Source organism: Oreochromis aureus, linkage group 4, assembly GCF_013358895.1.
Source record: "Oreochromis aureus strain Israel breed Guangdong linkage group 4, ZZ_aureus, whole genome shotgun sequence".
Lineage (NCBI taxonomy): Eukaryota > Metazoa > Chordata > Actinopteri > Cichliformes > Cichlidae > Oreochromis > Oreochromis aureus.
The window spans coordinates 32,991,056-33,052,003 of record NC_052945.1 but is presented as its reverse complement, the minus strand read 5'-3'; the positions used below and the strand labels follow the sequence as shown (position 1 = coordinate 33,052,003).

The window sequence follows — 60,948 nt, the reverse complement described above, 5'->3', positions numbered from 1 at the left end:
ACTGGAATTAAGCGTCATCAGAATTAGAACACATAATCCCTCCTCCAGCTTTACACAAAATAAGATCTGTGGATTCTGGGAAAATTTTTTTGAGCTTTAATTACCAGAAATGGCCTCCCACTGAGACAAGCAGTAATTCAGGGTATGCTTAGTGGGTGTGTGAAGACGCATCACTCTCACATCATCATGCTTTTCATGTGTTTAGAATTATTTTAGCATGATGTGTAAGGCATCTTGGGAACCTTGAAAGGTGCTCAATAGATCAAATACACTTGGCCACACAAAAAAATGAAAAGAAAACCCTGATGACTACTAAAATAAAGGCACACTTTTTCCCTAGAATCCCAAAGTCAAAGCTTAAACAACTCCTTAACTGTTCAAAGAAAACAAGAAGCAGAAAGTTGCAGGCTAAAGGAAAGCAGGCTGACAGGTCAGTATTAAATATCAGCATTCAAGTTCACATTTGGATGGATACATTTTAAATGCATTACTACATTTTATGTTATTACAAGGACAAAAACACAATATTTCATGCTTACCTTTGAAAATATAGGGCTTTCACCCTCAAAATAATATAATCTCTTTCTCCATACACTAAATCATTGTTTAGTGTCAAACACCTTATTTCTGTGACCTCAAATATCTTCTGTCTCACTGCTTGTATTCATCCTAGAGAGGGCAAAGCTGCATAAACAATTAAAGTATTTTATTAATACAGAGAACCTTTAAGAGCAGTGTGTGTATTTATATGCAATTTAAGATGGTAAATCTCAGTCTGTTATAAATTATACATGCCTTTTCCTGAGTGCCGCATCCTACAAAATTCTAATTCTGACCTAACTGTAGCTTTTCTCAAAAAGAAGGCTACCTAGGTTATACCACTAACCTTAAAGGGAATATTTTTTCCTAAATAAATGTCAACATCACTGTCTAGCTATCACAGCTCCAGAAGTCTGTGCTATGAAGCAGAAAGACATCCTTTCCAGGTAACTTTTGAGTTAACTCAAATTCAGATTCTGTTCATCTGGAGGTCCAGCTCTGTACACTGACCCATTAAGGAAAAATCAAAAACTGCTCCTCCGCCCAGATGAACAGAATCAACCTTTTGGGATGAAGGTAATATCACAATGGTAACGCATACTGTGAACATAACCTACTTTGCAACACCTTATGTTTCAGAAGAAGAATGGCTATAGCTCAGGAAGTAGAGCAGGTCAACTACCTAATCGAAAGGTTGGTAGTCTGATACCTGGCTGCATGCCAAATACCCTTGGGCAAGACACTAACCCCAAGCTGCTTTCCAATGCTTCTATTGGAGTGTGAATGTTAGTTAGCAAGCACACTAGGAGCATACTTCAATAGACATGTACAGAGGTGATAAGGAAGTGTTGGGTCGGTATGATGTTAAGGAGAGAAATGGTAAGGAGGCAGTTGGTAGTGGATTTTGCAAAAAGGATGGAAATGGCTGCGATGAACACTCACTTCAAGAAAAGGGAGTGTACATAGGGTGACATATGAAAATGGAGAAAAGGTTCACCAGTCAGGCTATGTCTCTTGCAGAGGGTGCAATCTGAAAGAGATAGGAAACTGCAAGGTGGTGTCAGGGGAGAATGTAGCTAGACAGCATCAAATGTTAGTCTGCAGAATAACTTTAGAAATCTGCAATAGGAAGCAAGTGAAAGCAGAGGCAATGATTAAATTGTGAAAATTGAAGAAGAATTTCCACAGTTGTGGTGAGGTAAATTTTAAAGAAGGTGTTTGATGTATCCACTGGAAAGACGAATGAGACGTGGAATGAGGTAGTGCAGAAAGGTAGAGGAGAGGAGCAGTTTTTGATTTTTCCTTATCGGGTCAGGTGTACAGAGCATGCAGTACAAACATTGAAGGCAATGAGGTGCCATCTAGCTGTTTTCCATTAAAATCATGTCACAGCACCTGGTCAACATCCTCCGTAAGGTGAGTCAGAGTCTATTTTTGTCCCTCTAGTTTCTGGAATGAACAGGCATTAGCTATAAAGATTAAGGGGAGTGGAAGTTTAAATGTATTACTCTTTAGCCAAATGCATTTGTCGGTCCATTGGCCTCTTTTCTGACTCTGCTCACAATGTCTTCTTTGCTGCCTTGTTTGTGCCAACGATTGCCTGGGTGGTCTGATGACCTCAAGAAGGATCAATGTAGCTGCTGAAAGCTGGTGTGGCTTCCAAATGATTTTCAGGAGTTCATTGCAGCTGTATTGTAGTGCCAGAGAAGGTGGACCGGATCAAAGTTGCTAGAACTGTGCACTGGAGCCCCTCAGGGCTGTGTGCTCAGCCCAGTGCTGCTCATCCTGCTGACTCACAAATGTGCCGCAACGCACAGTTTGAACCACATCATCAAGTTCGGCAATGACACGACTATAGTGGGTCTCATCAGCAAGTACAATGAATCAGCATACAGAGAGGAGGTGCACCAGCTAACGGACTGGTGTAGAGTCAACAACTTGTCTCTGAACGTGGCCAAAACAAAAGAGATGATTGTTGACTTCAGAAGAGCACGGAGAGATCACTGTCTAATTAACATTCATGGATCCTCTGTGGAGGTCGTCAAGAGAACCAAATTTCTTGGTGTTCACCTGGCAGAGAACCTCTCCTGGTCCCTCAACACAAGCTCCGTAACTAAGAAGGCACCTCAGCTTCTCTACTTCCGGCGGAAGCTGAGAAAAGTCCATCTCCCACCATCCATTCTCACTACCTTCTGCAGAGGGACTATCGAGAGTGTACTGAGCAGCTGCATCACTGTCTGGTAATTGCACCGTATCGGATTGAAATACCCTACAACGGATAGTAAGAACACACACCTCCGGCAGAGCTTCAACAGCATTCCGAGGGAGACTGGGGACATTGAGTTTGAATGGACCTTGTTCAGCATCTCTATTGGCAAACCAAGATGGTTTGCCAATAGAGATGGCGCTGCGTATGGATGCCCTGGTACTTCAGTACGTTACTTCTGTTTTGTTTTTGTGCATAACTTTTTTTTGTGCACTCCTCTGGATATTTTTACACCAGAGAAGAGCTTCTTAACTACAGGACTACAACACCTGTGGATTTACTTCCAATATTTGTCGCATCTGCGGCAGATTTACTACAGACTTTGATCAGGAAAGTGAGACGCCGAAGGAGAGGAAAGCGAGCCGGCGCACTCGTGCGTCTGAGGAGACGCGGACTGTGAACTGCTCTTCCTGGGATCTTCCTTTCCAACGTACGCTCACTCAGGAATAAGATGGACGAGCTGGCCGTGATGAGAAGCATGAACAGAGACTTTGCCTCCTCCAGTGTCTTATGTTTTACGGAGTCGTGGCTCTGTGAGGACATCCCGGACTGCGCGCTCAAGCTGGAGGGTTTTCATCTGCTGCGCGGACCGGCAGGCCTCTCTCTTTGTTAAGACCACAGGTGGAGGTGTCTGCTTCTACATTAATAGTGGCTGGTGCACAGATGTAACAGTGATTGCTCAGGAGTGCTCTTCCTCTCTGGAATACCTTTTTATTCACTGCAAACCGTTTTATTCTCCGCGGGAGTTTGCTTCATTCATCTTGGCCGCTGTTTACATCCCGCCAGATGCGGATGTGCAGGCAGCTCAGTGCGCCCTCGCGGAGCAGATACTGCACATGGAGCGGACATTCCCGGACTCTCTCATTATTGCTCTTGGGGACTTTAACAAAGCCAATCTGAGCCAAGAGCTTCCCAAATACAAGCAGTATATTAAATGCCCGACCAGAGAGGAGAGGATATTGGACCACTGTTACAGCACGATCAGCGGGGCCTATCATGCGGTGCCCCGTGCTTCACTCGGACTTTCTGACCACGTCATGATCCACCTGATCCCTGCGTAGAGACAGAGGCTGAAGCTCTCCAAACCTGTCGTGAGGACTAAAAAACTGTGGAGCAACGAGGCTGTGGAGGACCTTCGCACGTGTTTGGAGTCTACAGACTGGGACACAATGAAGGCTGCTTCTAACAGCTTGGATGAGTTTATGGATACTGTCACCTCCTATATCCACTTCTGTGAGGACAGCATTGTGCCATCACGCACCAGGGTGAGTTATAACAATGACAAACCCTGGTTTACTCCTAAACTCAAAAAGCTGTGGCTGGAAAAGAGAAAGGCGTTCAGAAGCGGAGACAGGGACTGCTACCGAGAGGCCAAGTACAGGTTCACTAAAGAAGTGGACATTGCTAAACATCAGCACTCTGAGAAGATGCAGCAGCAGATCTCAGAGAATGACTCGGCCTCCTCCCACTCTCAGACACTGTGCAAACAAGCTGGCCCCAGTGTTTTCTGGCATTTTCAACTCCTCACTGCAGGCATGTCATGTGCCTGCCTGCTTCAAGTCCTCCACCATAATCCCTGTCCCCAAGAAACCAAGGATCACTGGACTAAATGACTACAGACCTGTGGCTCTGACATCTGTGGTCATGAAGTCATTTGAGCGCCTGGTTCTCTCCTACCTCAAGACCCTCACGGCCCCCCTCCTGGACCCCTTGCAGTTTGCATACAGAGCCAACAGGTCTGTAGACGATGCTATCAACATGGCTCTAAACTTCATCCTGCAGCATCTGGACTCCCCAGGAACCTACGCCAGGATCCTGTTTGTGGACTTCAACTCTGCCTTCAACACCATCCTTCCAGACCATCTCCAAGGCAAGCTTTCCCAGATGAATGTGCCTGATCCCATCTGCCGGTGGATCACTGACTTCCTGACGGACAGGAAGCAACATGTGAGGCTGGGAAAGAATGTCTCGGACTCCCGGACCATCAGCACCGGCTCCCCTCAGGGCTGTGTTCTTTCTCCTCTGCTCTTCTCCCTGTACACTAACTGCTACACCTCCACCCACCAGTCTGTCAAGCTAATCCAGTTTGCAGATGACACCACCGTTATTGGACTCATCTCGGACGGGGACGAGTCTGCCTACAGGAGGGAGGTTGAACGTCTGGTGTCCTGGTGCAGCCACAACAACCTGGTGCTGAATGCCCAGAAGACAGTGGAGATTGTTGTGGACTTCAGGAAGCACACAGCCCCACTCCCCCCCCCCCATCATCCTGACTGACACCCTCATCACCTCTGTGGACTCATTCTGCTTCCTGGGTACCATCATCACCCAGGACCTGAAGTGGGAGCCCACCATCACCTCCGTCATAAAGAAAGCCCAGCAGAGGATGTACTTCCTGAGGCAGCTGAAGAAATTCAACCTGCCAACACAGACGATGATGCAATTCTACACTGCAATCATCGAGTCCATCCTCACCTCCTCCATCACCGTGTGGTACGCTGGAGCCACTATCAGAGACAAACAGAGACTGCAGCGTGTTGTGCGCTCTGCTGAGAAGGTGATTGGCTGCAGACTCCAATCTCTGCAGGACACTGGGGCGTGCAGCTCGGATCACAGCTGACCCTTCTCACCCTGGACACATTCTGTTTGACTTGCTCCCCTCAGGCAGGAGGCTCAGGTCCATTCGCACCAGAACCTCTCGCCATAAGAACAGTTTCTTCCCCTCTGCTATTGGACTCATGAACAATAACCATATGACTGTTCCCACCACTAACACATGACCCTACACTGTGTTCACTGCATCATTCCATGTTTGGCACTGATCACCACCTGCACTCATGTATATATCTATCTACTTAGCACTTTTAATTCTTATTTTTATGTTTAATTAAGCGTTATCCGACAGTATGTTTGCACTAAGTACCACAGCAATTTCCTAATGTTGTAAACCTGCTCAACATTTGGCAATAAAACCCTTTCTGATTCTGATGCCGCTGCACTGAGCTGCGGCTGCAAGGTGGTTGGTGAACGAGATTGCGAATACAAGCGGCAGAAATGGGCTTCTTCCGTAGGGTGGCTGGCCTCTCCCTTAGAGATAGGGTGAGAAGTTCGGCCATCTGGGAGAGGATCAGAGTACAGCCGCTGCTCCTCCACATCGAAAGAAGCCAGCTGTGGTTTGGGCATCTGACATGGATGCCTCCTTCTGGGTGAGGTGGTTTGGGCATCTGGCATGGATGCCTCCTTCTGGGTGAGGTGGTTTGGGCATCTGGCATGGATGCCTCCTTCTGGGTGAGGTGGTTTGGGCATCTGGGATGGATGGATGGATGGATGGATGGATGGATGGATGGATGGATGGATGGTGAAAAGAGCTGAGAAGATCATTGGAGCCTCTCTTCCCTCGATCACAGACACCTATTGCACCTGCTGCAACCACAAACCCAGCAGCATTATGGAAGACCCCACGCACCCCTCACACACACTCTTCAATCTGCTGCCTTCTGGCAAGAGGTACTGGAGCATTCGGGCCCTCACTGCCAGACTGCAAAAAAGTTTCTTCCCCCAAGCTGTCAGACTCCTGAACACTCAGTGACTGGACTGACACACACACACACACACCTTCATACATGTCACTACCAAGCACTTATCTGCACAATCTCATACACACAAACCTTCATACATCAAAGTACTTTTTGCACAATGCTCAGTCTTTTGCGCAACCCACTGTCATTGTTACATTTTTCTATTGCACTTCTGTCTGTATTGTGTCTGTTCAGTCTGGTGTTGCAATGTCTTTGTTTTGGGGGGTTTTTTTGCAATTTTTACACACTTACACTTTATGTAATCCTGTGTTTGTCATGGTCCATGGGAGTGGCTGGGTTTTTTCACCTCTATTGTCAAAATTTCCCTGTGTTTAAACTCGTTGTCCTTGTGTTTAGATGTTGTTTTCATACCACTGACTGGACTAGCCTATGGCCGTGTTCTCACTCCTCAGCGCTGGTTCTCTCATCTCGCCTCTTTGACTGCTTTTTGCCCACTATAACACCCCCAGACACACTGGCAACAGTTCCTCACCTACTGCCATTACAATCCCCACACTGGACACTCCCATGGACACTCTCCCCGGAGCCTTTTAGCCTTGACCTACAAATAAGGAAAACATACTCTCCCACATACTCACCGCAGTTACCTGCGGTTACCCAACCAGTAACCTCTACTCCCTCTGTTGCAGAATTCCCCTCTTCCCATTGTTCCTCACCTCGACTCCCTCTGTGACCCATCCTCCTAGGGGAACTGTTTTCCGTTCTTGTTTCCATGCTCCATAGCCATGAACCACTGGTTCATGAGAGTGTTGATTGTCTGTTATATGTTATATGCTGCACCATGGTCTTGGAGGAAAGTTGTCTAACTTCACTGTGTACTGTACCACTGCACATGGTTCAAATTACAATAAAGCCATTTGACTTGACTTGATCTGCTGGGGGTACATGCCGTGAAGTGGCCTTTTTCTCCATGATTCCCCATTCTTACTACTCTTCTTTCTTGAGTTTCTTCTTCTTAATATCTTAGGTATTCACTAAACACGCAATCAGCTCTAGATCAGCAGTTGTTTTCAGCCTCCTCCTTTCTGTTTAGCATACAGGGTGCTGGATTTGGTGTGAAACCCCCCACGCCTGGTAAGGAGATGCCTTGTCTTGATGTCAGTGACTTTTATCTCCTCCTTTGGCCAGCTTATTATTCCAGCAGTGTATGATGAGCAGGGCAGACTGTAGGCGCTGATTGCGCAGATATCCCTTACAGACTTGCCTTACTTTATATGCCTACCTCACCCTATGACTCCCTATACCAGTAATTACAGGGTGCGAGGTAGGATATAACTTGGACAGGCTGCCAGTCTCTAGCAGGGCTCACCCTATGGTCAAAAACGCATTGGGAGGCCATCTGTCCAACAGCTGGTCAGACTGTGACCCAAAATTAGGACATTCAACAAGAAAATTATCTCGGGCACACCAACAAATCTACAACAGCTGAAAAAGAAAACCATCATGGGGTTGCAATGGCCCTGCCAATGTCCAGGCTTCAACCTAACTTAAACACTTCAGAGAGCTGTACATAAACAAATGCTCTCAAACCTTGTTTTCACGTGAACCAAAAAGAATCCATAGCAATATGATAGACTAATAAAGTACAGAAAAACAAACAAACAATTACTTTAAATTATTGCTGGCGAAGGTGATTCTACAAGGTTCCTACACTACAGTGTACTCATGTGGTGTACTTGTATAGTAAAGATTCTACAATAATTTAGAGAAATCATCCCCTTTTAACAGGTTTTGGTGACATTAGGAGCAAAAACTGCCCCTTGGGCCCTGTGTTTTGTGATCAGCTCTCTGCAGATCACAATACCAGCATGCAATGTGGAACACATATGGGCCCTGCACTGTGGGGCTCACACTGTGAGGCCCAAATAAGGCCCTGTGGGCAAGCCCCATTGCGTTTTGAATGCGGGCTTTCCACAGAAAAGCATCATGGGGGCCCAATGGGGTAACAAAAACACTGTTGGGCATTCCTGCATTATCCCAGCGGTGGCCGATGAGTGTTTCTGTGGGCACTACAGAAAGTCCACCATGAGTTACCAACAGAAATTGTTACACATGTATTCAAATTCAAATTCAAATTCAAATTTTTATTTGTCACATACACAGTCATACACAGTACGATATGCAGTGAAATGCTTACACAACTGCTCGTGACCTAAGGAAAAAGAAAGGGCTATGAATAAGATAGGAAATAAATATGAAAATTAAAAGGGTAAATTTAACTAGGAAGGAATAAAATAAAATATATATATGAATTTGTTGAAAATAAAATAACTGTACAACACAAATTAGAATGAAGGGTAAATTTAGCTGGGAAGGAATAAGATAAAATATATATGAATTAAAGTTTAAAATAAAATAACTGTACAGCAAAATACACAATACACAGTATAGAAATATATAAGAATGTATGAAGAAATATAAATATATATACAATAACAGCAGCATTTTACAAGTATTAAATGGAAATGGAGAAATATAATGTCCAGTGTTGTGCAAACCACATTGTAGGTGTCTTGTGCAGTGCAAATATGCTTAAAGTGATTAAGTGTAAACAAAGTCCAGACTGTCCAGTGTGTGTGTGTAAGAACCATATATGTGGGTCCGTTCTATGTGGTGGTGTGATGATTGAGAGACCGTATCGCCTGCGGGAAGAAGCTCCTCCTCAGTCTCTCTGTGTTGGTCTTCAGGGAGCGGAATCGCTTTCCTGACCTCAACAGAGAGAACAGTCCGTTGTTGGGATGGCTGAGGTCCTTCACGATCTTCCTGGCCTTGGTCCAGCACCGCCTGCTGTAGATTGAGTGCAGGTCAGGGAGCTCGAGCGGATGGTGCGCTCAGCTGATCGCACAACCCTCTGTAGAGCTCGTCTGTCCTGCATGGTGCTGTTCCCGAACCAGGTTAAGATGTTTCCCGTCAGGATGCTCTCTATGGTGCACGTGTAAAAGTTCCTGAGCACCTTGGAGGGCAGTCGGAAGTCTCTCAAGCGTCTGAGGTGGTAGAGACGCTGTCGGGCCTTTTTCACTATGGTGTTGATGTGACAGGACCATGACAGGTCCTGCGTGATGTGAACTCCGAGGTATTTGAAGCTGTCCACTCTCCACTGGGCACTCGTTGATGACGGGGTCTGGTAGTTCCTCTCCTGCTTAGTACTGAAGTCCACTATCAACTCCTTTGTTTTACTGACGTTTAGAAGGAGGTTGTTCCTCTGGCACCAGGTCTCCAGATTCCTAACCTCCTTCAAGTAGGCCGTAAATTGTTATACACTCGCGACATGAACAAAACTTCCCGAAATGAAACTTTTTCTTACTTACATGTGTAGAAAATGCATCAACAAATTCTTATTTTGGCTGTAAAAGAATTCTGTCATTATGTTACACATATAGTTGTAGATTGATGGAGTTGGATAACATTTCTGTAACAGATTTAGTTTAGAATGGATGACATAGTTTTCAAACATTAAAAATTCATCAGAACATATAAAACACGACGCACTTCTTTCTGCTACCAGAGATCAAAACTGCTGCATCAAAGCATTATGACGCTTTGCCTTAATTCTGAATGAAAGAAAGGAAACTCAACCCAAACTCAACCTTAGTCCACCGTATTTGTCATGCAGTGTACTATCATCAATACATGCTATATATGATCCACAGTACTGCTCTAAAAAAAGACAAAAAATCCGTTTATGTGTATGTAAATGTTGGGTCAGGAAGAATTTAAAGAAAAAGCTGGTTTGGTATTTGATACTGATAGTTCTGAGATGGAACAGGAGAGCAACAAACTCTGATGGTAGTCTGCTGCCATCTAGTGGAATATGAAGTCATTACAAACATGCTCTCTGAAAGGAGGCATCAGCCATCAGACCCATAGGACGTAAACATTGAAATTTTGATGTCTGTTTTTTGTTTTGTTACTATCTGTCTAGTAGATGAAATTCATTAATTATTTATCAATTATTGATCATCCAGAAAATAATTTTTATAAGGTAATAACACACGATGACAAGACATGTTTTGTGACTTTAGTGAGTAATTATTAAACATTCTCGCTACTGGTAAAAAGGGAATTTCCTTTATTAGCAATGTGTACCCCAAGTTAAAAGCTGCTGATGAATCAACCAATCACACACTGCTCTACAAATTACCAAGTCACTTCCTTCTCTTTATCTCACTCATGGTCATGGCTCATAAGTCACAGCTAATGGGAAAAATTAAGTTTATCCCAAAATACAAAATTTCATTAACCAAAAAGAATCAAAACTATAATTAACTTTACGAGATGTGTTGCTCATCATTATCACTGTGTCAGCAGTTGGATAAATGTTTAGTGTATGTGTTGCATACACTAAAACCTCAAATAACCAAGCTGAAGTCTAGTGAACAAATAGTACAGTGCTGGGTGGGAGGAGAGAGAGCAAAGATTGAGATAGTCAGCTCTCCTGGGAGACTCTCCAGCTGCACTGATTTCCTCTGCCTACCACTAACCTGAAAAGCAACACAGAGAGACAATAAGGGAAAAGGCTCACCCAAGGTAGTGTGAGCCTTCCTAAGGTGAACCCGGCCTCTTTGTCTGTCCCCTGTTCAAGGAAGGTTGTTTACCATCTGTCATTCGTCCAAAAAACCCCCCAAAAAACATCTAAACTCTTTGTGCCATATTTTATTTTATTTCTTAAATGCAAAAATATATAATTCCTCTCCAGTAGAATCAAAGTCAAGTAAAATAAAATAAATATGCAATCCAAACTAAGGCATAAAAAATTATTTTTACTCTGTCTTCTTGGAAGGCTTCATGAGTATTTGTACATGTGTTTCTGCGTGTTTAAGTGTTCAGAGTGAATGAGTTAGTTTGTGTCTGTAAGCCTTTAAAGGAGAATGTGGTGGTTTAATGCAAAGTTTTTGTGCTGCTGAAAACAAGATGTTATGATGGCTTAGATGTTAATTAATATTAACAATAATTCCTGTGTCCAACCTAAAATCCCTCCGGTCAGTGGCTCAGAGTTTTACAAGCCCATGTACATTTTTATTGGCTTGTAAAAAAGAAAGCTTTCATTTGTATATTTTAAGTATTAACACACTTTAATTGAGGCAGTGATTTCTGTTATTTCACTTTCAATCTGTTAAATGTTATGAAAACCTTGAAATAAATCTGGTCTAGTACACCTCATGCCCTGATTTACACTCACCCCTGTTTGCTGCAGGTGTGCATCATGTAAACTAGGACAGCTGCCGCCAGCCTTCACCAAGCTGTATAATTTAAACATATTTTCAGAATAAGTTAACTGTACATCTGCATATTGTAATACAACTACTCGAGGCGTACTGCAGTTTTTTCGCTGTGTAACACAAAGAGCGGTGGATAGAGCAGCTAAAAGGTTTGTTTGATGAAGGACTAGCTTTTAAAGGTTTTAATGGTGGTTACAGGAGCAGCGCTGCTGTTTTAGATGCTAGAAACAGGTTTTCTTTGGTTCAATCTGAGCTCACTGTCTCGGTAACAGCTCCGTCTGTTAACACAGACACATCAAGTATTAAAAGGAAGCTTAGGTTTCTTTTTATGGTTCTGATGTTCTCAATTTTTCTATCCCGTACTTATAAAACTGTCAGCCTTTATTTGACCCAGTTGTGTATTGTCACTTTTCTCCTGTGTGTAAAGTGAAATAAAAACTCATCTAAAACAGACAAAGATCCTTTGATCTCTTTTCCCTTGTCAAATTCTTTGAGATGTTAACCTTCAAAGATGACTTGAGCAGCCCATGCCTGTGTTTATACACAGTTCTTATTTTTTTTCCTATTATTTGTATGTAAAAGTTGGCAGGGCACAGGAGATTAGTTGCAGTTTTTTGTGGCATTTACACTTTCTTGTACAATTACAAGACAGCCAGATGAGCATGGAAGAACATTGCCTTATCTGAAGGTGTATGTGCTAAACGTTTTTTATGCAGTTTTCTATGCAGTGTGTAGTCAATGCATAGTAGTCTGTTCCAAGGAGTCAGAATTTCTTGCACTTTTTAAAGTGGTCTTGATCAATAGTTTCCAGTTTTTTCTTTGGACATTTATTACTTTTTCATGTATTTCCAGCTCAGTCTATCCTCTATCCATTCTCGGGGGATGTTTTAAAAGCACTTAAGACTGAGCTATGAATGATTTAAGCAGGAAAAATGCACCTGACTCAAGAAATAACAAAAAACTTAGCAAAGAACCGATTTTAAATAGGGTCAGTAGGGAGTTTCTTGTAAAAAATTCCACAATTCATTCCCAATTCATAAGCTAAATTTATTGAACAGGTACCAAATTGAAATTTTATATCAACAAGTTTATTCCTTCACAAAAATTGTTAGCTAACAACCTACCATAACTGCCCTTAAGAAGAGAGAGGTACAACAGTCAGTGCCTACAACCATCTGTAAAACACAGTAGAGCCTCTGTCATAGTTTGGGGTAGGATTTCAGTGAGTGGTGTTGGGGATGTTGTCAAAATTAAAGGAGTTATGAACACAGAAAAGTTATATCAATATTTGACTGGCAACTCCTTAATCTTTCAGTATGACAATAATCCCAAACACATTGCCAATGCTGTTAAAAGCATGCATTGGCTGCGGTTTTTCAAGCTGAAGTAAAAATGAAAAGCTGGAGGTACAACAATGGGCATAATCCAAACTGAACTATAATGGACTCTAAAAAACTGAAATATTATAACTTGAAATATTTCTTTAGAAAGGTATATTATGCTGCATATTACAGCAGCATAATGCCCATAGTTCAGCTCTGGGTTTGTTTAAAATTTGTGCCACATTTATGTTAATCATTTCCTATTTAAAACAGCAAAGTTTACAAAAGACACAAGGCAAGTTTTCCAAAGTGTTGATGCTGGGGACTCATTTAGTTCCATAATGGAAGATTGTTTGTGTCACTAAAAAAGAAGAAAATTGCCATCCACAATTCAAATTTTTGAGTTAGGTATCTCATAATTTTAAGTTAGTAAGTCGAAATTTCCTGGCCGCCGCCCAGCACACAATGCACCCGACCCCTATGGCGCCTCCTGCGGGTGGTGGGCCTGCGGGAGGATGGGCCCATGTCTCCTCTTCGGGCTGTGCCCGGCGGGCCCCATGGACTAAGGCCCGCCACCAGACGCCGCCTCGGGCACCCTCCCGGGCCTGGCTCCAGGGCGGGGCCCCGTAACCCTATCCTGGGCAGGGTAAACTGTTCCCTCGATATTCTCTTCATAAGGGTCTTCTGAATCGCTCTTTGTCCCCAGACAACATAGCCCCTGGGATCCCTGGGACACACAAACCCTCCACCACGATAAGGTAGCGATTCATATATATATATATATATATATATATATATATATATATATATATATATATATATATATATATATATATATATATATATATATATATATATATATATATATATATATATATATATATATATATATATATATATATATATATATATATATATATGTATATATATATATATATATATATATATATATATATATATATATATATATATATATATATATATATATATATATATATATATATATATATATATATATATATACATATATATATATATATATATATATATATATATATATATATATATATATATATATATATATATATATATATATATATATATATATATATATATATATATATATATATATATATATATATATATATATATATATATATATATATATATATATATATATATATATATATATATATATATATATATATATATATATATACACATATATATATTATGGAATGCCGTTTAGGAAAATATTATATATATATTACAATATATATTACAATCAAAGTCTGAATATATAGAATGAAACTTGAATATATAGAATAAAAGTTGAATATATAGAATGATCTTCTGAATATATGGAATGAAACTTGAATATATAGAATGAAACTTGAATATATAGAATGATCTTCTGAATATATGGAATGAAACTTGAATATATAGAATGAAACTTGAATATATAGAATGATCTTCTGAATATATGGAATGAAACTTGAATATATAGAATGAAACTTGAATATATAGAATGATCTTCTGAATATATGGAATGAAACTTGAATATATAGAATGAAACTTGAATATATGGAATGAAACTTGAATATATAGAATGATCTTCTGAATATATGGAATGAAACTTGAATATATAGAATGAAACTTGAATATATAGAATGATCTTCTGAATATATGGAATGAAACTTGACGTCAAGGAGGCGCTTGCGCCATCTAGTGTTTTCCTTGTTTGTACCTGCGAGGAATGGCACTATGAGACAGTCCGCACGGAATCTTGTGGCCCAAATTCTAAGTAATGAGGAGCTAATAAACACCCTGGCAAATGCATGTTCTGGCCAACCTAATATTAGTACCAGTGTACCGCATCGTACTACTGATGAAGAAATTTATTCACTTTTTCATCGTGGAAGACCAAATGCAGTGAACCTCTCCGGTCAGATAGCCCCTGGTTATCCAGCTAACGTTATGGAGAACGTGCCTTCCACATCACAGGAGTGCCCCACAACGGGTCCCATCTACAATCTTAGACCTTTCACTCGAAAGGGCCCAAGGCAGAAGAGGTAAGAACAGAACTAAATGCACTGAAATTACTAGTGGAAGGTTAGTAATTGCCCGTAGGTTTCAACTGCTCGACGAAGGTAAGTAAACAAAAATATCACAAAAAAACAGAACAAAAAAACTGTGCGATAGACTGACAGCGTGTGGAGACTAAACTGTGTACAACAGTTAATTTGTTTAATTGTGGAAACATGCGATTTCTATAATATTTCACGTCCCGTAGGCTTAATCTGCAAACATCGTGTAAAAGCAAAGCACATCAGTTGTTACAGTACATAGTTTTTGGCAGTATCAATTTAATGAAACTTTTTTTAAAGCAACAAAAAGTACTCCGTGAATTTAAGAAAATTTTTTATGTGATTGTTAAGTTTCTCCACCCACCCATCCCACTATCTTACATCATCTACCCATCCATTCATCCATCCATTCTCTTCCACTTATCCAATTCAGGATTCCAAGAGCCTATCCTAGCTACCATGGGGCTAGAGGGTGTTTATTAATGCAAATTAGACATGTGTACAGCATGGTGTATTTTTTTAATTAAATGTACTTCATTGATCAGAGAAATGTGAGTATATTACATGCAGAAATGTTTACTTTACCTTTATCCTCCATTAGGTTTCCAGCACAGCTAAGCAGGTCACATTCTGTGGCTCAGTCTTTCACCAAAGAAGTGATTCTCTTGCCAGACCATCTAACTGCACATGTGCCAAGGCGTAACAAAAAAGCTTGGCTTTTTGAAAATGGACATATAAAATCTGCACTGGAGTTTAGCTGTGACTGTTTGCATGGTAATGCAGGCAATAAGGACAGCCTTCCAGCCAGTTGTTGAAGGATGCAGGTAAGCTTTAGATCCTTTTTTATAAAAAGATTTTTTTGTTACTTAGATTATTATATTATTAAAGGTCAACTTTGGGTATTTCCAAAAAGGATCTGGGAGCACCAATCAGATGACTGGATTGATATCTTTTAGAGTTAACAAAAATTAAGCCTTTTAATGTATTGTATTGTATTGTAGTCTGTTAGCCTTAACAAAAATTTCATATACACTGTTTTCTTCCTCCCCTAGGCTGCAGATTCTGCTGGCATGCCACACCAAACTAGTTGAGCCATCACTCACTTCCAAACAGACTTTGAATGGAGACCTTGTGAAAAAACTGTTTCATCAGAAGTCAATTTATGTCAGACCTGACAAGGTCATCTTATGTGAGGACAATGAATCAGTAAGTAATCCTGAGCATTTCAGCAAATGTATGTATGTTCATAAAATGAGAGTCAAAAAGGCAAAGATGGATTTTAAACTCCCTTAAACATTGTCACTTGTATTATGTTTTAATACATAAACATATTACTAATATTTATTATGCCATTTTGCTGTCAGTATAATGAAATGTATTATCTGTTTTAATTTACAGACATATTCTGATGGAGAGAGTAGCCATACAAGCAGGCAGGATTTCACAGAAACGTTGAATTCTGACAAATGTGGTAAATATTTCTATCTAAAAGTCACTCCAAATAAACTGGAAATTAAGTTGGTTCAGTGTCTGTTACTTAGTCATCTTAGGCATTGTGTCTTTAGTTAAGTGTCAAGTCTTTGTTAAAATCATATTTAAATTTAGTTTAATATTTTGAGCAGGAAGAAATGTACCCCTAAATACATGAAAAGTAAAAGCTATATATGTGATTAGATATTATTCAAAAGTTAAACTCCTGTTCTTTGTGTTCTCACAGTTGAAACTTCTAAAGAAGTTCCCTCAGCCATTCCCATTGTTAACACACAGTCCATGACTGTTGATGATGAGGTCATCTGGTGCGTTGCTACCCAAGATGTTTGTACTGTTGAATCTTCCATCTCTGCTGACACCCTCACAATGTCCACCAATCCTTCTGTCATTGCTACTGATGAGGATGAGCCTTACTCCAGTGGAACATCTGCCTCTGTCAGTTACAACACACCTGGCTTATCAGTGGGTTCTTCTGCCAGTGTTACTGGTGACACACGTGTCTTCTCTAGTAACACCTCCAGTGTGTCCAATGGACCTACCCAGCCAAGTTTATCCAGCACATCCTACAGGTATGTGTTTTGTACATGTTTGTATCTTTTAATCTTTTGAGCTATATTGTGCAAAAGTCATGAGCCACCCTGCTTTCTTTGTATTTTGCTGGAAAAATAGGAAAGAAGCGCAGTGATTTACTGAAGTCTACAAACAGACATGGAAGCGCAGTATATTAGAGTAGAACAAAACTTGTAGAATTTTAATGAGCTTAAAATTCAAAATGTGATATGAGCTACTTTAGTCTTCAACATAGCTTGAACTCTCTTATCCAAGCTTTCTTGATGGTGATGTCTTCTTTTATTGAATTTCTTTAAGCATGGTTCAGGAATAGTTTTCCAGGCTTTTTGTTCTGTTGTCTGTCAAGATGATCCCACACAACTTTAATAATGCTGAGGCCAATCTATGTATTGTGATAACGTAATTATGTCAACATAATTTATATGTAATTTAACTAAATAATTTACAAAACATTCTGGCTTTGCAGTACATATCTTGGCCTGTTTGAGGAAGAATACCTGTCAGATGACCCCGACCTCCAAGAAGCCATTTCAAGGTCTTTAGACTCAAGTGCAAGTGAAAGGTCAGTACAATACAAACTTTTACTTGTCATGTTGAAAGGTCAACATATTAACCATTATTTTATGTTTGTTGCGGAAAAGGAGTCACTTACTGTCTAGTTTTGGATCAGTTTGAATAAGCAAACTACAAACTGCAACCAGCGATTTCTGTTGTCATTTGAAGATTACCAAGGCTATCAGATTAATTATATTTTACTTGATATATGTTTTGGTTTATTTTACTTTCTTGAATCGAGGTTGGTTGTCAGTGTTGGATCTTGTTGTTTTCTTGTTTTGCTTGTATTTATATAGTGTATTTATACTATTTATAAATAATAGTGTATTTATGACAAGATCAAAATTTAAACTTAACTTAAACTTAATCTTTTTCCATTATCACAAACATTCTTGATTTGTATCTCTTTTTGTTAAATATCAGTTACAGTCTTAAGGATGGTACATCATTATTCTGTTGGTGGGTTATTGCCATTGAGACTAGTATATTTCTTTACTATTTTTTGTGTGTGTGTGTGTGTGTGTGTGTGTGTGTGTGTGTGTGTGTGTGTGTGTGTATGTTTCAGTGACGTCCAGAGCTTAGAGAGAATCTTGGAGCAGATTGTTACTAGAGTAAATAATGACAGCACTGTACGCTTCAACATCATAAGGCGAAATGTGTGGGATGGAGCATCCAGAGCCATGGGCAGATCCAATTTTTCACCAGAGAAAAAATAGATGTGAAGTTTACTGATGACTATGGAATATCTGAGGGTGCTGTTGACAATGGAGGACCTACTCGGGAGTTCTTCCGACTTTGCCTCTGTGAAGTCAAGGACAAACTTGGCATCTTTGAAGGTCCACCCAATGCTAAAGTTCTTACGTGCAATTCTAAAGGTACTTATGATTTAATTAATTGTTGCCATTTGATTTATTTTACATCAATACATTATACATCAATTGGTTTGTGATTACATGTACGAGTTTAGTATCTCATACAGTTAACTAAACACATTTTTTTTGGCAATGATAAAATTTTTGTACCACCACAGAGGATTATAAAAATTAAACCTAGATTGACTGAGGGCAGATTCTCTGCTTTAATTGAAAGGTTTGAAACAGTACTGCATATTTAGAAATTCTGGCCATTTTATACATGCTCTCTCATTTCTCAAAAGTAATTATTCAAATGACTGATATGGTGTAATTCAACAATCAGGAGATGCACTTATGAATGGAAACACAGATGTTTTAAAACATGGTGCAATAGTAAATAACTGGAAGGACTTTGCCAGAAAACATCTAAAAGAACTATGCTATACTACTATGAAGATATGGACAGATGACACCAAGATTAACCAAAATGATGGAAGGAGAAAAGTATAGTAAAGAAAAGAATAGCTCAAGTCACACATAGTGGAAGCAGTGTTATGACATGGGCATGAGTAGCTGCCATAGAACCAAGCCACTACTGTTGTCAATGATATCACTGGTGATTTGTGAGGTGTAAAGGGCAATCTGTTCAGATTCAGCCAAATGCAAATGCTAAATTGATTGGACAGTGTAAATTGATAATAACCCAAAGCATACCAAGCCAGCTCAGTTACCTGATCTGACTGTAAGGCTGTAAAGAATATTAAAGAATTTTAATCCTTGTATTAAAAATAATACATAAAATGGTGTTAGCTTTCAATCACTTGTCTAAAGCAACCATCTTTAAAGATGGTGGATAATGTATAAAATTGACTGTAATTCCTAATCAGCTGGTGCCATTTTTTTAATAAAATATCTCGAAGGAATTGCACTTCAGTATCATCTTGATTGTTTGGTTTTAAAATCCAACGTGGTGGTGCACAGCAAAATTAAGATGATTTTGTCATTATCCAAACTCTTATGGGTGCAACTGTATGGGTTAATATTTTTCAGAAATAACATTTGGTAACTTGTACTATAAAAATGCCACAGTAACAAAAATAATGATGCAAGCTTTTGAGATGATGTTTTATTTTATTTGTTAACAGCAATGAAAGATAATGGATACTACTATGCTGGCCAGATCATGGCAATGTCAATTGCTCATGGGGACAGAGTCCATGTTTCTTGTCTGAACTCTTGTATGAGTGTCTTCAAAGGGTCCAGATAATGTAAAAGTCAGCACTGAGCATATTACTGATGAGGAAACAAGGTCACAAGTGCAGTCGGTGAGCATATTTTCCTTTGGTTCTTTCAATTTCATTGTAGGTCTTTTTTTTGCTTGTCCAACATTTTTACTAACACTTTCCTAATTTTTCTTGCCCGAGTCCTGCACCTTTCTAGTAAAAGATCAAACATTTTAATGGCTACAAGAAGGAAGAACTAAAAATGTGTGTGGCAGGTTATGGTTCTGTTGGTTACTGCCCAAGAAACTCCAAGTTTCAGTTTTCAGAATTTAATGATTGGACTTGTTTTCCAGCTTAATAACTTATACCTCAGCCTCCTGATGGGTTATGGGGTTTCATAGGGTTAATGTACTAATTAAACACTGAAGCTACTAGTTGTGTATGTTCTACTAAATAGTACAGTCAAATAATTCATTTTTTAATTTCCTCATATTGTTTTTAGATCGTACAGGCCGAGAATGATCTACAGCTGCAAGATGCAGTTGCACAGGCAGCCAGCTTGATCAGTCTTGCTGGTCACAATGTTTGCATAACACTTCAAAACAAACAAGAAACTGCTTTGGATCTGGCTCACTGGTATGTCCTTCAACGGACCCGTGCACCTTTTGAAAGGTATGTCTAAACACATACTGTATTGGTAAAAAATTAAGCCTGTCAAACTAAAGTCATTGTGTTGTGAAACAATGGTATTACCCTACTTATCTTTATTTGGTGGTACAGGTCTGTAGCGCTCCATTCTAGTACAGTTCATAACAAAACAGATATCTTTCATTCATGAAATTAAAATTCACATAAAACGTTGTATCTGTGCCAATGTAGGCATGTGTTTAAATATGTAAATAAAAATAGAATAAAATTGAGTAGCATTTGGGTTGACTGTAGACTGACAGAAAAGTTATGCCAATGGAAAAAGAGATCAGATGTATTTGAAAGCAATTTGTCACTTTTACTCCAATTCATGACAAGTCCCTGTGTATCATATTTCAGCTCAGTTGTTCCATGTATAGGCATTCTTTATCTGTATCTAAGACAGTCTGGCCCTGTAAGGGGAAAAATGTTCTTCACCCCTGATACAGCAGTCCACAGGAAAGTAAAATGTAATTAGTTCAGAAATGTCTCTTAATAAAACCTCAAAACCTCTTGTTATGATACAGGTTCCAAATCCCATCAAATACAAATATAATAATAGTAATATAAAATACAATTTGATTTTGTTTTATTTTGGCTAGGTTCAGAGATGGCTTGAGGTCTCTAGGTGTCCTAGATGCTCTACAGCAGGGGTCCCCAATCTCAGTCCACGAGGGCCGGTGTCCCTGCAGGTTTTAGATCTCACCCTGGGTCAACACACCTGAATCACATGATTAGCTCATTACCAGGCCTCTGGAGAACTTCAAGACATGTTGAGAAGGTAATTTATCCATTTAAATCAGCTGTGATGGATCAAGGACACATCTAAAACCTGCAGGGACACCGGCCCTCGTGGACTGAGATTGGGGACCACTGCTCTACAGACATACCCTCTTCAGATGAAGTGCCTTTTCGTGAAAGCTGGAATGGCTCTGAGAGCAACTGATATGGAGAATCTGTTCCAGATCATTCACTCTGAACGAGGGAGTAATGCATTTCAAGACGAGTGCCGGACCCTGGCTTTCTGGCAAGACTATCTTCAGGAGGCAGAATGTGAGTTCACTATTTGGCACAATGTTTGACCATGAATCAAAATTCTCACTTTTGTGCAGCAGCATCATGAAATTACAGACATAGACGCCATAACAAAAAAGGTAGATAGATAGTACTGATGCAAGTGCTGGATTTACAAAGAACATTGTATCCAAATGTGATTTCAGTTTGACTTCAGTGTATTAACAGGATAAATAAATAACAGGATAAATAGGAGGATAACTAAATAAATAAATTATTACCAATCCTGTATACTGAGTACAAATAATAGGCTATTTCTGCATCCACGTCGCTTAATATGTTGTGGTCTCCACTAACTTCTTTTTTGACATTGTGGTTTTACTGTATAGCCTAAATAAGCTTCATGTGTGTCTTTCAAATTACAGCTTAATTTAAAAAATATACATGTTTCACTTTTGATTTAATCTTTTGGTAATTTAATGTATCTGTACATCAATAGTCTTAGTCAGAATCTCATTATCATTTTGTATTTTTCTATCTTATAGTTGAAACTGATGTCTCTTTGGAAGATATTCTTGTTTTCTGCACTGGATGTGACAGCATACCAGCCCTGGGTTTTTCTCCAAAGCCAAGCCTTGAGTTCGTCACTAACTGCAGATTTCCAGTGGCCAATACTTGTGAAAATATCCTTCGTATACCAGTTCATGCAGTGTACACTACTTTCAAATCAGACATGGATTTTGCAATACGGAATTCACCAGGATTTGGAAGAGCATGATGTGTTTCCTTAAGGATTGTTGACATGATGAGGATTTGGGTTTTTTTCTATTTTGCATATGCATTTTAATTTTCTTGTTTTTGTTAATGTTGTTAACCCCACATCAGAGTACACCCTGGACAGCAGTAGGACTGTATAGCCTAAATAAGCTTCATGTGTGTCTTTCAAATTACAGCTTAAATACCAGTTCATGCAGTGTACATTACTTTCAAATCAGACATGGATTTGATAAGCCGAAGAGAATGGATGGAATAATTTTGTTTCAGTTTATACATGTGAGGCATTTTTTTGTTTTTTGATTGTAGTTAATTTGTTTTCCTGCTTATATGGCATGTTTTGTCTCTGATATGACCCATAGTAACATTAGATTATTTAGTACCCCTGCAGTGAGCAAAATAATATGCCACAATCTCATTGTTATATAGAATTAAGTTTTCTCAAATGCTCCTCTGTTCAACTATTCCACATAATGTGAATTTTCAGATGAGATGAGTTAAGCTTTATTTCAGTGTCCCATTTGAACATTTATGATTTACACAGAACTTTGTATTAATATCATTTACTTTTTAGCTTAACTCACAGGTTTAAAAAATGTTTTTGTTAGGTTTTGGTAAAGTTTTGAAAAGTATTACAGTAACCCTACATACTAAAAGGTGGAAAGACAGTATCTCCAACACTGGCAGCAAAGTTGTCTATAAATGTGACAGACATTGGTTTGATCAAACCTGGTTATGTTACAGGTTGAAATATGAACATTATATCACACTATATGACATTACAATCTTATCAAATTATTATATGTTATCAAAGTATTATAAACAATAATAATAATGATAATAATAATGATAATAAACATAACCTGGTTTGCAGGGAGTGTTTTAAGGATTTTGTTTGCACATTTTACTATACTACTGGATAACACATGCTCATTGTAGATTGTTTGGGTTTTTTTTCCTCTTTCATTTGTGTTTTTTTAAGACCAGCCCTATTACTGCAGAATATTATTTCCTTCCTCTGGGTACTGGAAATACACAAATAAAGTGTTCTGTGTTCCTACTTTTTATGTAATTTGTGTCTTTTTTTTTTTTTTTTTTTTTAAAAGAGAGTTTAAAATGTATAACATATTTTATTTAATGAATGAATCATAATTCCTGTTTATTAACAGATAAATTAGTACATCATACAATCATATGTAACATATACTGTAACATTTTGTACTGTGACAAGTATGGTTTGTCATGAAAAAAAAGTGTAGTCTAAACACTTTATTTGTCTACTTTTATGATTTAAATGACACAAGTGAATATGAAGATAAAACCAGTCTTTTTACCTTACCTTACTTTTACCTAAATAATAGTCTTGGACCTTTTTCAGTATCATGATATTTCACAATTTTTAGTGTCTGGCACTCAAATACATTTTTTAATTAACACAAACAAATTTACTAATAACTTAACTGAAGCATGCGGCATGCTGTCAAAAAAACTTCTATCCCATGATTTCCATCGTCACTCAAGGGGTCGATCTGCCTCAAGTCAGCCGTCAACTGCTGGTGATGGTAAAAACGATGTCTGAAGTGCACTTGACTGAGCGGTCTGTGATGCTGAGGAAGTTGCAACATTCCAACAGTCCACAGCTGCAGCGGGAGTTATTTTCCATTGTCCTTAAGCTGTGATGGTTCCACTGATTTACAAATTCATCCACAGATCTGTTAATTCTTGGAAGATATACATGGTGAAGAGCCCTAATATGAAATGGGTCAGTGCTATCTAAAATCCCAACATTTTCCATAAAGAGGAAAAGGTCTTTAAAGTATGCTGACACAACTCTGTTTAGTTCACCCCACAATCTTTCAATTCTTTGATTATGCACACTTCGTCCAACCATAAAGCTTCCTCTGTTTGGCCCTCGATGTTCAATCATAAACCGTGCAATATCAATATTCTCACTGCCAGCATCACCCCTGACACGTTGTGGGAGGCCAAAGAGATCAACGGCACTCTGGAAAAGTTGCATAGCAGTTGATGCTCTGTTATCTGTGCAGCATCTCATGTAGGTAATGCAGCGACTATAGCCGTCAACTCCTCCATGAAACACAAACCCCCAAGGATTTAACTTATGGTTTGTGTCAATATGCCTGGAATAAGAAGAAATATATTATTATTATGACACTAGATGTACATTAAAATAAAGGTCTATGACTTTGACATTGTACTTCTGTCATGTAACCTATTTCTGGAGATAAACAATATTTTAAACCCAGACATTATACAACATTGTTTATTAAAACACAAACAAAATATTATATTACTACAATGCAGGAAGTAATAATTAACATTAATCAAATTTAAAAAGTGAAAAAAGGCATACCACACTTGATTTGGGACAGTGACATTGTAGACCCTCCTCTGAATTGCTCTCCGTCTTCTCAAAGCTTTTCCCACTGGATCAACTATTCTTAAACGTTCTCGCACTCGCCACCGCTGAACTCTGATTCCTCTTCCTCTCAAACTACCACTAATGTAGGATTCTCCTGAGCCAGGGGTATGTGTAAGAATCTCAGTAATGAGATGATCAAGATCCACATTTGAAATATTATTAAAAGTTCCATAGTCCACTAAACCTAGTTGTATCCTGTGGTTGTACAGTGTTCGAACATTTACTGACAACATTTGAGATATGGCCATCCAACTAAACCCCAAGTCTCGCATGTCAGTCAGCTGAGTAGCTGGTATGTTGTACCTAAAAGAGTTAGACACAAAATAACAAATATGTTAACTTCTTTCTTATTTCTTGCATTCATTATCTTGTTTGCCATCTCTTGACTCTCTCAAGTGCCATACACATTATGAATAAATTTGTTTCCATTTTTATCACTTACCTTGGCCTTCCTCTTTGAGATGTAGAATGGTATAATGAGCCCATAACATGTGCTTCAGCTTCTGCTCAAGTGTTAGCTCAGTTGACATCTCCATCAGTGATTGATAAATTCCCTCAAGAAGTGTGCATAATCTTATCCCAGAAACGTTTTGTTGAACATTATTCATGAGCACTAGAAATGTTGCAATAATGAAAACGTGTTCTTCAAGGTGACGTAGTATAAATTCCAAATTATTTCGACCATTTGTAGTTTGAACAGCTGTCGCAAAACAGTTGTCAAGCTCTAAAAAGTACTGAAATAGTTCAGCTGATGCCATTTTGTAAAGGCAGAGATTTCAGAAACACCTCATCTCTAAAAATGAGGTTCATACATTCTATATATTCAAGTTTCATTCCATATATTCAAGTTTCATTCTATATATTCAAGCTTCATTCCATATATTCAGACGATCATTCTATATATTCAAGCTTCATTCCATATATTCAAGTTTCATTCTATATATTCAAGCTTCATTCCATATATTCAGACGATCATTCTATATATTCAAGCTTCATTCCATATATTCAAGCTTCATTCGATATATTCAGACGATCATTCTATATATTCAAGTTTCATTCCATATATTCAGACGATCATTCTATATATTCAAGCTTCATTCCATATATTCAGAAGATCATTCCATATATTCAAGCTTCATTCCATATATTCAGACGATCATTCTATATATTCAAGTTTCATTCCATATATTCAGACGATCATTCTATATATTCAAGCTTCATTCCATATATTCAAGCTTCATTCGATATATTCAGACGATCATTCTATATATTCAAGTTTCATTCCATATATTCAGAAGATCATTCCATATATTCAAGCTTCATTCCATATATTCAGACGATCATTCTATATATTCAAGCTTCATTCCATATATTCAGAAGATCATTCCATATATTCAAGCTTCATTCCATATATTCAGACGATCATTCTATATATTCAAGCTTCATTCCATATATTCAGACGATCATTCTATATATTCAAGCTTCATTCCATATATTCAGACGATCATTCTATATATTCAAGCTTCATTCCATATATTCAGACGATCATTCTATATATTCAAGCTTCATTCCATATATTCAGAAGATCATTCCATATATTCAAGCTTCATTCCATATATTCAGAAGATCATTTCATATATTCAAGCTTCATTCCATATATTCAGACTTTGGCTGTAATATATATATAATATTTTCCTAAACGGCATTCCATAATATATATATATATATATATATATATATATATATATATGTATGTATGTATGTATGTATGTATACACACTATATATATAGCTAGCACTAACAGCTCCCACAGTGTCTGTGCTCGCTGCAACATGTTTTGCATTTAGATGGTACCAAAAGGTTGTACTGCTTCGGTGGTATGCAAACTCCTTTTTCCACAGTTTGCACAAAACCATGCTTTTATCAAGGCTATATAGCCTTATCAAGGATATATGAGATATATGGGGGGCAGGGATAGCTCAGTAGGTGGAGTGTTGGCCCCATGACCAGAAAGTCGGGGTTTTGAATCTAATGAACGGCTATCCTGAGGTACCCCTGAGCAAGGTACTGTCCACACACAGTTCCCCCGGTGCCCAATGGCTACTCACTGCTTCACTGAGTGAATGGGGTAAATGCAGAGAGGAATTTCCCCACGGGGATCAATAAGGTATACATTATTACGTGTGTGTGTGTAATTTTCCTAATACCTGTAATTTTCAGAATGTTCTCCACTGAGATATAAAAATATGACCTTTTGAGAGTTCTTTTTAGTTTAGATTATAACTAATATTTCTATAATATTAATGATTTTTATTTTAGGAATTGAGAATTAAATGTTGAAAAGTAACAAAATCATCTTGAAATTAATGTAGAAGATGGGTAATTTTTTTTGTCTTTTCATTTTGTTATATTCAGTTTATTGATTACATTTATGGATCGTAAGGTCTGGCTTATTCCAGATTGATGACCTGTGGGATGAAGTGACATTGGAATAAGTGGTGAATCATTGAGCGATCTATGCGAGCTGATTTGCAAGATAATGAAATTCAAACCTTGGCGCTTCTAATCCTTCCTGAGATTTAAATTCTTGTAGGAGATTTGACAGGGAGATTTGGGTTTTTTGACAGAGCGGAAGGGAGGGATTTGAACCTGATCTTGTTTAGGCAAATTGGGATCATGGGAAATAAATAATTAAATCTAGGAAAGACTGACATTTTTATCAAAGCAATCAGTTCATAATAATGTAACTAAGTGAGATACGGAGGTTGGACCAGCAATTCAAATCATCTTTACCGCTTTTAGTAATTGATTCTATCAGTAGAGCAAAAAGAGAACGGAAAGAGAGGAGATCGTTGCCTAGTCCCAGTGTGAAGAGTGAAATTTTGTGAAATTAACCCCTTGGTTGTGACTGTGACTGTGAAGTATGTGCCTTTATCTAATCTAATCTAATGATTTAATGATTAAAAAGATGTGCCCACATCTGTATAAACTATGATATTTCCATACATACACAAATAGAGCCTCTAAATTTAACATTACCACCATTACCATTGTAACAAAGAAATCTTCAAATTCGAAAATATTGGTTAAAAATTAACACGTTCTCAAGATATTTCTCAAGCTAGGACTTGGTATTGGTATTGAATTTAAAGAACATTAGTAATTGCCCACCTTGAACTATTTCAAGAACCTTGGTTTGCAAACAGTGTCTTGAACAAGATTAAACTGATGGCAGTTAGAATTGACATCAGTTTTTATATAATGAAAACACACACAAATACATACACACAGCCATGACAAATGGCAGAAAATTGAAGTATCAGTCTTGCTGACAGGGTGTAGTGAGAGATGTCAGCACAGAAAAAACAAACAAACAAAAAAAGGACAACATGAATAGTATGTTAGATCTTGCCCATTTGTGTCATTAGTGTTGTAATCAGCAAGACTGCTTATTAAGATGGTAACTGAATGGGGATAGTGGGTAGCTTTTCCTTTGGGTCTATAAAAAGTCACTGCACACCACTGCATTTTATTTATTCTAAAATAATTTAATATTTTAGAATTGTTCTTTTTTCCAGTTACATTTACTCGTTTTAAATCAAACAACTAACAGAAATAAGGACTTGGTTTGCATTTGATCAATTGTGTTCTTAGTGGCACGAGGATGTTTTGTGTAAATGTTATCAGTTTTCTGGGTAAGTAAAGAAATTAAGTCAATTAAGTTCATTTGGTTAGTAAAACAAGTTCTTCTGTTGTTTGTGTGCTTTGTGTTAATGTCATAATTTTTCCAAGAACGCAAAGAAGTTAGGTCATCCAGTTTATTTGTTTAGTAAAACAAGTCCTTCTCTTGTTGCTAGGAGAATATTGAAATAAACAGGACCCATTTAAAATCCCTGCTTGTAAGCACAATTCTGAAAAATTGCTCACACAACACAAATATTTAAATCAGCACAGAAAATTCTGCTTTTAAACTTATAACATCAGAGATTATATCACAATGTGTGTTTTCAAAAAAGCTCAGTTATTATTTTTTTTATTTAATTCTGCAACTCTTCCAGAAGCACCTAGATTAATGCAGTTGAGATTAATTTAGATTCATTTAACATGTTGTTGCTTTTCATGTTTTTGAAATCTTGCTCCATTTTCAGTTATTCAAAGTAAACTGAAAGTAAACTTAAAAGAAATAATATAGCTTGAGGTGTCACGGTACTGGATCTGTGACCCAGTGTTTTGTGTTTTTTTAATTTATATTCCTTGATTATTTGTTATTCATGGTTTTGGTTCTTGTTTTCTGCTTGTGTTATATTCTTAGTTTCTAGTCTCTAGGTTTCTGTTACTTTGCCTTCCCCGTGTTCCACGTGTCACGTCTCGTCACACTCAGTTTTGCTTCCGCCACATCTTGTTATGTTTCATTACTCCCAGCTGTGCTCTCCTGCTGTGTCTCATTCCCTCATTACTCCCTTGTATATTTAAGCTCTGTGGTTTCGTTTCCCTGTTGTTGCGTCGTACCCTCTCTGTGCTGTGTATTTTCCTCCGCGCCCTTTGTAGCTGTGTTTCCTCAGTGTAACCTTGAAATTCCTAGTTCTAGTTTCCCAGTTCCTACTTTGGTTCATTGTTTCTTCTTTCTGGTGGGGTAGGCCCCAGTCTCTAGGATTTTGTACTTAGAGTTTGTTTCTGTGCTGCCATGATAAGTGCCTCTGTGCTGTCTTTCAGTCCAGCTTTCTCTATCCATTGGTAGGATTCTTGATATCAGCCACTTCTTCTACATGTATCTGCTGGGGGTACATGTCGTTCAGGAGCCTTTCCATCCATGATATTTCCTGTTCTTAGCTATCTTAGCTATTCGCTAAACACATGATTAGCTGTAGATCAGGAGTAGTCTTCAGTGCCCTTCTTTCTGTTTAGCATACAGGGAGCTGGATTTGGTGGACAGTGGTTCTGATACTCACTAGCCCCTGGCCAGCTTATTATCCCAGCAGGTTAACTGATCACCGGAAGGGCGTAGATGTTGATAGCTCGGATCTAACTCCTCATGACTTGCCTGACCCTCTGTAGGTATTTGGTGGTTGCAGCTTTCTAAGCGGCCTCTTCATGGTTCCCATTTGCCTGTGGGTTTCCCAGGTACCTGTAGCTGTCCTTATTGTCCACAATGTTGCCTTCCGGTAGTTCGATCATCTCAGTTTTGACTACCTTCCCTCTCTTTGTTACCATCCGACTATACTTCTCCAGTGCGAATGACATTCTGATGTCATTTTTGCATATCCTGGTGGTGTGAATCAGTGAATTGATGTCTTGTTTACTCATAGCTTGATGTCATTCATGTAGAGGAGGTGGCTGATGATTGCTTCCTTGATCTTGTACAGTTCTAAGTATTCCGGGATCCAGGTGTGGGGCATCTAGTCATAGTTTTTTTTGTAATGAATCCAGGTAGTGGACAGGTTGGTCAGTTTGGTCTTGCAGTTTAGAGTGACTTATCTGTCTGCTAGTAGCTGGTGTTTTGCTCCCCTGGTATATATATCTATGCATCTATATCTATAAACTCATCTTATGTTGACCCAAGGCTGTTATGTCTAACAAATTTTGCTTTAGTTCTTGCAAATACAGGGAGTGCAGAATTATTAGGCAAGTTGTATTTTTGAGGAATAATTTTATTATTGAACAACAACCATGTTCTCAATGAACCCAAAAAACTCATTAATATCAAAGCTGAATGTTTTTGGAAGTAGTTTTTAGTTTGTTTTAGTTTTAGCTATTTTAGGGGATATCTGTGTGTGCAGGTGACTATTACTGTGCATAATTATTAGGCAACTTAACAAAAACAAATATATACCCATTTCAATTATTTACTTGTACCAGTGAAACCAATATAACATCTCCACATTCACAAATATACATTTCTGACATTCAAAAACAAAACAAAAACAAATCAGCGACCAATATAGCCACCTTTCTTTGCAAGGACACTCAAAAGCCTGCCATCCATGGATTCTGTCAGTGTTTTGATCTGTTCACCATCAACATTGCGTGCAGCAGCAACCACAGCCTCCCAGACACTGTTCAGAGAGGTGTACTGTTTTCCCTCCTTGTAAATCTCACATTTGATGATGGACCACAGGTTCTCAATGGGGTTCAGATCAGGTGAACAAGGAGGCCATGTCATTAGTTTTTCTTCTTTTATACCCTTTTCTTGCCAGCCACGCTATGGAGTACTTGGACGCTGTGATGGAGCATTGTCCTGCATGAAAATCATGTTTTCTTGAAGGATGCAGACTTCTTCCTGTACCACTGCTTGAAGAAGGTGTCTTCCAGAAACTGGCAGTAGGACTGGGAGTTGAGCTTGACTCCATCCTCAACCCGAAAAAGGCCCCACAAGCTCATCTTTGATGATACCAGCCCAAACCAGTACTCCACCTCCACCTTGCTGGCGCGTGAGTCGGACTGGTGCTCTCTGCCCTTTACCAATCCAGCCACGGGCCCATCCATCTGGCCCATCAAGACTCACTCTCATTTCATCAGTCCATAAAACCTTAGAAAAATCAGTCTTGAGATATTTCTTGGCCCAGTCTTGACGTTTCAGCTTGTGTGTCTTGTTCAGTGGTGGTCGTCTTTCAGCCTTTCTTACCTTGGCCATGTCTCTGAGTATTGCACACCTTGTGCTTTTGGGCACTCCAGTGATGTTGCAGCTCTGAAATATGGCCAAACTGGTGGCAAGTGGCATCTTGGCAGCTGCACGCTTGACTTTTCTCAGTTCATGGGCAGTTATTTTGCGCCTTGGTTTTTCCACACGCTTCTTGCGACCCTGTTGAGTATTTTGAATGAAACGCTTGATTGTTCGATGATCACGCTTCAGAAGCTTTGCAATTTTAAGACTGCTGCATCCCTCTGCAAGATATCTCACTATTTTTGACTTTTCTGAGCCTGTCAAGTCCTTCTTTTGACCCATTTTGCCAAAGGAAAGGAAGTTGCCTAATAATTATGCACACCTGATATAGGGTGTTGATGTCATTAGACCACACCCCTTCTCATTACAGAGATGCACATCACCTAATATGCTTAATTGGTAGTAGGCTTTCGAGCCTATACAGCTTGGAGTAAGACAACATGCATGAAGAGGATGATGTGGACAAAATACTCATTTGCTTAATAATTCTGCACTCCCTGTATACAAGCATTTGCTAACTGTACATAGAGTTCCCCCCAATCAACCTAAAAAAATTTTGAGCCATTCAACTGACATAATGGGCAGTAGTTGAATGTGTTCACAATGGCTCCACTGCTTTGTCTAATCCAGAAGCAAGATATAAAAGAAGTTTGACATTTTGAATTTTTCAGTATACATTTATAGATTGGCAATTGAATGTTTTAAACTTTTTTTCCATGTAAGTAAGCTCTTGAGGCTATCACATTTAGCTTACCAAGGTCCTGGACGTTGGACCTTGTGAGAGGAGAATCCAACAATGCTACTGATGCTAAGACCCAAAGGTTTCAGAGTAAGTGCGCATGCGTCGACCAGCATGCACCCTGTTTCAGTTGCTCCTGCTTTTTCTCTTTACTTTAACTTTTTTTTTACTTATTTCTTTGGCCTATACTAAGTACTTCAAACATGTGGACCAAGAAAGTTTTTTTTCCTCCTTGTTGCCACGGAACTGTTATTTTCTTTTAGGAATGGGACCGCGGTGCACACAGCAGCGTTTGTTTACTCCAGAGATCAGCTGATCATCCTGATGCCAGCTGGCTTATCTGTCAGACCCAAAGAAGTACCAGCTGAAATCTTGAGGAATACACACCATGGATGCAAAGGTGGAGGACAGACGAGGAGAAGGAAGGAAAAGGTGAGACAGCGAAGGCTTAAAGAGAGAAGGAGGTACAAGCTGCCATCTATTATAAATGGGGAGTTTTCAGGTGCTAGCAAACAAGATGGACAAGCTAACAGTGCTAGCACAGAGTCAGAGGGAATATCTGGCGTGTGGATTGATGTGCTTTACCGAATCCTGGGTGCACCACTATATTCTTGATGACAATACAACTGTGGAAGGCTTCCACCATTTTGGGTCAGTGGGGGGGCTTGTTCTTGTTAACAACCGGTGGTGTAACCCTGCTCACATAACAATCAAAGACCCGACACTGAACTTGCACTGTTGTCCGTATTATTTGCCCAAGGAATTTACCCTTGTGATCTTGGTGGCTGTTTATGCTCCTCCCTCTGCTAAGGCCACAGCTGTATGTAACATTATTCACTCTGCTATAGCCCGGTTACAGACTCAGCACCCAAGTACCTTCATGGCTATCTTGGGTGACTTCAGTCATGTCACCCTCACTCCACTGCCAACGTTCACACAGTATGTGGTCTGTCCCACCAGGGAAGAGAGAATTTTAGGCCTACCGATAAATCAGAAGACTCTACTCAGGCAAGTCTGCTGGACTAGAAGGGGTGAGTCCCCATGTCCTCAAGGACTGTCCTCCCCAGCTTTGTGGAGTCTCTCATAAACTGTTCACATTGAGATTCAGTCTACAGAGGCTCCCAATGATGTGGAAGATGCACGCCTCATTCCTGTACCAAAGATGCCACGTCCCAGTGTTCCCCAGAATTACGGGCCCATGGCACGGACTTCCCACCTCGTGAAGACCCTGGAAAGACTCATCCTTGACCAGCTCTGACCTGTATTAAGACCACATCCGCTGATGAGGCCTGACTACAGGGAGTGCAGAATTATTAAGCAAATGAGTATTTTGTCCACATCATCCTCTTCATGCATGTTGTCTTACTCCAAGCTGTATAGGCTCGAAAGCCTACTACCAATTAAGCATATTAGGTGATGTGCATCTCTGTAATGAGAAGGGTGTGGTCTAATGACATCAACACCCTATATCAGGTGTGTATAATTATTAGGCAACTTCCTTTCCTTTGGCAAAATGGGTCAAAAGAAGGACTTGACAGGCTCAGAAAAGTCAAAAATAGTGAGATATCTTGCAGAGGGATGCAGCAGTCTTAAAATTGCAAAGCTTCTGAAGCGTGATCATCGAAAGATCAAGCGTTTCATTCAAAATAGTCAACAGGGTCACAAGAAGCGTGTGGAAAAACCAAGGCGCAAAATAACTGCCCATGAACTGAGAAAAGTCAAGCGTGCAGCTGCCAAGATGCCACTTGCCACCAGTTTGGCCATATTTCAGAGCTGCAACATCACTGGAGTGCCCAAAAGCACAAGGTGTGCAATACTCAGAGACATGGCCAAGGTAAGAAAGGCTGAAAGACGACCACCACTGAACAAGACACACAAGCTGAAACGTCAAGACTGGGCCAAGAAATATCTCAAGACTGATTTTACTAAGGTTTTATGGACTGATGAAATGAGAGTGAGTCTTGATGGGCCAGATGGATGGGCCCGTGGCTGGATTGGTAAAGGGCAGAGAGCTCCAGTCCGACTCAGATGCCAGCAAGGTGGAGGTGGAGTACTGGTTTGGGCTGGTATCATCAAAGATGAGCTTGTGGGGCCTTTTCGGGTTGAGGATGGAGTCAAGCTCAACTCCCAGTCCTACTGCCAGTTTCTGGAAGACACCTTCTTCAAGCAGTGGTACAGGAAGAAGTCTGCATCCTTCAAGAAAACATGATTTTCATGCAGGACAATGCTCCATCACACGCGTTCAAGTACTCCACAGCATGGCTGGCAAGAAAGGGTATAAAAGAAGAAAAACTAATGACATGGCCTCCTTGTTCACCTGATCTGAACCCCATTGAGAACCTGTGGTCCATCATCAAATGTGAGATTTACAAGGAGGGAAAACAGTACACCTCTCTGAACAGTGTCTGGGAGGCTGTGGTTGCTGCTGCACGCAATGTTGATGGTGAACAGATCAAAACACTGACAGAATCCATGGATGGCAGGCTTTTGAGTGTCCTTGCAAAGAAAGGTGGCTATATTGGTCGCTGATTTGTTTTTGTTTTGTTTTGAATGTCAGAAATGTATATTTGTGAATGTGGAGATGTTATATTGGTTTCACTGGTACAAGTAAATAATTGAAATGGGTATATATTTGTTTTTGTTAAGTTGCCTAATAATTATGCACAGTAATAGTCACCTGCACACACAGATATCCCCTAAAAATAGCTCAAACTAAAACAAACTAAAAACTACTTCCAAAAACATTCAGCTTTGATATTAATGAGTTTTTTGGGTTCATTGAGAACATGGTTGTTGTTCAATAATAAAATTATTCCTCAAAAATACAACTTGCCTAATAATTCTGCACTCCCTGTATACTTTTTGGACTTTTCCAGTGCATTCAATACCATCAGGCAGGACCTCCATGGTGAAATAGCTGACAGCGGTGCAGGTGGATGCATTTCTTGTGTCCTGGATTGGATTGGATCTGACTGCATTATGCAAGTGTAGAGCACGGGGGGATTATGGCGTGGGGTTAGTGTTCAGGAATAGATCTTGGCCCCTTAATTTCTGTGAAAGGAATGGTTAATGCTTCAGTACACCAAGATATTTTGGACAATTTCATGGAGGACAGTTTGGCCCCTTACTGTTCCAACAAGCTTGGTGTGGAAGACCTTGACTGGCCTGCACAGAATCCTGATCTCAACTTGATAGAACCCCTTTGGGATGCTTGTAGAAAGCATTCCTAGAAGAGTTGAAGCTGCTATAGCTGCAGAGGGTGCAGCTAATAGAATTAAACCTAATAGAATAATTCATGGGATGTCATTCAAGTTTATATGTATGTGAAGGCGAATACATTTTGTAATATAGTGTACTTCAATCAAACTAACATCAACTGCATGTCAGTTTAAAAGTGATTTTCAACTAAACAAAAACCAGGATATATTATTGGTTTCAATTACCCATAAAATGCTCATAGATTGTCTGATTATGTTTTTTGTATTATTTTAGGGTCTTATAATTTAAAGCACCTTGAGGCAACTGTTGTTGTGATTTGGCCAGACCGTTCTCATTCCCAACGCGTAACATACCGACGATTTGTCATTTCCTGAGGCGTCCCAGAGGAACATGAAAGGTAACCTTTGGTGTCCCTATGATATGTGCGATAACATGCGATTTTAAACTGAAACTTAGGTCAGTTGGGGACATAATCTGCTCTCAGTAGTGTCCATTCTCTCAGGTATTGTTTTGGTAGCGTTTAAGAGTTTGAGAGTAAAGATTAAATATAAAAAACATAGGCTTAGTGTAAGTACAAAATTATTATTATTGTGGCGAGCTCAGACAAGGAGGAGACAGAGGTTTCGTTCGGTCTTGCTTCCCGACGTGTTAGCCAGGGAGCACAGCCGTTTATTAGGAGTTTTGGAGAACACGGCCGCGAGCAAACTGCTCAGCGCGGCAACATACACAGCAACAACACACAAAATGGCGCTCTCTCACCCGGAAACACACAGTCGCAGAGGGGCGTCACGTGTAACCATGGCAACGTAAACAAACATAACTGCAAAACAGAACATAAATGTCAATAACAAATCCCCGAACAGCCCTGGCCCGCTACATAGCCCCCACCTAAGGGGTCAGTCGTCCCCGACAACCCCATTACCCAACACAAAGTCCTGCAACTGTCCATGTGTCTTCCTCCGGCGCGCAGGCCGATCTCGACCAGCAGGGGAAGAGTCACTTGGGTGAGAACCTGGGGTGCCACCAGCATCTCCTGCCCTGGCGGCTGCGGGAGCGGGCGGGCAGTACGGTGAGAGCCTGTCCTGGTGCAACACCGCCACGCGTCCTGGACCCGGCATGCGGATCCGGTACACCACTTCTGTTAGCCGCCTCACGACTTCCGCCGGCCCTTGCCAGTGACCGCACAGCCTGGGGGACACCCCTCTCTTGCGAACCGGGCAGTACACCCAAACCTTGTCGCCAGGCACGAAAGCTCCCCCTCGGCACCTGGTGTCGCAGGCTCTTTTCTGTCGTACTCCGGCACTGACCTGGGCCTGGCGCTGCTCCCTCAGCCTCCTGTAGCAGTCCCTGGCCACCAACACGCGCCGGTTCTCTGCCTCGGGGACGGGGAAAGGCCCTAGGACGTCTCCTCCCACTCTCTCCATCGGGGGCCCCACCCGATGCTGCTGTAGGGGGGCAGTGAAGCGTTGAGTGGGGCCCTTCCGTGCCGTACAGGTGTCACAGCAGTGCACATGAAGTTCCACTTCCCGTCGACAACCAGGCCAGTAGAACTGTCCCCTGAGACGACGGAGAGTTTTGGCATTCCCATAGTGGCTGGCCCCCACCGAGCCGTGGACGAGCTCGAGCACCTGCGACCGCAGCGTCCGAGGCACCAACAGCTGCAGGAGATCTCTGCCCTGCCCGGGGGCCCGCCATCTCCGGTACAGGAGGCCATCGTGGGTCTCCAGGCTGTTGTACTGGGAGTAGTAGGCCTTCACTTCGGGCCTCTGTCCTGACACCCCTGTCCAGCCTGGGCGTCGTGCTGCCTCCAGCCAGGCCCCCACCTGAACCAACGTCGCATCAGCCTCCTGCTCCTGCTTCAGCTGCTGCATGGTCAACGAGAGCCATCCCCCTCCGCCGGCTGTGGCCCGAGCAGTAGCCACGCCCCATGCCTCCTGGGCCCGCTCTCCCTGCCATTTCGAGAGGGGCAGCTGGCGTGGGCGCAGACAGATGGGTTGAGCAGAGCCGGTGTCGATGGTGTGCTGAACGAGCCGAGTCTGCCTGCAGTCTCCGGTTCCCTGCTTTTGACCGCACTGGAGGGCCAGAGTCTCTGTACCAAGAGTGATAGCCAGCTTCGCGGTGTCAACGCAGGCCCCCCAGCGGGTCAGCAGATCAAGGCCGATGATGCACTGTTCTTGGATGTCAGCAAGCCAGAAGTTGTGCACCAGCTCTAGATCCTTCACTCGGATCCGCAATGGTTTCTTACCCCGCATGTCAGTTCTCTCCCCCGTCACTGTCATCAGCTGGGTGTCGGTGGGCGACCAACCCATCACAAGCGGCCCGGATGTTCCAGGAAACACACCAGGTCGTATTAGGGAAATGGTGGACCCCGTGTCCACCAGGGCCTGGCAGGGCTGGTCCTCAACACAGCAGCTCAGGTAGAGTCCCTTGAGGTGCCCGACTAGGCCCGCCACCGTGCATCGTTCTTGGAGGGGGGCAGGAAGCTGGAGCGGTGGTCCCCTCCCTGTACCGCTCCCCCTCTCATCCCCCTGAGGCCACATAGTTCTGGCCTTTGGGGCGGGCGCCAGGCAGTCGCGCGCCACGTGGCCAGGCTCATCGCACCGGTAGCAGTGGTCGGTCGGTCGACGGGGACGCCTCCAGGGCTCCGAGGCCTGCAGCTGGCATACCTCCGGGACCTCCCCCTCCCTGTCGTAGTCTGCGGCTCTGATTTGAGGGTAGTTTGGGGGGGGCACCTGCTGGTTAGGTGGTGAGGTGAGCACCAGCTCGGCCCTTTCAGCCTCAAGGAGCGCCTCACGGAGAGTTTGAGGCATGGCCAGGCGGACGTGTTGGCGTAGTCGCTCTGGAAAAAGTCCTCGCAGGAAAGCATGCAGGCTAAGCTCCTCACGGGCTGCTGCTGGGAACTCTGGGTAGCCACGACGAGCATACAGCAACACATTCGCTGCAAAGTTGCCCAGGCTCTCCCCCGGCCTACGGCTCCGGTTGGTCAGCTGCTCCCTGCTCTGATCAATGGAGTGCCGCTGCCCAAATCGCCTCTCGAGTGCTATGGTGAGGGCCTGGAGCTCATGCTGCTCTGATGGGGCTAGGTCATGGAGTACCTGCAGTGCATCTCCTTCCAATGCTAGCGCTAGGTGTGTAGCAGCCTCTTCGTCGCTCCAGCCATTATGCCTCGCAGCTAGCCGTACTTGTGAGAGGTAGGGCTCTAGCGGGGTTAGCCCGTTGTATTTCGGTACCTTAGCTGGCGTTGCAGGCATCACTGCTCGCTGTCGGGGGCCCGGCATGTCGGTCGACAAAAGCAGCCCATGAAGCATTGTCCTAGCGTCGGTCGCCATGGACCGCTGCCGCGGTGCGCTCGCGCCGTCGGGACCCGTCGGGGGACTTACATGGCCGCTCGCTTGCTCCAGCCTCTGAGTGTCTCTCTCCATTGCGGCGAGGGTGAGCTATCCCACTTCTGACACCAATGTGGCGAGCTCAGACAAGGAGGAGACAGAGGTTTCGTTCGGTCTTGCTTCCCGCCGTGTTAGCCAGGGAGCACAGCCGTTTATTAGGAGTTTTGGAGAACACGGCCGCGAGCAAACTGCTCAGCGCGGCAACATACACAGCAACAACACACAAAATGGCTCTCTCTCACCTGGAAACACACAGTCGCAGAGGGGCGTCACGTGTAACCATGGCAACGTAAACAAACATAACTGCAAAACAGAACATAAATGTCAATAACAAATCCCCGAACAGCCCTGGCCCGCTACATTATTATTATGAATTCTGGAAGTACAGGCTTCTTATGACAGGTCCTGGCCAAACTCCAGGACACTTTATTTTGGTTCATAATTAAACTAAATCCTATGTAATAGTCACAAAACTTTTATTCAATTTAGCCAAATTCAGTTTAATTTAAATAGCACCAAATCACAAAAACATGTGCCTTAAAAGTTTACAGGTGTGACCAACCGAGCCCAACAAGCCTAGTCACTGTCATTTCTACAAAGCTTGTTGGAAAAGAGATTGAATTATACAAATATTTTGCTGGAGTGATGAACAAAATTTGGTTGCCTGATCCCGTGTCCCTCATTTAAGAATACAGACATGAAGCACATTACCAACGCACACTTCCAAACTGAGAGCATTTCTTTATAGCACTATTCAAACAACTGACTGCACTGAGAATACTTTTATGCCGCCATTTGTTAGATAATAGCAACTGGATTTATTTCCGGTAAGCACAAACACAACAGGACATTTGCTTTTAAAAAACACATACGTGGTATACCTACAGATATTTTTTGTATTTAATGTATTGCATTTATTTATTCAAAATGTTAAATCTCTCGTTGGTAAAGTCATTTTAATCCTTAGTAAAAAAGTGTTTATATATTGATGTAATGTTGTGTCATTACCTTAGTTGGGTATGTTTCTATGAGATTTCATATGGTTTATTTTTAAATGAATAACCATTGGGATATAAATACTGAACTGAAGTGCTTTTCTTTAATATTTTGTAATTACTTAGATTTATTTTACTTTGCTCTTATTTTCATTGCAACACTTATTGTATCGGTCATTTTTTACAGTAAAGCATTTCAACTCTTTGTCCCCGAACACAGAAAATAACACTCATATGCTGGCACTTAATTCTTGGTGCAAGTGAGGCGTTCAAAATGATGAAAGGCATTGCAGTTATGATAGTCCTATCAGGTCAGTGTTATTTTTTTTTCTATAAATCTCTAAACTGTACATGTATTTTGATGTGAATCCATGTCTGGGAAGGACAGCATTTAAAAAATTTAATTAAAAAATTTATAATGTAATGTGGAATGTGTAAACTGTATATGTGAATTGAAAATGCAGATGAATTAATGAACCTCTGTTTTGACATATGTCAAATACTGTATGAAGTGTGCTGGAAAATATCTTTATCGTTAACACAGGACTGTGTTTCCTACCTGCATGTTTACCTCACATCTATCACCTTGTTCAAATTCCAATGAAGTGGATTCAAGCTCAAAATTACTGCAGGAAGACATACACCAACCTGGCGACTGTACATAATGCTCAGGACTTTGCCGAACTCAGTGAAGTCATAGGATCATCAGGTTATTTATGGTTTGGACTTCAACCTGACACAGAAGCATGGGAATGGTCTCTGGAGAACCAGGATCACTATGATGAAGGAGAGGCTGACTTCAGGATGTGGAATAATGGTGAACCCAGTTATGGAATAAGCAGCTACATGGCTTGTGTGGCAATGCTTCAAAATGGGAACTGGGATGACCAGTTGTGTGAAAACCTGTTACCATTCTACTGCTACAACAAAAGTAATGGAAAAAAAAAACCTAATGTGTGTTATCATTATTATTACTATCAATTATTCCCTTTAAGGTTGTGTTTGCAGCCATAAAGGAAATCGTTGCTGAACTTCTTTGGAAATTTTATATGTTATCAATGATCCAATCAAAAATTAACCTTAAAAATCTCAATGTGTCTTTTTTCACATCTTCAAAGGAAGGGACTAAAATACAAAGAAAAAATGAAAAGAAGGAAAAATGCACATGGTGTTCATTTTCAGAATCACCAAAAGAGATTCTATTTGGAACAGAGCCAGATCATTTGAAATTATATTTTAACTCTGCTATAGTCCTGGTTTAACTAACACAATTAAATAATTGCAGTTTTACACCATGCTGAGAAATTACAACATGGTTTCAATTACTTGTTTGGATATTTGTAATGACTTTGGAGTAAAACACTGTTTAAATGTTTTCAGAGACATCAAGTTTCACCTTTGTGGGTGTGAGTAAGTCCTGGGGGGATGCTCAAAGCCACTGCAGGGACCACTACACTGACCTGGCCAGTGTGAGGAACCAATCTGAGAGTCAACAGCTGAAGGCAATTGCAACTTCTACCACTTGGATCGGCCTCTACAGAAACTCCTGGAAGTGGTCAGATGGGAGCACATTTTCATTTACCAACTGGTTTTCCAATTCACCGTCCACAGTAGTGACATCTTCTTGTGGTGCTTCATCCTCTGTGAACTGGGTCAACTCTAATTGTATATATACCCGTAAATTTGTCTGTTTCACTGGTGAGTTCTGCTCTCCGTTTTTAAAAGCAAGCTAATGTTCACAGAACTCGTTAATCTTTAATTGATACAGCTCAGTTTTAATTTATTTTGCTAATGAAACAGCTGTGTCTATGAGGAAGGTGTTGAAAGTGCAGCTGAAGACAACTAATACTGCTGTGGATATGGAGGGACTGAAAGAGAACATCTTGGAAAAGGTAATTATATCTGAGTGTGAAGCAATACTTCACCATTATAATAAAAAATGCTACATGTAGTTCTGTTATTTCTATTTCAATTTCTGTTTATTTTTATTACATTTCTGCCAATATTTACAGTTATAATTGACTAAAGTGAGGTGTTTGTGTTTCACAGTTCAGTCAGAGATTGAATGAGCACAGCCCGAATGAAGAATTCAAGCTAAGATGGTTGAAGGAGCCTGATGGGAAGACCTTCAACAAGGACGACGAGAAAGAATTAGACAAGAGTTCTGGCCAGGATCAGCAGCCGACCGTATGCAACCAAGTCTGACAGCGAGCCTAGATAAAGGCAATGGTTGGATTTTTTTATGAGCTACCACTTCACAGTTTAACATTTTAATTAAGCAGCATTATAATTTCACAGTGCTACCTTTACAGTAATTGAGTGTTTGTTTAAATTTGGCCTCTGGAACAGGTAAAATATCATTCATAGTTGGATAGGTTCTGCTCAGTTGTACACAAATCCTTTTTTTGTATAGCTTGACAGCTGTGTCTTAAGAAACTTCATAGTTCATAGTTTCATAATAAATTAGCTAACCTGTGTGTGTGCCTCATATGTATATCCTGTGAGTTTTAGTCAATGTCACATCTTTGTTAACATATTGTGTGTAAGCTGGTGTATTTTTCTCTGCTGTGCTGACCAATTTAGTTCAATTTTGGCTGTTTGTTGTTGTCTGCTGGGTGCAGCAGGTTCTGCAATTGTTTCAAGGATCGGGATGACTGTTGGAATCCTACCACAACCCAAACAAATCCTTCGCTGTCTGTCTGATGAGGAAAGCCCAGTGATGCCGAGCCTCCCATAGGGAGGCTCGGCATCACTGGGCTTTCCTCATGGAGCTCATAGCAGCCACCTATGCTAAATTCAGCAGCTCTGCCTAACATTCATCTCACTATTGAGATGTTAGCCGATAACTTCTGAAACACTTTTGAAGAACTTTTACGAAGCTTTGCTTCAGTAACCGAGGCAGTTTCTGCTGCTAATCAAGACAGCGTCAGCTTTTTTCTTTTTATCTTCCAGTTACTGGTAACAACACGCGATGCTAACGCACAACTTCCTGATCTTCAAAATAAACATCATTACTTATTGTAACAATAAATCATTAAAATAAAATAAATGAAAAAATGATTTTATAATTAAGCAAATCACTTACAAATCTTACAGTCTAACAGACATGTGCAGATCAACAATGGATAATATATAGAGTGGAAGAGCGTACGACCGTGCAGCGTTTAAAGCGTGGAAGTACTGACCTTACTTTGAGTTTGAATCCATAAAAAGTGACAAAAACAGTAGCGTCCGCTGTACACTGCGTGGGAAGAAAACTTCTTTTTACACCAAAAAAACACCCAAACTTCTGAGCAAGTACCTAGGACACTGCCGGAATGTGAAATTCACAGAGAAACCCCCGGATCCCCCCACTGACATGACCGCTGCTGCACCGGGCAAACCTCCACCTGATCCACTCCTGGTAAACAGGTGACACTAGATTTAAGAACAACAGGAGTCTGCCGCTGAGTCTTTGATTTTATTTACTTTCTGCTGTGTTTTACTTGCATTTATTTGGAATATGCAGAAAATAGGTTTAAATGTTAAACAAATTTCTTCAAGTCAAAGACTGTTGCATATAATCTGATTTTTGCTTGATGCAATGTGCATAAACTTAAAAGATTAAAACTAATAAAACAATTTTTAAAGAGAATCTTTTCATTTGATTACATTTTATATGATGGATTATACAGAAAAAGTAGAATTGCACTGAAAGGTCTATTGCTTTATATTCAGGTTGGGTATCATGTTTTTAAAATGTAACTAAGTAAGTAACTAATTACATTTGAAAATAAGTATTTAGTAAATTAACGGGATTATTTTTTTTGAGAAGTAATCAGTAATTAGTTACTAATTACTTTTTTCAAGTAACTTGACCAACACTGCTTCTGCGCTTTTCCTGCTAGACCTCAGTGTTGTGTACAATCCAGTGGAACCAGCTTCCAGTTTGGATTCTGGAGACAATACTCTCTACTTTTAAGATTGGGCTGAAAACTTTCCTTTTCGACAAAAGAATACTGAATGTATGTGGTAATGTCAGTAAAAAATACATTCATTTATACAGTACAGTGTACCTACAGAGGGTGAAACTACAGAAGGTTTATTCTTTTTTTCCCCTCTGTCCCGTGTGATTCTTTAGCCATCAGAATTAGTCTGAAGGCCAAGAAAGATGCCCAACGGATTTACTTTACCAAGTGGATCATCACAGCCTTTGTTATTATAATTTATTTATTTTATTTTATTTTTAGTTGTTACAGATGGACAGACATGACTGGAGGATAGGAAAGAGAGAAAGAAAGAAAGGGAGGGAGGGAGGGAAAGAAAAACAGAGGGGAAGAGGGACAGTTAGGAAGGGCACTTAAAAAAATCACCTGGATCACCTGTTGAGAGAAGAAAAAAGAAAAAAAAGAGAAAACAAGCAAAAAAGAGCAACATAATAAACACAACGCTATGGCAATAATCTAGCTAAGTGTAAATAACAGTAAATACTAAATATTGAATGGTATTGTGCAGCACGCAAGACTGATGATGTTACCCTTTTTCCTTTGGTGGAGACAAGCAGACCGCCCCCGGCTCTGCAGTATCAGGGAGGCTCCTCCTCCCAGCCCCTCTGTCTCGATGGCTAACAGAGAACGGGGATGTGTGAAGACCTCATACCTACTTCCATCCGCTCATATGTAGTGTTGCTGCGTGCTGTTCTAAAGTGCATTTAAAACTTATGAAATGTATTTTCTTACTAAGCATATAATCAGAGCTGAATCAGGTAACCCTAAATTTCCCCCTAAGGCTTCCCATGATGATGCATTTAACTCAAGATGGTGCAGGGCCTGTATGAGAACACTGATATAAAAGGGTGTACAGGGTGGGCCATTTATATGGATACACCATAATAACATGGGAATGGTTGGTGATATTAAAGTCCTGTTTGTGGCACATTAATATATGTGAGGGGGCAAACTCCTCAAGATGGGTGGTGACCATGGTGGCCATTTAGAAGTCGGCCATCTTGGATACAACTTTTGTTTTTTCAATAGGAAGAGGGCCATGTGACACATCAAACTTATTGGTAATGTCACAAGAAAAACAATGATGTGCTTGGTTTCAACGTAACTTTATTCTTTCATGAGTTATTTACAAGTTTCTCTTTGTTCACAGCCATTGACATGTCGAAGAGGTTAACACGTGAGGAGCGGATCGAAATTGTGTTGATATCTGGTGAACGCAGTAACCGGGTCATTGCAGCAGATTTCAATGCAAGACACCCTACGAGACCACCCATCTCCCAGGCTACAGTTAGCAAACTGCTTGCTAAGTTTCGTGAAACTGGCTCAGTGTTGGATTTGCCAAAATGTGGACGCAAGAAAACTGTCACTAAACTGTCACTAATGAAGAAACAGTGACTCTCTGTCTTATTTTCCAGAGAGTCACTGACTTAGATTTTATTTTGATATGATAATGCATTCAAAATGCCCAGTGATCTAAACTGTGTACTTATAATTTAGATTGGCTGTTTTTCAAAGGGTATAAAAATAACAAGAAAATAATATTTAATCAGTTTACAAAGATGTAAACTTCTTCAGATGAATGAGCATGTTTCACATGCTTAAAGCTATTTTTAATGTGGACAAAATTACATGTGAAAAGTTTGCTTGGTACATGCTTTTCACATTCAAATTAAAGTATATATAACTACAACTGTATGAACCTTGAAGTGATTCATATGATTCTCATTTTGTGGCCCTTATTGAAAGTGAATCTGACACCCATAATGTAACGAATAATACAGTTTGTATTTCCTAGCACTGTCACTAAGCAATAAGTTTGTTCTAAAGGCCCTTATCTTCTCTATTTTTGTATCGTATAGCTTTAAAAACTAAAAGCTGTTTGAGCCACACACATCCTGAGACTCATGTAGAGTGCCACTTCAAGTTTTTTCTCCTTTGTGTAAAATTAAATAACAGCTCTGCTAAAACAGATGAAGCTCTGAGAACTGATATTCACTGGCTTAAGTCACTTGTAAGTACATACTATCTCAGTTTTTACAGTTACCGGTTTTCCTTTTTTTGGTCATTTCAATTACATTCTAAAGAAGATGATGTCTTAGGCTCTTTAGGCTCGACTTGAGTAACTCTAACAACTGTCTATACAAAGATAATGGAGACTCAGCTTTTAAACAATTCTTCCTTGTGAAAGTTCCCTCTTTTATATTTTTCTTACACAAAATGAGGATTGTCAAATTTTTTAGATGTGCTGTTTGTTACTGTTTTTATTGCATGCAGATGGTTTAGTAGTATTACAAGACAGCCACATGAGGGTGTTAGAGCATTTTCCATGAAGTCTCTCATGAAAGACGTGATAGTGCGATCAGTGAATGTGTGTAACTCTATCTATTTAGTCAAACAGTCCAATTGTAGAGTTCATCCTATATCCTTGTCCTAAATACTTTACCTTGACATTAATGAAAAACATGAAAGGTGTGAGGTACAATTTAGAAGTACATGGGAAAAGAAGAAGAAGAATAGTCCACAAAATGTCACGTCTGCTGTGTTGAAAATGTACAAAAAATTGACTAGAAAATTCACACATTACTTTGCTATGTGTTCAGTGTTGTTTCATGAAGATTATATAAATAAATAGCATATTTGAATTCACAAATGTTCGAATTCTAAGGAAAGGAGAACGTATAATAGTAAAAAAAAATTCTGTTCCAAGTAAATGTCTGTCCAGCTTTCACTTATTCAAACTAGGGTCAGGGTCAGGGGCCCGGGCCTTTACAACCAAGCACAAGTAAGATGAAGCACTAAAGGCTGGCAATACAACCATGGATGTAATGCAAACTAAACAGTGATCATTAAATAATTCTTTAAATAAACTAATAAACATGTATTTAGAGATAAATATAACACCTTGATGAAAATCTGTATGTTATTGCAGCATAATGTCAATAGTAAGAATTGTGAGGGAGTGTACTCTGCTCACAAGAAATTGACACACACAATTTGTTTTAACAAACTGAATATCAAGTAGGAAAACCTTAAATTTATGGAATTCACATAGCAGTCTAGACGCCATTTCATTTGTAGTCATATTTTATTGAAGGTTGTGCTCAGTCTTGTTGCAAATTTCCCAAAACAAAACAAAAGTCCAAATAGCTGCACTCCGTTAGGTTTATTAATCATTATAATATTGTGTTGTACTTCAAAAAAAATTACAGTAATGTAAAGTCTGCCCTCTCCAGTGCCACATCTCACATCTCACATCTCTCTCTCTCTCTCTCTCTCTTTCCAGCTTGTAACTTTGGTGTTATAAATTAATGGATCCAAATCAAAAATGGAAGAGGAAACTCTTCGTACACAATACTTAGTCTGTGTGTGTGTGTAAAGGTTGTGTATTCTCAGCCTGGTTAGTTTGTTTTCTCTGAATCCAGTCTGAATATGAGTATTCCAGCTTAATTTGTTTAGTAAAACAAATCCCTTTTTCTTTGGGAAAGCCAATATTTAAATAAACAGATCCCATTTAAAATCCTCATTTGAAAGCGCAGTCATGACATGTGTTTTTGACTCTGTGTTGCTTTGAACTGTGTTGTTTTGAAAATGTTACTGCTAAACTGAGATAAAATAAAATCTCAGTTAACAATTTTCCCCATTATTCCTCCTACTTGTCGCAGGTGGAATAACAAGCCATGTGCAAGGCTGCGTGTATGTTTTCTACATCTTGATTTATTTTCAGTATATTGTTGTTGTAGATTTGGCATGTTGGTCTGAATTAAAGTGGGCTGTCCTAAACATAATAATCTATTATCTACTGATGTCATCACTCTTGCTTGTCCCTGTATACATACTGTTGCTTTATTATTTGAAAAATGTCCAGAAAATATTGTTTTTACATTATTACAGTTAATTATCAATCAAATACAAATTTATTTAAGCTAGTTAATTTGTTTAGGAAAATATATTCCTGTATTAGTAAGGCCAATATTTAAATGAATAGATCTCACTTGATATCCCCATTTAAAAACGCAGTTATCTGTTTTTGACTCCAAAACTGTGTTGAAGTCTCTGTTGAAAGAGATACTACTAAACTTATGTCAAATAAAATCTCATTTCACCCTTTTTAAAAATCCTTTCTGCTCATGGCAGCAGGAATAATAATTCAGATTATATTGCATCTGCATTTTCTGAATCATGTTATTTTTTTCTGTACAGTGGAGTTTTAATTTTGGCAACTTAATGGGGAATAAAGTATAGTTTGCATATGTTTATTCTTGCAACATAATGTTTGCAACATAGTGAGCTGTTCTTTACTGATGCCATCACCCTTGCTTGTAATAAATACTGCTTTCAAAGTAATTTTTTAAGAAGCTACTATTAATTTTTAATCATATCAAGTGTAACTTGGATTAGCCCAGTCATACATCCATCATAATATTTTACATTACAGCTGAAGGGAATCATATTGATTATCTCTTCATTATTCCACCTGTCAGTAGTTGAGATATCACAGAGAGCAAGTGAATATTTTGTCCTTAAAGTTGGTGTGTTAGAAGCAGGTAAATGGCATGCATAAGGATTTAAGCAAGAGCATCTCCAAAACTGCAGATCTGCTGTTCTCAGTCTGCAGTGCTCAGTATCTATCAAAAGTGGTCTAAGGAAGGAACAGTGGTGAACTAGCAACAGGGTCATGTAAAATCATATCTGAACAACAAATGTATAATGGCACAATCTGTAATTTACAGTAATAACAATTAACACTATAACACATTAACATATACAATGTACAATATTTTTATGTAAAGTTAATATGAAAGTCCATGTTATACTTGATATAGACCAGGACCACCCGACATGAGAACAGTTTCTTTCCCTTCGCCATCTCCCTCCTAAACGGTTGAACTGTCACACTGCTAGACTGCAACTGCACCTTATGTACATTCTGTGGTATTCATTTCATTTCATTTCTGTAATCCTATATTTTATGTATATAGGATTTAGATATTTATGGTTGGTTTATACGCCTTTGTGTATGTATGTGTGCATATGTGCATGTATATACACACATATAAATATGTATATGTATATGTATATATATATATATATATATACATACATACACACATGTGTGTGTGTGTGTGTGTGTGTGTGTGTGTGTGTGTGTGTGTGTGTGTGTGTGTTGTGTTTGTGTGTGTGTATGTGTGTGTATTGTGGCGTTTACATATTGTTGTGATTTACATTTTTGTGCTTCAGAGTCACCATCTACTGGATTCCTTGTATGTGTTTGTGCATATACATGGCCAAAAAATGCGATTCTGATTCTGATAATTGAAAATTGACAGTAGCTTTTATAATGATTATAAACCCACTTATTAATTTGACAGCAGTATTTATTTGGGGACAAGCAAGCTTAGAGCACAGATCATTTTGTTTAGCAAACCCTACCTCAAAATAAAATTCTAAAATACTACTGCAGTATAGGAGAGACTGGCTATGTTTGTAACACTTTTTGCTTTAGCACCTGTAACTCTGATTTTTCGCTAGAGTTCCCACTTTTACATCTTATAAATGGCCTCTATTCAAAGCCCTGGAAGAATACACAGACCTCGTGTGTTAACATTAAATACATGGCTGTGTTCCTTTGTTACAACCTACTCCACTATCAGGGGCGGGGGCCTATAACTCATGTTGGGGAGAATTGTGACAGTTAGACAAAAGAAGCAAAAACACATCAGTCCACATCAGACAACAGTCTGTGTCTCTATTTCTGATAATATTGGATGCAAGATGATAGGATCCAACTGTGCCAGCCAGCAGTCTGGTGTATGAGGGTGTGTAGTTAACACACTTTCATAACACTATGACTACTTAATAAACAGGTGACGTGTTGTGGCACAGCTGGGTCCTATCATCATGCATCCTATATTCTTGCAGTAGCTACCTGAGGGACAGAAGAGGAGACTGGTTGCTGAGCGTGGGTCATACTTGCTAGTGTCTCATTTAAAGCATATATATATTATTTGTATCAAAAAACAAACAAAAAATGGCAGCATGCATGTATATTCTTAATCACATTCACAGTGTTGACGAATGTTGGTAGCCCACTTGCCCTTCTTTGAGACCCCATCAGATGCTTTTTTCGTTTATATCAGCAGGCACACCTCTATCAGTCTTTCTCTTCCACTATCTAGCTATGATGCTGTAAAAGTACATGTATGAGTATATGTCAAATCAAAAAACTATTCACACTTTAAGGAAGGGGATGGTTGAACATATGTTACAACACACCCCAGCCCTGTAAGTCATTGTGTCACTAACTGCATCAGCATAGTGGGTTAAAATTAACAGGCCATCACAGTTTGTCTAAGAAACTAAAATTTAATATAGTGTAAGTTATAATTTTTGTATCTGCAGTTGTGTAACAGTCTTGTTCTTTCGTCAAAATTATTTTTTTTCTCAATGAAATCAACATGCAGTTGCTTGCAGCCATGACAACCACCATGTGAAATCAGGAATGAAAGTGAGTAAACACTTAAATGATAATATGACTCCTATATCATGCCTGATTGGTGGGATTGGTGATGTTAAAACTCTGTGTTACATCCATACGTCTCCCCTACAGAAAATAAAACACGAACTAGAAAAGATATAAAGCAGCCATGCACATGCAATATAATCTGAATTATTATTCCAGCTGCCACAAGCAGAAAAGATTTTCAAAAAAAAGGGTGAACTGAGATTTTATTTGACATGAGTTTAGCAGTAGCACTATCTAAACAGGGTTCAACATGGTTTTGGAGACAAAAACAGATGTCATGACTGTGCTTTCAAATGTGGGTTTCAAGTGGGATCTATTTATTTAAATATTGGCCTTACCTAAAGGGGGATATATTTTCCTAAACAAATTAATTTGGTTGACTTAATTCCTTTACCTTCCCCAGATACCTTGAAAAAAAACACAACAAAAAACACTAAGACTACAAAACCTTTACATACACAAATGACAAATTACTTATTTCCACTGCTTGTTTAATATGGAACATTTAAACTTCATATACTAAATCAAATATGAAGCACTATATATTTGTTTTTTGTTTTGTACCAACACTGCTGACGGTCATTGTTCAATAATTATTATAAGATGTAGTGGCAAGAAAATAAAACACCGAGCATCCTCTTTCTTCATCTTTATGTTAATGAGCAATCCATCCATTTACAACACCAATGACACCAGTATACCAGACTGAAACATAATGCTTCGCCTGTTTTCCTGTGCTTACAGTAACAGTGGTGGAAGTAGTTCTTTTATTCTCTGGTGAATTGTAAGTTTGCTCAGTCACAAAGAAATGAACAGTCTCTAATTTCTATGGTAGTTTTAATGGCCATTTTAATTATTCTGTCATTTTAATGGAGAGAGACAGAATATCAACCAAAAATCCAGAAAAAAATCACATAAAAGTTATAAATTGATTAGCATTCATATAGTATTTGATCACTTACACCCCAGACAGAACTAGACCCCCTGCCTCTGGTAAGCACAAATGTAACAAACATCAGAGGTCTTCTGTGGGCTTTCTGGTAATATGAAATTGTGTAATGTTAATTTAATGCTATATTTAAATCTCACTGGAGTCTGATTCTTGCATCAGCTTATATAGGTGTCCTGCCTCCTTCCTACTGGCCCACACTACCGTTGTGGAGAGCTGCAGGACTAAAAGCCTATGAAGACAAAAAAAAAAAAAAAAAAAAAAAAAAAAAAAATTGAACAGAACAAAATTCAGCTTATTGGTGCAGCCTCCACATTCATGTGGAAGTTTGCGGAAATTAATTTCCCACCCATTTCCTATTATATTATTAATTGGCATTAATTAATCTTATGGTGAATATTTGTATTTATGGAAAAAAAGAATGCAATGAGTGGAATGCAGATTTTCTTAAATGTAATATTTCCATTCACTACCAGTCAGAGGGAATTATTTCTCTTTACATTTATTCATCATTCAACTTCATCTTCTGTGTGTGTGTGTGTGTGTGTGTGTGTGTGTGTGTGTGTGTGTGTGTGTGTGTGTCTGCCACAATACCAACACTGACAATAATATGAATAATAAATTAAATTAAGTAAATAAAACAAAAAGAACACAAAGAGGACCCTACAGAGAGTCTATACTGCTCTTCTTGGCAAAGCAATTGTGTTTGGCTCAACAAAGGTTGCAGATGATGATTCTGCTTGCTAAAACTGCCAGATAGGGCAGGTTAAGGAGAAAAAAAAAGAGTACAAACATTTTTGCACTATTTCACTGCTGTGACACGCATTTAAAGTGGCTGGAATAATGCTTAAAATATTCAAATGTAATTCAAAAACTACCTGGCTCATTCTCCACCTCTTCATGTCATCCTTTTCTAGGACAGAAGACACGTGGTAATATAAACACAGTTCCAAACACATGACAAGGGAAGAGGCTTAAAGCGTGTTTCAGCTGTTTGCTAGATGCTGGAGCTCACGTATTTGACTTATTCTAGGTAAGTACAAATGTAACAAACATCAGAGGTCTTCTGTGGACTTTTTGGTAATGTGTAATTGTGTAATGTTCATTTAATGTTATGTTTATATTTCGCTGGAGTCTGATGTTTGCCTCAGTTTACATAGGTGTCTTGCCTACTTCCTGCTGGCCCATGCTGCTATTGTGGAGAGATGCAGGAATAAGCCTATAAAGACCAAAAAAATAAAAAAATAAAAAATACTGAACACTTATTGGTGCAGCCCTCCACAACCATGTGGAAGTTTGGGAAAGTTAATTCCCCACCCACTTCCTATTACATTATTAATTAGCATTAATTAATCTGATAGCGAATATTTATATTTATGGAAAAAAAAAGTATAGAATGCAATGAGTGGAACGCAGACTTTCTTAAATTAAGTATTTCCATTTGATGTCACTACCAGTCAGAGGGAATTATATCCGTTTATTTATCATTTAACATCATCTACTGTGTTATTTAGAAGAAAACATTAACTTTTCCTTTTTTAAATAAAAAACATTAAGTTTTACTACCAACTTTCATGGATTTTATTTAAAATGTATTATGTAATGAGTAAGGTCTGTGGTCTCGTATCTTGATCTCAACACTTTTCCTGCCACAGAAAATCACCAACAAACAGACACTTATCAACTAGGTATATGTGAACCATCCAACAGTACATCATGAAACAGAATACAGTGCTGATGATGGTCCTGTCAGGTCAGTGTGAATCATTTATTTCCAAAATTCTATGAAATAAAAATTTGTTAAAAATGATTTAGTACATCAATGAGTAACTTTTTTGAGGTTTAAAGTGTGAAACAAAGTCTTTGTTCATTATTATACAAGCCTCTCTTAATTTTGCCACTATGAACAAACATTAACAAACTACTATATAATGTCTCATATTCAATAGTTTATGAGGATCCAGAAACTGTATGATTTGCATTTGACATGAAATGCTTCAAAGTGAGTATCTTTATTTTTACCACAGGACTGTGTTTCCTGCCTGCCTGTTTTCCTCGACTCTACATACTTGTTTCACAGGCAAAAGACTGGAGCAGCGCTAAACAGTTCTGTAGAAATAAGTACACTGACCTGGCTTGTGTGCAAAATGAGCAAGACCTGGCAATGGTCAATAAACTTACAAAGGGACTTTACAGTGTTTGGATTGGACTCCAACCTGACATTGAAGCATGGAGGTGGTCTCTGGGATACCAGAATTATTATGTTGAAGGAGGGACTGAGTTCAGAATGTGGGCTAGTAATGAACCGAATGTTGGTCCAGGATACTACAAAGCATGTGTGGCAATGCTCCCAAGTGGGGAATGGACAGATCAGGCGTGTGGCGACACATACCCATTCATCTGCTACTACAAAAGTAACGAAAAAGAAGAAACTATCAGTTATATCATCATTAAGATTTTAGCTTTATGATCTTTGAATAGCTGTAATTATACATAGCTTTAAAGCTAATATTAAGTTCTAGTCAGCCCTCTATGTTATTAAAAAATGACCATCGGTACAGGTCAGGTACTCCACACATTCCATGTTGTTTTATTAATAGTTACTCTGATCTTTCATTCATAATGTTTGTTCAAGGATTTTAAAAGCTTTAGTTTTGTAGAGGAAGGATTGAGGATTTAAGAGATTGAAGAGAAGATCATACTAAGGATGGAGGTGTTAGTCCTTATCAATAAATCTTTTATCAGAATAAAATCTGGTCAGAAAAACGACATTAAACTTAATCTAAATTACAAAAAAAGTTACTATATTACTATATCATGTTCAAACAGTGGTGGAGTTGCGATGTGGACCTGTATTCTGTCCAGCAGGGGGCAACTCCTGTGTTGCAATAAATAAATAAATAATCTACTTATTTAGTAACCAGAATATTTTAACATGAATGCTACATATATTGTAGTTAGCAGTCTAATCTGTTGTATTAGACTACTACCAAAACTTCTAGATGCCGTATGCGTATGTCTGTGACAGGTAACGCAGTTATTTTCCCAAATACCAAGAGTCCAAAAAAACAAAACACATTTACATGTTATACAGATATTATACAGATATTCATATATTCTTGGAGACTGACTGAATGAAACATTGTCACATATTTCCAGACACATCGAGCTTCATCTATGTGAATGTGAGTGAGACCTGGGAAAACGCAGTTTGCAGTTTGATAACACCGCATTTTGTATAACAGCTGTCAAGGACCAGAGACTGTTTAAGGTAGAGCTGAAGACAACAGATGCCTCTGTGGACATGGAGGTGCTGCAGAACGACATCTTGGAAAAGGTAATTAAAACCTTGTCAATTAAAATAGAATGGCATTTTATATCAACAAACCAAAACAGACAAAACAAACAGACAAACAAACAAAAGATGGATCCTCATATTTTTTTCCCCACTAGCAGCAGCCTTAGGTAATGTATCCGTCAACATTATATCAAAACTTCTGTCACTCTCCCACAACTGATTGTGAAATTGTTAATGGATATTTACTGATAAACAGATGTTTAAAAATGCACTCTGTGAGAATAATAAATATGTTTCACAGTTCAATCAGAGGCTGCTGGAGAACGGTCTGAGTGAATTCACGCTGAGATGGGTGAAGCAGCTTAATGGACAACTCTTCCACAAAAAGGAACAAGAGGAGGAGAAAGAGGAGAATGAAGAGGAGATCTGTGCTGTCACACTGACACTTTGATTTTCCAGCATTCCCCAGCTTTTACTGTCTTGGCTCACTTATAACTAATATTGTACATTCTTCTGTTCTGTCATCTCTTAAAACTGCCATCAACTTTGGCTAACTGTGATTTGTCCTAGCTCTCTGCCCTGTTCACTGAAAAAAATAACCTGTTTGATTATTAGGGGCGATCGTGGCTCAAGAGTTGGGAGTTCGCCTTGTAATTGGAAGGTTACCGGTTCGAGCCCCAGCTCGGACAGTCTTGGTCGTTGTGTCCTTGGGCAAGACACTTCACCCGTTGCCTACTTGTGGTGGTCAGAGGGCCCGGTGGCGCCAGTGTCCGGCAGCCTCGCCTCTGTCAGTGCGCCCCAGGGTGGCTGTGGCTACAACGTAGCTTGCCATCACCAGTGTGTGAATGTGTGTATGAATGGGTGAATGACTGGATATGTAAAGCGCTTTGGGGTCCTTAGGGACCAGAAAAGTGCTATATAAATACAGGCCATTTACCATTATCAATAAAAAGAAATCTACATTAGTTGCAAGCAATAAAGTTATGTTTAGTCGACCTTAATTTTCTGTTTTATAAGTCCACAGTTTTATATGTTAAATGAACATGATTTTTATGTTACTTTTATGTTTTTTGTTCCTGTAAAGTCTTTACAGCTATTTAATGATAGTGTAACACAAAATGGTTATGTTCAAACTTTTTTTATGTTGAGTGTATGTATGTTTTTATGAGAGAGAAGACAAATACGCTCCAATTATAAGTTTTCACCATTTATTATTAAAATGGTTAGAATTTCAAATTAGTTTTACATGGCGCCATGGATCTCCTCTCTCTGGCTCAGAGACAAAAGGCTGCCGCACCCAGGCAGTAAACACTTTTTTATTGCATGTCACCAAAAGAGAGCTTTTCCAACCCCAGAAATTTATGTCCATGCTTCCTCTAGCGCAGTCAGGCTTAAAGTTTATACCTTCTGGTGCCTTCACTAGTGAGACTGACCCTCCCCCTCAAATTCTTAGAGAAGGGGGCTCCTCTCTGTTTATGTCTGTTAGTATCTGAGTATAGCAATCTACTTCTAATACTACTCTACAATTCTTAACTGTGTGCAATAAAGTATAAAACACAAACCTGTGATGCTAATTATGAGATATTAGCCTTAAAGATAAAAAAAAAATAAACCCCAACATGTATTTAGTTATCTTATGTTAAACCAATATAATTAATTTTAATAATTATTTACTCTATTATTATAACTGTTAAACTGCTATTTAACATATTTTCAATATATCTATTTGACTTGGTGATCTCAAATTACACTTATAAATATTTGTTGGTGTACAGGCTGACATCTCCCAATGATAAATTAATTTTGTACATTCATATATTTTAACTAAACATATCTAAAAGGCAGTAAACAAAAACATACTTCTTTAACCAATTATCTGTATTTTCTCAGTTATTATACTGGACTTACACTTAACATAGTAAGCTTGTGAAACACAACACTGAAAAACCAAACTGCTCATCTCAAGCAAGATAAGGTGCAATGGTGAGTTTACAATAGCAAAATGACTGATGTAGTAAATGGGACTCGGCCAAAGCAAAGCCTGCCTTTTAGCTCCAAGTCCAGCAACCATATTACCGTAAAAGTATCCTTCAACTCAAGAGAGTACAGAAGTACAGTGTTCATTAGTCCAAATAACATAGCAGCACTTATTTCAGAGTTTACTGTAAGACCAAAGGATACTCCTGATGTTGAGTATTCAACATTCTCACTTAATTCTCCTCAGTGGATCTTTGGGTGTGAAATGAGTACACTGAAGCCTGTTTCACAAGTTTCTGGTCTGTATTAACCCAAAGCTGAGGACCACATAAGATGGTGGGCCAAAATGTTCTTTAGCTGGATTCGGTGAATGTCTCAGAGTCTAGGGAATTGAGTATGGCAATGGTGACACACCCTCGGGACTCAATTCACTGAAGTTCAGTAGTTTCCAAGAAGTGTATCCATAAACTGAAGCTTAATATTTGTGTTTAGGCTGCACTGCCTCTGTGTGTCTTTGTAAGTTCTGTAACACAGTGGTTCTCGAACTTCTCACAATGAGTACCACCTCATAAAATATATGGCTCTTAAAGTACCACCCTTATGAAAAACATTAAAGTACAGTAGTATTGGCCTATTTGATACCATATACAGTTTACTCGAGACAATTTTATTTCTATATGAATGTTATAATAATATGTAATATTCTTTATTTTAACTGTTATAAACAGGATGTGACAAGTGATAATAATAACTACTGTACTGCATTCAAACATTCACAGCAGGTGGGATATCCGGTCTTTAAGTGATGACGTATGAACCCTGCTTCCGGTTCGAAAGTACTCTGTGTTTATTAAGGCTGTTGTGTTTCTTGTTCTATTTAATCTAAACAAGCCCCTAAAAACAGGCAGTGATCACTGTCGGCCTCTCTCGGTTTTTATTACCACTTTTCATTTTAAAGCTCAGTTTTTAAAACCTTATGATTTAACTACAGCCCAGCCCATGGAGCACTAAATTAATGACTCACCTCGTATTGTGGATGGATTATCTCAGTTGTTCTCCTGACTGAAGTTTGGTCCATTTACAGCATCCTGCCATCTGATTGCATTTGTCCCTAACCATCAGGAGGCGTCACATTAACTTTTATCGAGTGGAAAAAAGTTCATCCTCTAGCATCACTCTGCTAATGTGTTTATATTATGCTAACCATAGTTGTGTAGCTAGCCACCACATAGCACATCATACCATCTAGCCCAGGTTCAGTAACCCTACAAACATCACTGCTGTTTAGTTTCTGTGTTCATTTATGTCGGAAGTGATAACAGAGCTGTACGTTTAAATTTTTTAAGAAATCCCTCAGTCAGAACATGGTATATTATTTAATCTTAAATTTTTTGGGGGAAACTTCCCGCGTATCACTAGAGGGAGCCCACGTACCACCAGTGGTATGTGTACCACAGTTTGAGAATGACTGCTGTAACAGATCCAGGAAGTCTCTCTAGTTGTGGGGTACGAATCTATATTGAAATATTGATTCTTCTGAGACCAGATATTTATGTTCTGCAATCAATTCTCGTATTGAAATATCGATATTTTAGTAATTTGGGGTACATTTTTAGTTTATCATTAACAGCAACACAGTGGAAAGTAACAATATTATTCTGATACTCTAAATGATTGGTAGGAACTACTTTTTTTGCCTGTCATAGTGCTATGTAATATACAGCTCTATAAATGCAGATCTGGGAGGAAAAAGGATGACCAATGATTTTTTGAGCCATATTAATGACTCTTTGTAGTGTGCCATGGTGCAGCTGGAGAACCACATAGAGATAGGATATGTCACCCTTTCAATGCATCAACAGAAGACAGTCAGTCTTCAGTCAGCTCCCTCTTCAGGTCCATTTTTCTGAGGAGTCTCAGAAAATGGAGACGCTGTTGGGCCTTCTTTACAATCTTGGAGGTGTTTGAGCTGCATTGGAGGTCTGTGTCTATTTGCACTCCCAGGAACTTGAAGCTGGATACCCTTTCCATGCACTCCGTGTTGATGCAGATGGGCTGCAGCTTGGACTTCCTCCTTCTGAAGTCAACTACCAGCTCTTCCGTCTTTGTGGCATTAAGGTCCAAATTGTTGTCTGACAGCAATCTGACAGTCTCTGAACCTCAGCTCTACATGCCATCTTGTCACCCCCAGAGATGAGCCCCACCATGGTGGTATCATCCGAGAACTTAATGACTGCATTGTCTGGGTGGGTACTGACACAGTGATGTGTGTACAGAGTGTACAGTAGGGGACTTGTGGAGAGCCAGTGTTAAGGCTGAGGAAAGATGAGGCCCCACTCTAACTCTCTGTGCACAGTCAGAGAGAAAGTCTCGGAACCAGCAGCAGGTGGCAAAAGGAGTCTGATATTCCACAGTTTTTCTATCAGTCTGTCTGGAGGCATCGTATTAAAAGCAGAGCTAAAGCCTGGCATAACACCCCTGTTGTTCCAGGTGAGAGACAATGGTGTGGAGTGTTATAACAATGGTGTCTTCAGTTGATCTGTTAGCTCTGTATGTGAACTGGAGCGGGTGGAGTGTTGGTGGCAGGCAGGACATAATGTGGCATCAGACTAGTTTCTCAAAAGACCTCATTGTAACAGGTGTTAGAGCAACTGGTCAGTAGTCGTTGAGGCCATTAATGTTGGTCCGTTTAGGCAGTGGGACGATGGCCGACTTTAGGCATGGCAGGATGCAGGACTGGGACAGTGGAGCATTGAAGATCTTAGTGAAGCCCCCGGCCAGCTGGTCTGCACATTCTTTTAGGACCCTCCCTGTCACCCCATCTGGACCAGCGGCCTTCCTGGGGTTCACTACCCTCAGTGTGCATCTCTTCTCAAATTCCTGCACCATGCTGCTGTCCGATGTTTGAGCTGCCTCTGGTCCCTTCACTTCAAAGTGTGCAAAGAAGCGGTCATCGCTCTGGCCCTCAGTCATCATGGTATTGCCAGGCTTGTAGTTGGTTAGGTGCTGAACTCTCTGCCTTACCTGTCGTGAATTGTTGTTGCTGAAGTGGTCTTTAATCTTCCTCTTGTGCGCTGCCTTGACTTCTCTGATACCTCTTTTCAGATCAGATCAGATATGGTTGCACTGCACTGCATACTGTCACCGGATCTGAAAGCGGCGTCACGTTGCTTCAGCAGGACCTAGACCTCTTTAGTCATCCAAGGTTTCTCGTTGGAATACACCCGGAGATGTTTGTTCACAGTGACACTGTCGACACACAAGTTGATGTAGGAGAGCACAGATGTATTATGCTCCTCCAAGTCCTGGTGTTCAAACACACTCCAGTCTGTGTTTTCAAAACAGTCGTGCAGCTGATGTGATGCACCTTCTGGCCAGGTTTTCACAGTCTTTGTGGCTGACCGTGCTCTCCTCCTGACAGGAGTATGCAGGTGTTCAAATCTGGGGTATACTGACCATAAGTCAGCATGGTTAAAGTCCCCAGCTATGATATCCACTGTGTCGGGACAGGAGTTCTGCTGACTGCTTTTTGCTTTGTACAGCTCATCCATGGCCGAGTTAGCATTAGCATCAGGTGGTACATACACGGCTGTTACCAGGACGACAGTAAAATCACGAGTTATGTAGACGGCTCTTCATTTAGCAGTCAAATATTCCAAATCCAAATCCTAGGTTTTAGAGTAGCACATTTAAAGTGGATTATATAAGCTAGGTACCATTAAAACACACAGGGTACTTGCAGTAAAACAGCAATTGTGCAATTGTACAAAAATGAAAGTACAACTCAAAATACCTCATACATAAGATAGATAAATAATAACATGTATCTGTAAAAATGTTTCTCAGCTGTATTAATTTTATTCAATCAGTCACAATTGTTCAGTATTGGGAAGGTTATTTTTAAAATGTATTCCACTACAGATTACAGAATACATGCCCCAAAATGTATTTTGTAATGTACTCCATTACGTTACTCAATAAGAGTAACGTATTCTGAATACTCTGGATTACTTAATATATTGTAACGATGGTTAAATGTTATGTTACAGTGACAGGTTGGTTACCTCTGCACGCTGTTGTTTCTTTAAGATACATGTTTGGTTGTGCTGCAGGAAAAAGGGGAGTTAATGTGTGCAGGAAGGGGAGGGGGGGGTCCTTGTTGTTGTGTGACTATGTGGGGCAGCAGTGAGGGGTTGTACGAGAGCACTCTCCCCGGAGTTAACGGCCTGTTTGCCTGTGTCACTAATAAACAGACAAACTGAGATCAAAACGTCTGGTTCTTGAGAACGTTACACTGGTGTCAGAAGTGAAGAACGACCACCTAAAATGCCCGACACCCTGTTGCTGGCGACGCTGACCGTCACGAGACACGAGGATGTTGCCAGACAAGATTAAGAGGGAGACGGAGGAGAGGGAGGTTCGTCCATGCTCGCCTGCCCATAGAGTGAAGGAAACGGCGCTGCGGCTGTCTGCTGAGGCTGGATTTTTTCCAGGTTTGACTAGGCTCGGGACATTTTCGCACCATGGCCGCGATTCCGGTGGGGGGGAGTCGACCTCACTTGGCGCGCCGT

General features: G+C 39.7%; 3 protein-coding genes and 1 long non-coding RNA gene across 4 annotated transcripts; 3 read left to right on the top strand and 1 right to left on the bottom strand.

Annotated features, from left to right (window-relative positions):
• Positions 1-14,710: 14,710 nt before the first annotated feature.
• Positions 14,711-18,365, top strand: LOC120440042. Its single transcript, XM_039611601.1, has 7 exons — positions 14,711-15,018; positions 15,635-15,857; positions 16,086-16,239; positions 16,432-16,504; positions 16,751-17,093; positions 17,561-17,656; positions 18,215-18,365. Exons 2-7 carry the CDS (start codon positions 15,805-15,807, stop codon positions 18,363-18,365), a joined length of 870 nt encoding a protein of 289 aa, XP_039467535.1. The 5' UTR covers positions 14,711-15,018; positions 15,635-15,804.
• A 1,397-nt stretch (positions 18,366-19,762) lies between these two features.
• On the top strand, positions 19,763-21,057 carry LOC120439754. The gene is made up of 3 exons (XR_005612734.1): positions 19,763-19,828; positions 20,229-20,398; positions 21,016-21,057. It is a non-coding gene; the product is annotated as an uncharacterized LOC120439754 (long non-coding RNA).
• A 2,690-nt stretch (positions 21,058-23,747) lies between these two features.
• Positions 23,748-25,140, bottom strand: LOC120440041. Its single transcript, XM_039611600.1, has 3 exons — positions 25,087-25,140; positions 24,576-24,947; positions 23,748-24,342 (listed from the first exon to the last, which is right to left on the bottom strand). The coding sequence occupies exons 1-3, from the start codon at positions 25,128-25,130 to the stop codon at positions 23,748-23,750; spliced, it is 1,011 nt and encodes a 336-aa protein (XP_039467534.1). The 5' UTR covers positions 25,131-25,140.
• A 15,104-nt stretch (positions 25,141-40,244) lies between these two features.
• LOC120440040 (lymphocyte antigen 75-like) lies at positions 40,245-42,004 on the top strand. The gene is made up of 4 exons (XM_039611599.1): positions 40,245-40,575; positions 41,025-41,342; positions 41,445-41,536; positions 41,694-42,004. Exons 1-4 carry the CDS (start codon positions 40,245-40,247, stop codon positions 41,847-41,849), a joined length of 897 nt encoding a protein of 298 aa, XP_039467533.1. The 3' UTR covers positions 41,850-42,004.
• Positions 42,005-60,948: the final 18,944 nt, after the last annotated feature.

Bases quoted from the DNA above. Each gene is read 5' to 3' on its own strand.
- LOC120440041 (XM_039611600.1), bottom strand. From the start codon at position 25,130: ATGGGCTCATTATACCATTCTACATCTCAAAGAGGAAGGCCAAG. The intron at 24,948-25,086 runs GTAAGTGATAAA...TAACTCTTTTAG, and splicing joins TCTCAAAGAGGAAGGCCAAG to GTACAACATACCAGCTACTC. The intron at 24,343-24,575 runs GTATGCCTTTTT...TTCTTATTCCAG, and splicing joins ACTGTCCCAAATCAAGTGTG to GCATATTGACACAAACCATA.
- LOC120440040 (XM_039611599.1), top strand. From the start codon at position 40,245: ATGAAGTGGATTCAAGCTCAAAATTACTGCAGGAAGACATACACCAAC. The intron at 40,576-41,024 runs GTAATGGAAAAA...AAATGTTTTCAG, and splicing joins ATTCTACTGCTACAACAAAA to AGACATCAAGTTTCACCTTT. The intron at 41,343-41,444 runs GTGAGTTCTGCT...CTAATGAAACAG, and splicing joins TAAATTTGTCTGTTTCACTG to CTGTGTCTATGAGGAAGGTG.
- LOC120440042 (XM_039611601.1), top strand. From the start codon at position 15,805: ATGGTAATGCAGGCAATAAGGACAGCCTTCCAGCCAGTTGTTGAAGGA. The intron at 16,240-16,431 runs GTAAGTAATCCT...TTTAATTTACAG, and splicing joins TATGTGAGGACAATGAATCA to ACATATTCTGATGGAGAGAG. The intron at 16,505-16,750 runs GTAAATATTTCT...GTGTTCTCACAG, and splicing joins GTTGAATTCTGACAAATGTG to TTGAAACTTCTAAAGAAGTT.